Genomic DNA, 72089 nt, shown 5'->3' with positions numbered 1-72089 from the left:
TACATTCACGAAATCGGACCTCTCGCTTTGCTTCAGTGAACCATTCTGATGAACCTAACCTAGCATTGGGCTTATTGTATGGGAATGATTTTTAGATGTACTAACATCACTTTTGAGCTAACGTTTCCCAGGTTAAATGTTTTTTTTTTTGGGTTTTTTTTTTTACTGTTTTGCAGTCGCTATTGAAGACATTGCCATTGCAGGACTTCTCTGGATAAGAGACTATTCAAATTTTCTTTAACGTTCCACTGAAATTTTGATGCTGCTTATGTGGCAATAGCCTTGCTCACTATGTTTCATAACTCATGTGTAAAATCTCCAAAAACGGTTATCCTGATAGTTTATTCTTTCCGTAATTACTTCGTACTTGCAAACTTGCATGTTTTAATTTTTTAAAAAGTGCCATTGTGACCCATACTAAGCAGCTATAAGCGTTAAAGGTGAAATAATTAAGTAATTACTTAACTGGGACATTGATTTGATAATATTACAAAATAAAACCGCCAAAACAGGAGAGCCACAAAATTTTTTTTGGTTTATGTCGAGTCTTCAAGGTACATTCCGCAAACTTTTTTTTTTTTGTGAATTACCTCAAATGTTTTTTGAGCTTGCTTCTATTTCACTTTTCAACGCTTTGATAATAATTAAGTAATTTTTAACAAACTGGATAATGATATTTCAGATTTTATTAGTTCCCTAAACAGTTAAATAATTTTGATAATTTGAAAAAAAAATGCGTATTTTATTCAAAATTTTTGCTTGTTTGCGAAAAATAGAATTTTACTCAGAAACTAACAAAGATATGATCATAGTCATATTTAGCTTTTATGAAGCCCTTGTTCTGTTGCATCGATTGCCACTATTTTCAGTGTTTTATTTCAAATAGTTCGCGAGTTATGAGTGTTTTAGCAAACGGCTCCCCCACTGCTTTCCCCCCTCCCCCGGGGTTGTCGATCATTCCGGGGGGGTGACGATATGTGGCTTCATAATCATTATAGTGCCTGTGACATTAATCAGAAATAATTTTGCGTCAGGTCTCCATGCATGCTCAAAACCCCCCCTTCAGATCCTGAACTATACTGCAAATCGTGTTCGAGCTTGCTACTGTCATTTTGTTTTTCAACGCGTTAACAGTACTTAAATAGTTTTAACAAACTGAATAATGATATTTAGTACTTTATTGGAAAAAAAATCAAACAATTTTGATTTGAAATTTATTTTGGTCAAAAAAAGTTTGTTTTGCGCATTTTATTCAAAAATTTTGCTTGTTTGCGAAAAATGGAATTTTACTCAGAAACCAACAAAGATAGGTCCATAATCATATTTAGCTTTAATGAAGCCCTTGTTTTGTTGCGTCTATTGCCACTTTTTTCAGTGTTTTATCTCAAATAGTTCGCGAGTTATGAGTGTTTTAGTAAACGGCTCTCCCCACTGCTTTCCCCCCTCCCCCGGGGTTGTCGACCACCCAGGGGGGCGACGACATGTGGTTTCATAATCACCATCGTGCCTGTAACAATAATCAGAAATAATATTGCGTCAGCCTTTCCATGCATGATCAACCCCCTTCAGATCCCGGTCTATAAACCGCCCAATAATGCAAGATTGCACCATTTCACAAACCTCATCAATGTATTCCCTTGTAGTACTTTGGGATTTTGAAAGTGTGTGGTGAGCTGGCTTCGTTGTTTTCATACTTCTTTGGTATATGTTGATTCTCAGGAAGCGAAGGATATTGAATTTGTTCATTTTGTGAAGGTTTTTCTTTTAAACACAATACCCAAAAGTATTAAAAACTATCACGCCTCCCATTTAATATACAAATCAAACCATCGTATATTTTTTCCAGATCAGCAACACTTAAATGAGCGCGCCGCAGCGCTGCGCGCCAGCAACTAACTTATTCCGATAAGTAGCAGAGTTTGTGCACGCAGTGCCATTGCCTGGTGTAGTTAGAGACTGAGAACTAGCATATTAAGTTAAAATATATTTATTCTTATACTCAAGAATTAACGTAAAATAAATGTATTTACAGAACATGTTAAACAGACAAAATCAACACATAGAATCACCCGCACATGGACACAGTCGACTGCTTAAATACCTTCTTAAGCTACAGAAATTTGCATACGGTTAAGCAAATGAAACAGTTAATACATTACGACAGAATAAAATTAAAATTCCAACAAACGGCCCCATCTGTCGTAAATGTAGACTTTTTTTTTCAATAGAAAAACAATCATTCAAAAATCTTACTAATAGCAAGTTGAAACTTTGCAAACAAAAGAGGTTTTGTCAAAAAGTCCGCTCTATTACTTTTAGAGTTCACAAATTTCAAATCAAAAACATTTTCATCTATCATTTGTCTAATAAATTGACACCTTATATCAATATGTTTAGTTTTAAAATTTTCCTGGCTATTTTTCGAAAAATAAATTGCAGATTCATTATCACAATATTGAATAGGTTTAATTACACCACATAAATTTAGTTCATTTAAAACTCTGGAATACCAAGTTAACTCTTTTACACTTTCAGTCAAGGAAATGAATTCAGACTCCATTGAACTGAGTGCTACGCATTTTTGCTTTGATGATTTCCATGCAAACGGAACGTTACAAAAATAAATTATAAAGCCACTACTTGAATGTCTTTTAGTCAGATGACACCCCCAATTGGCATCTGAATATGCACATAAGTTTAATGATTCTACATTCGAAAAATTTATCTTGTAACTTTTGGTAGCAAACACATAATTTAAAATATCTACCACTAGTAACCAATGTTGATATGTATATCCATTACAAAATTGTGACATTACATTTACAGAAAAACTTATGTCTGGCCTTGATCTGGAAGCCAAAAATGACAAACAACCGATTAAAGTTCGGTACGGAAATTTCCTCATAATTTCAGTTTCTACTATCTCACTTTCGTTGACTTTACCTGGTAAAACATAACCAGTTTTGAATGGTAGTTTAACGTAACTTTTAGGCAAATCTTTAAATTTTAACTCTAGTTTTTCAATGTAGGTTTTTTGATGAATGAATAACATACCATCAATACTTTCAAAATTAACACCAAGCAAATATTTAGTTAATCCTATTTCAGTTATTTCTAAATTATTATTCAACATTCCAGTTACTAATTTTAGTACTTTTTCATCTTTAGCGAATAGAACAAAATCATCTACATAGACAACTAAAACAGCATTATCATTCATTTTATACAAACAGTTACACCATTTTAACTTGTGAAAACCAATATTTTGCAATATACTGTCCAGTTCAGAATTCCATTCTCTTCCACTTTGTTTCAAACCATAAATAGATTTTTCTAATAAACAAACCTTATTTTCAGCACCATTTACAACAAACCCAGGTGGCTGCTTCATGAAAATAGTTTCTTTTAACGTACCATATAAATAGGCAGATTTCACATCTAATTGCACATGATACCATTTTAACATTGATACCAATAAAATGAACATTAGTTTTATAATAGAGAAATTGATAACTGGCGAAAAATAATCATGAAAATGAATTCCATATTTCATTTCATACCCTTTTGCACATAGTCTTGCCTTATATTTCTTGCCATTTTTCTCAGTATTTTTTATATTATAAACCCACCTACAACCTAATATTTTAGCATCTTTTGGAGGATCAACCAACCGCCAAACTTTCCTCTTTTGCATCATGTCATATTCTTGCTGCATCGCGGCATTCCATTTCTCCCTGTCTGGATTAATTTGTACATCCTCAAACGATTTAGGAATTTCAACGTTATAAATTTCATTTTGAAAAATCACTTAAATCTAGATCAGAATCACTAGAAGATTCTTTCAAATTTTCCGCTTTAGGGTGTTTAGTTTTTGGAACAAAATCAAATTTCTCAGGTTCATAAGCTATTTTATTTTTCCTACAATACTTTCTTACGTCATTTAAAGACCTTAATCTTACGTTTGTGATTGGGGTATAATAATAAACATCAATTCTTTTACTTTTTGTTCTAGGTTTTTCAACTCTATTCCATTCTGAAATATTTATAGAACTTAAAGTTTTACGTTCATTAGGTTTTTCGTCTTCATCGTCACTTAAGTTTTTATCCGGAATTTCATGATTGAGATCAAGTGTCGTGTTCTTAAAATTGGGCATTGTTTCGATTGGGCATTGATTAAAATTTGAATTCGTGTATTTATAAGAATTATTTTTCCCAAATAATGCATTTACTCCATTTCTACTTTCATCTATACGCACATGTATAGTTTCTATAACTCTCCTTTCTTTTGGAACATAAATCCTATACCCTTTAGTTTTGTTCGCATATCCAACTAAAATTCCTATCAAAGCTTTAGGTTGAAGTTTATGTCGTTTAACTTTAGGAACGTGAACATATGCTAAAGATCCAAAAATTCTTAAATGTCTTACCGAAGGTTTGAATCCCGTCCATATTTCCTGTGGCGTTAGACCTTCCGTTAAACTGTGTTCGGTTCTATTTTTCGTGTGAACATACATCAAAAGAGCTTCCCCCCAAAATTCAGGTTTCAATCCACTGTCCTGTAGCATTGCTCGAACTGCATTCATAGCTACTTTATTGAAATTTTCCGCGACTCCTACTTGTTCCGGGGTATAAATTGAAGATCTTTCAATTTTTATTCCTAACTCTGTCAAAAATTTCTCGAATTGTTTATGCGTAAATTCAAGACCGTTATCTGTTCGCACGCACTTTAGTTTTTTACCCGTCTGCCTTTCAGCTTTTACTAAATACTTTTTAAAACATTCAAAAACTTGAGTTTTGTCTTTTATTATATAAACTTCAGTTTTCCTAGAATAATCATCGACGATTGACAAAAAATATCTCCCCCCTGCTAAAGAGTCAACTGGAGAAGCACCCCATAAATCCATGTACACTCTTTCGAGAACTTGATTAGATTTACGTTTGTACTGGTAACCTCTCTTGAATGACATTCTTTCAGATTTTGCTACAACACAAGTTTCACAAACCTTATTTACGTTTTTACTATTAATATTTTCAATTCCTTTTACACAATTATTTTTACTCATATTTACTAATAAAGGTAAATTAGTATGACAGAATCTACGGTGAACAATTTCAGAACTTAAGCTAGTAGAAAAAGCAAAATTTTTACGATTTGTAGCGTAACCTTTAACTACATACAATTTATCTACTCGGGGTACAGTAAACAGATATTTGTCAAATTTATCGTACACAACCATTCTATTATTTCCCCATAGAATTTTACATCCTGCAATGTCTACATTAGCCCCACCAATTAAATTTCTCCTCATGTTCGGTGCATAAAGTACATTTTTCAAAATAATGTCTATATTACCTTTCCTGTCTTGGATAGTAAAGTCTATATCGCCAATTCCGTGGACTTCGGAGGAACTGTCTTTGTCACCAATCAGTACTTTTTGATGAGGAATATCTCGGTAAGTACTAAAGAGTTCTTTGTCATTTACAAAATGTGAAGTCGACGCAGAATCTATCAGAAATTCTACTATCTTTCTATCAATTGAAGAAGTGTTGAAAGCTAATTCAGTCTGTTTTGTAGACTCGCAATATAAAGCTTGTTTCCTCTCGAGATCTCTGGCTTTTTTGAAGCATTTTTCTTCCAAATGATTTAGTTTCCCGCAGTAATTGCAGCTAAATTTCGGCCCCATACGATTAAGTCGTGAAGAATTCCAATTTTTTCGCGGATCCAGGTCGCTTCCACTGCTTGAAGACGATGGCATTCTATTTCCTAAATTCTTCTTTTGCATTGGAGGTTTCTCGTCAGAAGACTTGAATTTTGTCGTGTAGGCATCAGCTATAATTTTCCCTTCATCTTTGCGTTTCAAACAAATTCTTCCATACTCGGTGATAAGTTGCTTTGATACATTTTCCAGCGTAAAATCTTTATCTTCTAATCTGTATAGTATTTGAACTAAGTTATCATATTCTTCGGGTAAACGGCGTATAAGTTGGAAACACAGTAACAACTCTGGCATGTCAAAACCAGCATCTCTTATTTGTAGCGTTTTTTCTTCCACTTTCTTGCAAAATAAACCAACAGTTTCTTCTCTCGGGTTAAATTTCAGTTCAAAGAATTCATCCAGTAATCCAGCTAAACGTGCTCGGGATGTCGGTTCGAAATTTAACTTGAGAATTTCCCAGGCTTCCTTTCCACTTTCAGTTTGTGCGATTAGAATTTGAAATTTCCTTTCTACAGATTGATAAATGGTGGTATAAGCCCTTCGTTTACGCCATTCAAAGTCTCTCTTATCTCGTTCAGACGCAGCGTCATCACATTTGACTTCTTCAGCGTTTGTAACAAACTCGTAACAATTTCTATCAATCAAAACACACTTTATGTCAAGTTTCCAGGACGCATAGTTATAGTCGCACAGCTTTGGAAATGTATACGAAAGTTCTTGCACTTGAGCCATTTCAGTTTTTCAAACAGTTCAATAGTTTTCAAATACTACACCAGTTTGCAACTATTGGACCTTTTAACGCATGAAGATGGCCCATAACCAATATTCCGATAAGTAGCAGAGTTTGTGCACGCAGTGCCATTGCCTGGTGTAGTTAGAGACTGAGAACTAGCATATTAAGTTAAAATATATTTATTCTTATACTCAAGAATTAACGTAAAATAAATGTATTTACAGAACATGTTAAACAGACAAAATCAACACATAGAATCACCCGCACATGGATACAGTCGACTGCTTAAATACCTTCTTAAGCTACAGAAATTTGCATACGGTTAAGCAAATGAAACAGTTAATACATTACGACAGAATAAAATTAAAATTCCAACAATAATAACTTGACCCGTAAGTTCGCGCACTGGGACAAATTCTAAGTGTGCTTGCAGCACCGTAACACTATCATTAATCACACCACTCAACTCGTTTTCAGTTAACCTGCTTACTAACACAATAATTATTTGTTTTAACTCATTACTGAATCTGAATGCATTTCACAAGGTAAACAAAACAAACAAAGAAAATAAAAGATAAATGTGTGAGTTTAGAAAGCATAATATAACTAATAATTTTCTTGATTTATTGGGGGGGGGGGGGGCTCTGCCCCCTCAAAAATATTTTTGAGGGGGCTCGGGCCCCCTCAGGCCCCATGGAGTCGGCGCCACTGAAATACAGCAACTCTAATCTAAACAAAAGAGAGGAAAATGATGTATGGATAACGATGTATGGAAACGATCTATTTTTGTATTTTTCACCTGTGTGTGAATATTATTATGCAAGAATATTTATCTACATATGGGCGAGTCAGAATGATAATGACTAATAGTGCGACATCGATGTAAAAGCATCAGTGTTTAAAATCAAAACATCGATGGTATCGATACATCGACCAAAAACATCGAACTTTTTAATGTATATTCATGCACTATAAGCTAACTCTAAAAAAAGTTTTAACGCTAGAACTAAATTCACATTAATCAATTTATTAATTACGAGGTTTTTGACCTGTCAAAGGAAAGCTTAATTATTAACGACCCATATAAAGTGGTAAATGCAAACGAATAAATAACTTATGCATTTGAAATGTCAATACAAACTAATTGGAATAATTTCGCAACTTCTTTTAAATTCCTACCTGAATAGTGCAAAAAGTGGAAGTAAGTTATTTAACAATTAATTACAGAAATTAGTTAAAAAAAAAGTTGCAAACATGCACACGGAGACACACGAAGAACAAAAAGAAAGTGAAAAGAAATGGAAGGGATTGTTCAAGTAAACTTACTTCTAATGGAATTACATAGTAGAGTAGTATAAGTAAAACCTTGATATCACGAACCTCCTTATATCGAAACCCTTGATGTCTCGAAAAAAAAATAAATAAAATCCTGCTGTTTCCATAAAAACTCCTATGTATTTTCCATAGTTATCTCGAGATTTATTTTTCGAAACCCTTGATATGTTGAAATTTTTGCACCGAAAAAAGTTTCAGTAGGCTTTTCGTTGGCAATTTTTGTAGTAGAACCAGTTCCGGAGGCATTTAGTTGTAGTTTCTCACGGAATGGGACTATTCGGCGCGGCCGTTTCGGCGCGAAACCCATTTCGGCGCGACCGTTTCGGCGCGGTCCTTTTCAATACGACCTGTTCAAAAATCGAAATTGTCAGCATGTAAATCTGCCAAACATTGCTTCAAAATTCAAGATATCTTTTGTTTTTTTAAGTTTTATAAAAAGTTTTATGAAGTAATATTTTTGAAGGTGTATTTTGTTTTCTTTTTTATTATTAGTTGATAACATGTAAGTTTAAAAACATCTTCATAATTTTTCGAAGTAGATAAGTTAGGAAACAGCATTGACATTTTTCTATGAAATGTAAATATAAAATTCATTCAATTTCAAATTGATTTTTTTTTCGTTGCTGATCATTAATTTGTGCACTTACTTAAATATCTTTTCTATAAAAAATTAAAAAATGTCAACTAATAATAAGATGAATTTTTTATATTTTTTATTGGAAAAAGTTAACGTGTTGAGAAACTCACACGTAACCCTGCTCTCTACAAAGTTAAGTTTTGTAGTGTGCTTTAAATACAAGATAGACAAGAAAAAACTTTATTATGCAAAGATCATTATTATTTATTGCTTTTAAGTTTCATAAAGACTAATATAATGAACAAAAAATATTTTAAACATTTTTTTTAAATGAAAATAAAATATTTTGTGTCATTTTAGTTTCTGTAACTGTTCTATAGCACTAAACTGTCGACTGACTATTTTGTAACAAAAAAAAAGGCAATAACAAAAAATAATAATAATAAAATAATAGTGTTTAGAACTAATTTTAAAAAATAAATGATTTTGTAGTCGATAAAAAAAATCAAACATTGCCCTAAATTTACCTTGATGTCCGTACATGGGTTTGTAATAGTTAAGTCGAGCTTTTTGGTTAGTTTGAAACATGTTTTCACGTGAAGAAGACTTATGAAATTATTTCCAATAGCTGCTACAACAAAGAAGTAATCACCACAGAAACACAAAACGGCTCAGCATTAATTTAAAAAAAAAAAAAATCGACAAAGAGGCAGGACTGGTACTGGCATTATTTGCTAATTTTTCAAGATATTTTCCTTTATGTTATCGCAGTAAAACATGCGTGGATCACATATGCCCCCTCTTTTCCCCCGCTGTAAATTTTAAAATAAATTTTAACTAGCTTCGAGAGCGCTAAATTCACATTCTTCTTCCAGAAATCTTTTTCCTTCTTTGAACTAAAATTTCTGAAATTCATAAAGTTCAAAATGCAAAAATCTGGCGCCGAAACGGTCAGCGCCACCACCGTGAGCTTCCACATAAATAGGAATGCTTTTTATGATGTCTAGACTGGATCCTGATTGGGGGGTTACGTGTTCAACATATTGACTGCCGGGCTCTTTTAAAAGAGAGTAGTGGCCTCCTACTCGAGATCGCGCATAAAACTTACCTGTCTCATTTCTTTCAATCATCCGTGTTTTGTCACGACGGCAGAGTTTTCGGTGTGTATGAACTTTGTTATGTGTTAGTCGCATTTAATAATTTTTCATGAAATTATCTAATTTTAGGTCACTTTCCAGGGTATAAATAATTATCTCACTGGGTTCAAATTTTTCGTAGTAGTTTGTGATAGGAAGTTAAAACATTACCCTACTAAGACTTAACATTCTTCAGAATTTTAAAATATTTTGTAAATATTATCTTTTTTATATTTTTTTCTAAAAATCTCTAAAATTTAAGAGTCTTGCCAGAGCGGAAGAAATTAACTCAGAGCTCTAAAATTTTGCTCTGACATTAGTGATAAGAAGTCACAAATTATCCGCTCTTAGGTTAATTTTTCTACGGATTCGAAATATTTTAGAATTCTTCTCTTTTTTTTAATTTTTTTTCTAAAAATCTCTAAAATTCAAACCTTTTTCCGGAGCTGAAGATATTTACTCAGAGTATTAAAATTTTGCAAAATAATTAGTGTTAGAGAGTCACCAAGTTTCCGCATTAAGGCTAAGTGCTCCGACGAAATTCGACTTTTTCGGCCCACCCTACAGTAGAAGGTTCGGTTTTTGATACAAGAAAGTTTCCTTCGGGCTCGGATTTTGGGTCCGAGACAATATCACCGGCAGGGCCCATATCTAGAGCCCCCCCCCCAAATGTTTTGTACCGTAAAAAAGAAGAAGGTTTTTTTTTTTTTTTTTTAAATTTCTAATGTCAGAAAAGGAAAATAACAAAGTTTTTTAATACAGTGAAAATTTGAAGAAATACAGAAAAAGCAATTCTACTTCTCAGCTGCAAAGCATACTTGAAATTTAAACCCTTAATTAGGACTTCCCCTGCTCTCTTTCTCAATTCAATTCAGGTCCAAGACAGGCCCTTGTCAGTTTGGTAGACTTACCCTCATCCAGGGGCGTGCACAGAAATTTTGGGCCTTGTCATAAATGACTTTTTTGGGCCCCCCTCTACATTGTTTACCCATATTTTCACTCCTAGTTTTAAAAATATTGGGCCTCCTTCAGGATCGGGCCCGGGCCAACTGGTGTCTCTTCTCCCCCCTGTGTACGCCCCTGCCCTCCTCCCCGCAAAAACTCTTGTAAAACTTACACTGCACCGATTTCGAGCCGGGGACTCCCCAAGAGCGTCCCCCTAGTTTCCGATTAGGCTAGTATCTGGTTACCAAGATGTGCCAAATTCAGCTCCTTGATACATCCTGAGTAAAAAATGCAAAAATCATGATTCTCGCGTTTTTCTAGCATATTTTTCAAGATAAATTTTTGTGACATGTGTTCCATGTCTTGCCATTTATTTAATACCGAACTCAGTATTTTGGAAGTTTTTTGTTATTGTTTGTTTTTATCTTACTTCTATTTACTGTTAATATCTTAAGTATGAGAAAAAAAATAACTTACTTAACTCTATTTCACTTTCTACACTACTAGTGATTGAAAAAAAAAGTTATTTGTTTCGAGAAATATTTCGTTCCTTTTATTTTTAACTTAAAACAGGTTGTCTTACAATGTTATAATCATTTTGTAAGACTGTGCAATCAACTTCTATAAAAAGTTCAAATAAAGTGCTTTAAGTAATTTCAACTGTTCTAGAGTCTTTGAAAATTATTTAAGTTTTTGAAATTCCTTGAAACGTTCTTCAATTTTGTCTCTTATCGAGAAAATAAAGTATGAAAATTGTCCAAATCGCCAGAACATTACTCTTTCGTTCTTATTTCCTGAATCTCTCCACCTTTTCTTTTAAACCATTTTGTGCAATTTTTACACTGCAGGGTATTTCATCAAAAACTAACTACACTAAAACCCGATTATGAGCAAATGAATATGTGCTTCTCTTTTCTCTTCTCTCGTTTTTCCTCTCTGTCGATTAATGCGAGACCTCGATTAATGTCAACGATTTGTCGAGCAAGCAATTTTTATTTCATTGATCTTGATTTGCAAAAGAATGCATAATTTTTGAAAGACTTTGTTTGCCTTTTTCTCTTCATATTTTTACTGTCTCAAATACCCCATATAAGGCCTCAAATACAGATTTTTATATCTATTTTTAAAAAAATTTCCTGGGGGAGAAACGCCCCAGACCCCCTAAAATTATCGATGTTCTACATCAGACTTAAAGGGACACTCTCCTGTTATCCTTACCACTACAAAGGTAAATAAAAAATAATAAGAAGAAATAAAAATAAAAATAATAACAGGCCAAAAGTGGAATCAATAAAAATCGAGACAAAAAAAAAAAAAAAAAACTTCACATATTAGGGCTGGGCGATATCTGAATTTTAATATCGCGATATGTCGCTTTCAAAATATCGATATTTTCGATATATCGATACATTTAGGTCGTTAAATTCAACATTTTATTGTGGGGGGGGGACTGCAAAGCCTATTATATAAATATCTGCAACAGAGAAAAGCCATAGGCCATCTTGGTGAATAAATATTTCAGCAATTTATGCTTATTAATAGTTATAGCAAGGATGCTCGTGTGTGTGGAGGGGGAGGGGAGTTATGAGGTAGATTATACCACAGAGATTTTTGGAGAAATTACTTTAGAAGAATTTAAGTCTTTTTATTAGTTGGAGAAAGGGGTGGGGGCTTCTTAAAATTGAGGGGTGCCATCGCAATTGGGGGAATGGGCACCCCTAGTTACATCATCTGCAACAGAGAAACGCCATTGGATAAGTAAGTATTCCATCGATTTATTCGAATAATAATAGCTAAAGCAGGCGTTCCCATGGGGGGGGGGGGTTCTTGATGCTTAGTATACAATTGGAATTATCAGAGAAGTTATTTTAAAAGGAGTGTAGTCTCTTCAATAAAAGGTTGCATTTTGGGGGAAGTGCGATAAATTTGAGGGAGGGATTTATGCGAATAATAATAGCAATATATAAGAATAATAACAGCCCTTGCAGGGAGAGGGAAGTCATGACGCAGACAACGCCATTAAAATTTTTACAGAAGGATCTTAACCCATTAAAAAGATGGTGGCGTTTTTCTTTTGTTTGGGGCAGGATGATAAAATTGAGAGGAGCCACCGCAGCTGGGGAGGGAAATTGGCATCCAGCTACATCACATACATTATAATATCTGCAATACAGAAAAGTCACCGAACATCTTGATAAGCAAATGTTCCAGCAATTTAGACGAATAATAATGCCTAAAGAGGGTACCCATTCCGTGGGGGGGGGGGTCTTGAAGTTGACTATGCCATTGAAATCATCTGGAAACATTTTAAAAGTATTTCAGTCTCTTAAGTAGATACTTTTTTTTTCTTTTTTTTGGGCGTGGGAGGGGGGCGGAAGCTCGGTAAAATTAAAAATGAGGGAGGGGGGTACCGCACTTATTAGGGATTCGCAGCCCTAGCAAAATGATTTATAAATTAAGATCTGCAATAGAGAAAAAACTATTAATATTCCAGCAATTTTTTCTAATGATAAGGGTGCCCAATTGAAGGGGGGGGGGTGACATGAGGCTGACAACACCACTGAAACTATCAGAGTTGTTTTTAAAGGATTTTAGACTCTTCACTAGGGGAGCCCGTTTTTTCGGGGGGGGGGGGCATGACCTGAGTACAGTTGAGGGGTGTCGTCGCAGTTGGGGGGATGTGCTTCCCTAACTATATTATTTGAATATTGAGATCTGCAATAAGTCATCGGATATTTTGAAAGCTAAATACACTCTAAGACAAAAAAAAAGTTGCACCATGAAGGAAGTCTTAGAATACAATGACATTTGGAAGGTATGTTAAGTGTATATGGAAGAGTAAATGATTAGAAAATGAGAACGATATAAGCAAAATTTCTTGAACAACATACACAAAATGGGTAACATTCAGTATGGGGTATGGCCGCCATTATTCCGAATACAACATGCTAATCGTCTTGGTAACGAATCGTACAGGTTCTTAATGAAGTCCTGTGGTAGTCTATCCCATGTTGCTTTAACTTTGTTACGGAGTTCCGGCAGATTTCGAGGTACGGGTGGAGTGTTGACATCTCGTCCCATGGCGTCCCACACATTCTCGATTGGGGACAGGTCTGGTGAATATGCCGGCCACTCCATGCTGTCTAGGCCTTGAAGACAAGCTCTAGAGACGGCAGCAATATGGGGTCGAGCGTTGTTTTTTTGGAATAGCGGCCGAACACGGGTGCTTAGGAATGGCAAAGCAACTGGCTGCAGGATCTCTTGAACGTAACGTTGGCCGGTCAAAGCACCGTTAATGAACACTAGAGGTGATTTTGCATCATATGCAATTGCGCCCCACACCATGACACCTGGTCTCGTGGACGTATGACGCTGTACAATAAACCGTAAATCTTGGCGCTGACCACGTTGCCCACAAACGCGGATTCTATTGTCGTCTCCACCAAGACAGAAGCGGGACTCGTCAGTGAAGACTACGCGATACCATTCGACGCTCCATGTCCGTCTTGTACGGCACCATTCCAATCTTTTCCGACGATGCAATGCTGTTAATGGCAGTCGTCGTAACGGTCTACGTGAGCGCAGTCCCACATCGTGCAGCCGTCGGCAAATGGTGCGACCACTTATTGGCTGATTGATGGAAGGTCCCACAGCCCGTTGGATGTCTGCAACTGTGCTGGTTGGATCGTTACGAGCTTGCCTTACGAGCCTCCGGTCCTCCCTCGGTACGGTTTGTCTCGGCCTCCCTGAGCCTGGTTGACGCTGATATGTGCCTTGTTGAGTCCACTGCCGCCAAATGCGTGCAACAGTAACATCAGTGTAACCAACGTGCTGTGCTATCCGTCGAAATGACCATCCAGCTTCTCGGAGGCCAATTATGCGACCCCTTTCGAACACTCCTGGTTGCGTAAATTGCTTGTGAACTTTATTTCGAGGCATAATCCAATGTTAAACGACGTAACTAACAAATCAGATTGAGTTAAATTAAAATTGCTGCTCTACTGGACGCCCTTATATAGCTGGTCTTGCGCTGTGCTTAGGGCCACCCTGCGCGCGTTGCATGCGCAACCCTAACCTGGAAATTTAATCATTTGCATATCTTAGGCAGAAGAACCATCCCTCCAAATTTCATTCACATCGGTCCACACCTTCCTGGTGCAACTTTTTTTTCGTCTTAGAGTGTATTAAAGTAGTTTATTACAATAATAATTGCAAAAGCAGGGATATGCCCACGCGGGGGGGGGGGAGCATGAGGCAAACTATGTAACTGAAAGAATCAGAGATGTTATTTCAGAAGGATTTAGCGTCTTTTTTTGAGGATCCTGTTTTTTTTGGGGGGGAAGGGCTTGGTAAAATTGAGGGGGGCAATGGGGGGGGGGGGGAGAATTGGCACTCCTAGCTACATGATCAGCAATAGAGAAAAGTCATCGTAAATATTTCAGTAATTTATTCTAATAATAATAGCTGAAGTAAAAAAGTGCCCTTCCTAGGGGGGGGGGGGAGGCATGAGACAGACGTTACCACTGAAATAATTAATGAAGGTTTTTAAACGGGTTTTAGTCTCTTTAATGAGATGTCATGTTTCTTTTCGGGGAGGGGGGAGGTCGTTTTAATTGAGGAGGTCATCTTTGGGCCTTTGGAGGGCGGGGGCGCTTGGACATATATCTATGCATATCAAGATCTGCAACTGATAAAAGCCCTCGGTAAGTAATATTTCTGTAATTTTTTCAATAATATTCGCAACACCCCCCCGCTTATGTGGTGAGTGGGGTCACAAGCACATACCAAATTGTTGAAATTTTACAAAGGGTACTTAAAATTTTCAAGTCTTTGAAACAGATCTCATTATTGGGGAATGACATTTTTAGGGGGGGAGGAAGGTACCATGTAAACTTTCGAGAGGAAGGGGGGTAACATCCATATTTAAATCATCTACACATTAAAATTTTCTTTCTTTACATAATTTGCAAAAACCATACAAGTTCAGAAATGCAAGTTTATTCTCGGTTTTCTACGACAGTCGATGTTTCTCAAAGAACCGGAAATCCTAATATATGCTACCCCAATTCCGCAACCTATGTTTGATAAGTCGAAAAACCCTAAGTACGTAAATGCGTAGAACTTTCACGAAGAAACCAATATCTGTGCAAGCTAGAATTTGCAAATGAAAAAATACTACGCTAAGTTGAAATTTTGAGTTTCACCCAGTAAACCTTTAACTATTTATTTGAATACGATGTAAAACATAACAATTATTATCAACTTCGCGTTAGTAAGGAATCACTTTCTACTCCTCTGCTTTCGGCGGGAAAATAAATGCATTTTGTCTTTGTTCGAAAAATTACACTAAAAAAAAGGACTCAATTCAACTGGTTTTGGTTTTGAATTTTAAGTGTTCGATTAAAAGAAAAACATGTGTTGGCATTCAAGCCGTAACGGTTAAAGCAGCCTGCTATGCGAAATTGTATCAATTTTCAAAAATAAAAACTCTTATTTTCAATGTAACTTATTATTTCTCTAGAATGTTTGTTTCAATCGTTACGCGAGATCTTCCTCATTACTTAGTCAAATTCCATAATTTACGAATAATTTTAAAGCGTATCATGCTGACTAATGACAAAACTTAGAAGCAAGGTCTTTTTTTTTTGGCAAAAAAGGTTTTTTTGCTGTTTTTTATTACACACTGCATCAATTAATAGCAATCGAAAACGAAGGCGCAACTGCTCGGTTGGTTGAAGTGTCGTGCTGTTAACGATGGCGCCTGTTCGCATCCGGGCCAATAAATATCTCTTTAATGTTTCTTTTTTTTTCCGTCAGATGCACATAGGCAGGACTGTATTTGCCACAACCTGATTTTTAACATGCACAATTACTGCTTTTTCACGAGACAGTCACTGTTAATGATATATTTATGTTTGCATTGAAAAATTCGTACAACCAAAAGGTGAGCGATGATCACATTATTACAGATTTGTATTTAACGAGGTTTTATTGCTGATGCCTTCAAATTACATGCCTTCTTTTGTGCGTTTACTTTTTTCGATTCTTCTTCATAATGTTCTTTCTTTGAAATTTTTAAAGAGCGAAATGCCACATGAAACGATTCGAAGCACAGTGCGGAGTTCCGCATGGGTCGATTAGTTCGTAACTATTCCTAATTGTTGTAAAGTCCCTTAAAAATGGTTAATAGAATTATTTTTGCTTATTTCATGCACTTTTTGAGCTCAAGCCTTTTAGAGTTCCTAGAAATTTTAATCAAATTAGGTTTTAATCAAAGTTGCCATCTATCGGCAACTTTGCTGTCTACGACTTGTCTTTATTCCATATAAAAAATTAATTTTTTTTTAAAAGTATCATTAAATAAAAAATCACATTTTCGGTGTTTGAGTTGCTACACTATTCTTTTCAAGCGACGAAATGAGGCAGTGAGAAGCAAAGAGATGTAAGTGGGAAAATTAAAAATTTTGAGATAAAAAGCACAAAGAACGTTATGTTTAAGCGCGTTTTAATCAATACTTGAAACTATCCACTTACACTGCTCGACATTGAAAATGCAACACCAAGAAGGAGTGTTCAGAAATTAATGCAAATTTTAGAGTATACGTACATCACTGAGTTATGTAAATCATGTGAAATGCGCAGCTCTCCGACGCACGTGAAGTAAGACATAAGGGAAGGAACTTGCAGAATGAGCAATATTCGTGTCGTTATCTGACTGGAGAATTTCGAAGAAATTTTGTTTTTGTTATGGAGGATACGTGTAACACGAGAGAATGCCAGGCTGCCGTCAACTAAGGCACTTCCAGCAGATAAACGATTTTGCGAGGGGTATGGTGATCGGACTGAGAAGGGGAGGTTGGTCCGCACGTCAAATCGCAGCTGATATGGATGCGAGCACGGTGCATCGGGTGTGCCGAAGATGGTTGGAACAATTGGTTGGTTTGCAGACTCTGTCCCTGCCTCGTTCAGAAGGCGAACTGTGGCAAATGGTAGAAAGAGAATAGAGAGTCATCCATCTGAACACCATCCGCACCCTTATTGACCCTATGCCTGGACGTGGTGGTCCGCTGTGGTCCTACATCCTACAGAGCCGACGCCGTTTTCGCTGTGTTTTCTGCCAATCATTTTAAAATTAAGATCATTTATTATTTTTTGCTGTATCTTTTTTCTGAATTTCATCACTTTCTGACCACTCCTTCTTGGTGTTGCATTTCCAATATCTAGCAGTGTACATCCCCTTTTGCTTCTCACTGCCTTATATGCACTTTTCAATTTGGTGCAGTTTTCATTGAATTTATTGCTGCAACTGCAAAGTCAACTTATCTAAAAGAAAAAGAGGGTTTCGCGGGTTTTCAAAGCATGTGCTTGTTTAAAATGAAGATATCAGCTGAAACAACACACGCAAACAGAAGGTATCACTGTACCCTTTGAGATATCGCAGTAACCTTTGAAGAGTTAGAATTTAATCATGACAACACTGTCTACCTGTACATCTATATATGACACGTAATCTTTCATTAAAACCTTCAAAACATAATGGGGGCCGTTTCCGAAATTTTAAAAGTATTTTTTCCTGAAAGAGCATACTTAAAAATATAGGATCTAACATTTTTTTAAATAATTAGACTAAGTTTATTTAATATATATACATACAGTGAAGCACCGTTGATACGTTTCTTTTATACGCTTTCAAAATTCGTCCCTGAAAAGTGCAATACACATTAACCTATACCTATTATACGTTTTTTTTCGTGTGTACGCTCTTTTCACACAGTCCAGGGCTCCCAACACATTTTAGCCATATAAAAGGGTAAAAGAGGACCACTTTGAATCGAAAAGGGGACCAAAGAGGACCAGTTAGGATTAAAAAGAGGACCTTGAGAGGACCATTCATAGTTAAAACCAGGGAAGCACCAAAAGGCAAATTAGCTGCCTGGCACTAAATACATGAAGATAATTTGTTAATTAACCATAATAATGATTTTTAATGATAAATCCTTATCACCTTCTGCACAAATGAATTTTTTATCCATTGAATTATATTATTTACACAAATATTTGAATGGGGGGGGGGGGATGACAAGCAAGCATGTAACTGACGGGACCATCTTACAGAGTAACTTTAATTGTAAAATAAATTTTTTACTAATTAACAGGTAAAAACTGGCCTAATTAAAAATAATCACCTAAGTGAGCGATGAATTAGTGCATACCTAATAAAGACTATTTAGATATAGTTATTACAGTAAACACCTTAGCACATAGTAGTTTACAAAATTTTTCACATAACCAGTTTTAAAGAGAATTTATTTTGATATAAGGTACCGCAAGACAAGAAGCTATAGTTTAGAGGCCAGGAGGTCCCCTCCCCCTCCACAGCCCTTGGCTTTTACACATATTTCCAGCCTACATATGGTACGTTTATATATATATGAGAGTTTATGATCAAACACCAAAGCAGGAGGTAATTTCTGGCTAGGCTACTGATTGACTAAGTTCAAAAATATTAGAGGATTGCAAATCATTTATTAGTACGCTAAGTATCCAAATCATTTCTTCATATGTATGTATTAGTTGTTCGGGCACCAAAAAATATTGTTACTGTCTTCATGTATACATAAAAATTAGTGAGAAAGAAATTTTTTTATTAAAGCTCCTACACCCAAAAATATACAAATGCGCTCAAGCGATAAATACACTGAATGTAAATTTGAGGCAGCTTTTACTGGATAACTTAATATAATAAATAAATGTGTAATTTCAGATTCATAGAGCTATATTTTCAAATTGAAAATACTCATTTTGAGTATTTAAAAAAAATAAGGATACAAAGTTTTAGTTTTTAAAAATAAAATTAAATAACATAATTTGAGGTAGTACATGTCAAAACAGCTTCCAATTTTCAAAAATATTAAAATTATTACAAGACGCAAAACCATTGAAATCTTGAACACGAGAATCAAATTTTCGCGAAGTATGTTCACTGTTGGAATAATTTCTTAAAAAAAAAAAAAAAAAAAATTCTCTAAAACTAAACATGACTAAAATTGAACATAAAATATGCTAGTCTAGGATAGCATATGTGAAAATAACATTCGATTGCGCAAAATATCAAAATATTTACAAGATGCAAAAAGATTGAAATCTCAAACATAAGAAACAATTCTTCGCGAAATTCGAGTAAGTGCGATGCTGCTATGGTTCCAAAAATAAGAAAGTTTATTATCTATTAAAATTAAACAAAAAATAAGCTAATCTATGGTGGCGTATGTCAAAATAACTTCCGAGTGCCAAAAATATCAAAACATTAACAAGATGCAAAAAGATTAAAATCTCAAACACAAGCAATTTTCCGTGAAGTGCGAGTAAGTTCAATGTTGCCATGGTTTCGAAAAAAAAAGTAGTTTATTATCTATTAAAATTAAACAGAAAATAAGCTAATCTACGATGGCGTATGTCAAAATAACTTCCGATTGCCAAAAATATCAAAATATTAAGAAGATGCAAAAAGATTGAAATCTCAAACACGACAAGCAATTTTCCGCGAAGTGAGCGTAAGTACAATGTTGCCATGGTTTCGAAAAAAACTGTAGTTTATTATCTATTAAAATTAAACAAAAAATAAGCTAATCTATGGTGGAGTGTGTCAAAATAACTTCTGATTGACAAAAATATCAAATTATTTACAAGATGCAAAAAGATTGAAATCTCAAACACGACAAGCACTTTCCGCGAAGTGCGAGAGAGTTCAATGTTGCTATGTTTCCAAAAATAAAAAGGTTAATTGTCTATTAAAATTAACCAAAAAAATAGGCTAATCTAAGGAGGTGTTATGTCAAAATAACTTCTGATTGCCAAAAATATCAAAATATTTACAAGATGCAAAGAGATTGAAATATCAAAACCCAGCAAGCAATTTTCGACGAAGTCCAAGAAAGTTTGATGTTAACATGGTTCCAAAAAAAAAGTAGTTCATTATCTATCGGAATTAAACATAAAATAAGCTAATCTAAGTTAATGAATGTTAAAATAACTTTCGATTGTCAAAAATATAAAAATATTAACAAGATGCAAAAAGATTAAACTCGCAAACGCAGGAAGTAATTTTTCGCGATACTACATATCGAACACAAGTTCAGAAAATTGCACTGATGAAACATTCTTGATTTTTTTCAAGGTTTTTCAGGTGGGGGTACGAACCTTTGAGAAATTTCGGTAGCAAAATGCTTTGATTTGAAGTCATAACTCCTCCCCCAAACCTCTCCATTTGCTAGATTTCCATGTTACAGCGGTTGAAGGAGGAGTAATGACGTCAATCTGAAGCGAAATAATACCAGAAAGGTCCAATAGAAAAATGGCGCCGCGGCCGCTTGTTCGAGCGTAACAAACGTCAGCACACAGTATCTTTTAATGTAATGAAAAATTTTAAAATCTGATTTTTGAGTAAAAACAATATAAAAGCGGACTAAACGGACCAAAATGTTAAAAAGCGGTCTAAAGCGGACTTTACCCTAAAAAACGGACTTTGGCGGGAAAAGCGGACCATTTGGGAGCCCTGCACAGTCCCTTCAAAAACGTATAGACGGTGCTTCACTGAACAGATTCAATTTCATTTTTTACGCTTCTGCACATGACATCACAAATGGTAAATGCCATTAGTGCAACATTTAATTCGCATCTTTACTCACATGCAGTGGCAACGATATGGTTGATAGCGAGAGTAGAGAGCAACATTTAATTCGCTTCTATATTATCATAGCGTAGAAACGCGGTTATACGTTTAGAACGACGAAGTATATACATTCAGCGTGCCAATGGAGTTGCGCCAAAGTACACCACTTGTGACGTCAAAGATCACGCCTTGTTTGAAACATCGGACTTTTAAAAAAATTAAACGTTTTGAAAATAAAACATTTTCCTCGCTCCATGCTATTTTTTTTTACTCATTCCACAACGTCAGTGACTAAAAGTACAGTAAAACCTGTAAAGTTGACTACCGTTGTAAGTTGACCACCCGTCTATGTTGACCGTTTTTGTCAGGAACGGAATTAGCCCTATCTCATATAATGAAGGAAAACCTCTGTAACTTGACCACCTCTCTATCTTGACCACTAATGTTCGCCAAATTTGGTTTGGAGTATTGTAAAAAACCCTTTGTAAGTTGACCACTTGGTTTATTTTTTTTTTAAATTTTCTTCAGCAAATTATTTTATTTTATTATTTATTTATTTATTATTATTTTCATAGCTTTCTAAGAATGTTGTTAAGGCTTTGATGATAGAACAGCATTTTACTAACTAAACCAGCAGAATAAAGCTTAATGCAGCTCTTCATTCTCCAAACTTGTTTTTCATTTGTTGTTCTATTTGAGATAGTAAAGTAAAGTCTTTTAGTAAAGTGAATAAGTCTTAGTGCTAGTTTTTTTTTTCTATTTTTTCTTCAATTTCTAGAGCCGTTAGCCCCTTTAAGGAAGCGGGCCTCTTGCACTGCGGGTGGCAGATCTGGGCTTGCTAATGAGTAAAGTTAAATTTTTCTGGTGCAAGGGATTAAGAGATAGGACATTTTGATTTTGCCTTTATAAACTGGGAGAGTCGAGCTTGTTGCTCTTTGTGCAATAAGTTTTACATAAAAAGGCTTCAAAAAGAAAGTTAGCTGAACTTGAGATTAATAAAAAGTATGAAATATTAAAATTAACTGAAAATGGAAAAAGCCAGAGAATATTAGCTGGCATATATGGAATTTCTAAAACTAAAGTGTCTAATATAGTTAAAAACAAGGAAAAATTAACAAAATTATTTGAATAGTATTTTCAATTATTGTTCCACTTTCAATAATCTTAAACAATGAAAGTGAGTTGAACAGAAAGTTTAAGGGTGAATTCCTCAAAAAATGAATACATGGGGCAAGAAATGACAAAAAAAAAAAAAAATATTACCGCCCTTTATAAGTTGACCACCTGTCTAAGTTGACCACCAAAGTACTGCACCGCGAGTGGTCAACTTACACAGGTTTCACTGTAGTACTTTTGACTGATCATTACAGTATAAAAACTTTTTCAGTGCCGAACAAAACCAACATATTTTTCTATTAATAAAGAAAAAAAAAAGCTTCTTCTTTTAATTCTAATTTTAGATCGAGTACTTAGAGAATGCAGAAACTTAAAAATCGAAACTAAAAATAAAAGAAAACTAACGAATTGAACCCAAGAAAAATTTGCCGCTTTTACTGTATAATGAACTTTAGCTTTGTTTACCATAATTGAATAAGAAATAAGCTTTTGAGTTGAACAATCACACAAATGATAAACTCAGAAAAATATAACACAATCTTATTTTATTAACAAAACATTTTTATTTCATACTGGAAGCAATCAACATTTTTCCAAATTAAACGTTTGAGGAAGCACAAAAATGTTTATGCTGGCATTATGAATTAATAATCGGTGCACTGCATATCAACATTTTAAAACTTATTTTAAATCACACACTAAAATTTTATACAAAAACTAAAAATTAAAGAATCGTTAAAGAACAATTTTCAAACAGTAGATACGATACTTTCCAAGAACTGATAAAAGTATGCATTACATTTGAAAACATTGAAATTCTACAAATTAAACATTTCTTAATGTTTAACAAACAGACAAAACTTTTTATTCAAAATTTACTGCCTCCTGGAACCAGTACAGAAAGGCAGTGTCAACCCTTGAGCCGACAACAACAAAACAAAAAAACACTTGAATTTTGAATTCAAATATATTTTTCGCAATCACGAGTCGCGACAGGGTCCTACTCATTGGGGGCTATTGTTTCTAGAAACAGCTCCTGTCCCCCCAAGTCTACCCCTCCTCCTGGGCGGTTACATGTGTATAGTTGTGTGTCAGTGTGCAGGCATGTATGTGTAGGCGCGTCAGAGATCTGGACATCCAGACAGAGAGACTTTCAGCTTTATTATTAGTAAATATTTATGTGTGGGGTTTTTTGCGCGAGATCCTTTTGTCACCTCAGAGCAACAGTAAGACATCTAATTCCAGAAATAACACTAATATATCTTACTGTTGCTGAAAGGCGATGCTTTAAAACTTCTTTGCCAAGTACATCTATGTCTTAATGAATGTGAAATTTTATTAACAGTTTCAATCTTTCAATGAGAATTGGGAAGGAGTCTCAGAAACACTATTTAATAATAACAGAGCTCTTTCTATAGTCTCTGGTAGTCATACAGAGGTGCATAGGCAGATTTAGGCTGTGAATTCTGGGGGTGCAACAATATCGAAGTGGGGGGGGGGGGGGGGGGGGGAGTACGTACAGTGCTAGCAATGGCTATTAGGGCAACTATTCTAGTCAAAACATGGGCATGAACGACTATTTTGCAATCATTTGTAAAAAAACGGTGACTATTTTAATGAATGTATTTTTCTTTTTCCTAGGAGGAAAAATATGTTGAAAAAAATGAAAAGCCGCTTATAAGTTTACCGCCGGGGGGGGGGGGGGGAGAGGAGGAAAAGTGTTACAGCGTTAAATTTTTGAAAAAAATAGTTTTAAAATGAGGGAAAATGAAATGTAATAAACATTCACGACCAGAAATATCATGTTCATATTTTTGTTTAAAAAGTTTCGTTTTTGCGATCGCGATTTTTTTTTTTAAACTATCGTTTTTCCGAGTGCAATTTTTGTAAAGGGTTAGATTTTGCAAACGCGATTTCTGTAAAAAGTTTGTTTCTACTACTACTTTTTTAAAAACTGTTTTGGTTTTTATTTTCTTGTATCCATATTATGCATTCATTTTTTGAAAACGATGGCTAATTTTCTCTCGATCAAAAATATCACGATTGCGGTGCTTCTAGCTCTTTTTATACAGTCAGTCCTTTACTGTTGCATTTAATTAACAGTCAGACAATGAGAAATTATACCAGAATGTGTCAATACTGATTTCTCTAGTGTTTATTCAAAAGAGTTGGGCAAAAGTCTGGAATATATTTTTTAAAGTTTTCTTTTTCAAGGGTTGTTCAGGAAAAATTTGCTCCACGTATAGGGTCTATCCCACTGCTGTGAAGTGGTGTCTATTTATTGAAGTTTCATTGCATTAATATGATATAAATGATATTTTTTAATAGGTGGGGGACATTTTAGAATCTGTTTTCTGCATATGGTAACTATTTTTCATCGGTTACTAAAGCAACTATTTTTAGTAGAGGAACTCAGTGGCAGCCTTGGGGGGGGGGGGGGGGTATTATCAGGACAAACAGGGGGTCTGGGGAAGGGGGGCATTCTTTCGGAAATCTTTGAAAATTTACAGTAAAAATGCTGTTTTTTAGTGGATTTCAGAGCGATTTTTTAGCACTGTTTGCTGGAATGATGTGTAAGGACTTGACTTTAAACAGTTTATACCGTTTGAAAAAGTGTATTATTACAATAGTCACATTTTTTGACTTGATCAGCTATGGTTTCAAATAAAAAGAAATTGAAATGATTTTCCAATAAATACCCAATTACAGAATATACATACAGTAATTCTATAATACAGCACAGAATAATAAATCATTTAAGAAATGTGTTAATTTGATGCATGTAATTATTCATTGTCTTTCTTTTTCAAATAGAGAAAAATTCTTAATACGTATCACAATTTCTCTGGCGATGTGTGTAGTGACCGGGTCACATAATAAACTGCATATTATTGTATTTTTCAGTTTGCTTTCAAGTAAATTTACTTGCATTGTAGCTGTAGATAAATATTAGTTGTTTTACAAAATTCCCGAGGAGAAATTCAAATTTTCTCCTGATAAAATATATTTCATTTAATATTTTTTTTGAAAATCCGACCAAAAATGTTGGGGATGCGGCGCATCCCCGTAAATTCGCCTATGCAGAGGTGACATAGACGACCATTTCATCCTCACAGCCGCCTATGCCCCCCTCGAGTAGATTCATCAAATGTGTTTACATTCAAAGCTGAAATTGTGCAAGGAAGTGTAACTAACAGTAAACATTAGTGCTTTCACATCAACCGTTTTATTCTGAGTTTTTTTTAAATTGTACCTTCAACTAATGCTTGTTGATCTTCTCCAATACTATGCAAGGAACTATAGCTGCAGTTTTTTAATTTCTTGATTCATTGAGGTTACCACTGTCTTCAGATTTTTTCAGAAGAGTCATCAATGTCCCCCTCTGGTTCATTTTCCTTGATCATAACACCTGCCTTTCCACGGTACTGGCCAAATAATCCACTTCATTGAGTAAAGGACACTGGTAAAGTACAACATAGGGGAAGTTCATGTCTAAAATTTTTGCTCTATACATTTTGCTCACTGTTAGCTTTTCCTCTCATATAGTCCAACGTCGGAAACGCCACACTCTCTCATGCTTCTGCTTCACATTGCTACACTGCTTCTTTTGATGAATATTTTTGTGCCACCAACACTTTTATGTATGTTTAGTATGTATTCCATGTAATTAATAAGTTTACAGTAACAAAAAGGTTTCTACTTACAGATTTTAATAAAAACTAATTTTTAAACTACTAACATAATTAAAATATAAATGTAGCACCTGTGATTTCGCGGAACCTCGAACTTTTGAGAATCGACTGTAGCATAAAAAATAACAAAAATCATATTTGCTGAAACAAACCCTTTACAAAATTCAACGTATTTAAAAACTGTAGAGCATAAAACGAGTATAAGTACAAATTTATTTTTGTCTATAAAAAATACTAATTTTCAAAAACCACTTCCAATTTTTTCTTAAAAACAGAGGAATGACTTCTCATACACTTTCAGATACTTTCCTTGCATTAAAGAAGCAAATTGTGTTTCGGGTAAATTTTAGAAAAAAGGTGTTTTATGGGATTTAAAATAGATTATAAATTTAAACTTCAAAAAAAAAAAAAAAGTTACAACGCATCAAGTTATCAGTCGTATAGCCACTAATCTAAATTGTACTATTATAGTACAATTCTTGTAACTAAATTCAATTTTATAAATTTAAATACATAGAAAAACCTTTTGACATGCTTCCAATAAATTCTAGATCTTTACATGCAGTAATTTAGAACTGCAACATTTAGTGAGTAATAAAATTAAAATAAAAGTTCTATAATACATATATTTACATCAACTTATATACAGAACCTGAACTCGTCATTCAAACTAAATACATTCATTTCATATAATACAAACCATTTTATCCAGTAATGTAATTTGAAAAAATGTTCCATGTTGACAACTGGATCAAAGTATGGGAAGTTCAGGATAACATAATAGGTATGTCCACAGCTTAGTCTAATACAGTGATGAGACTTAAAATTTAATTCTAATCAAGGTAATATTTCTTGAAGAGTTGCTTTTACACTTTCAGTCAAATGTTCAGGAAATTTTATTTCAAAAGCTATTATTAAATCTCCTTTTCTAGATGGATCTTTTGGCACAGGAAGTCCTTGACCTTGAATTCTGTGAACAAAATTTGGCTTGATTATGTCTTTTATCCTAAGGACTTTTTTATCACCAAAAAGAGTAGGTACTTCAATTTTTGTCCCACATAGCGCCTGCAGAAAAAAAATACATTGAGAAGTCTGAAAACAATTACATTGCTTATTTATTTTTTGCACAAATAATTAAGACATTACGCATTTTGTCAGTTCGTGTAATCATGGACGCTAAATGTCAATAAACACAATCAGTAAAAGCACATAAGAAACAAAATTAAGCTTACTGAAGTGAAATCTCTGTACACGTCTAATGCGGAAAACACAAGAGGAATGCTAGTATTTTTTATTTGTAAAATATATATTTTGGAAAAATATTTCTTTGCATGGAAAAACACATGAGAGGTTGGGCATCATTGTCCTGTGTCCCAAAGTTATCAAATTAACAAATCAATAGACAGTGTAACAGAAGAACTATTCACAATTTTTCTTAATTTCCAAATTTTTGTTGGCTTTGATAATGTTTCGTTGGAATTGATAATCTATAGCCTTGAAGCTATAGATTATCAATTATTTTATCTAAAACTATTTTTTTTTTAACAGTGGCATGGAATAGGTTTTGTTCAGTTAATTAACTCTCAATTTCTTGTTGCTATATGTTCAAAATGGTTTTGTAGTTATGAGTTTCATGACAGACAAAACTTTTTAGAAGAACCGTTAATCAAATTGGCACAATTTTGTATCCAGGTACATTTGTGCTATTTTTTGCTTCTCTTTCTCCTGGACCTTGAACAGTCTAAGCTCCCTGACCTTGTAATTGGTACCATTACTTCCCTTACAACTTCACTAGTAGCCTGTCCCATATTTACAAATTTTAAATGTGGCAACCCTGTCTGGCATGTAAGCAGGGTTGGCAGGTTTCTGCCAAGGCGGTAAAAACCACTGGTAGAAACCGGTTAAAACCGGCATGGCAAAAACCCCTTTCTGCCACATTTATGGCAGAAACTGGCAGAAACTCAAAAAATGACATAAATGCAATTCCTGACATACAATAGAAAATGTATATGAAAAATAATTAAATATTAACCCAAATACAATTTATTTACAACACTATCACCATTCAAAATCAAATTTTACATTGTTTTCACACTGCAGCAGCCTGTAACAAAATACAAGTTTTGACGCTGTTTCTAAACCTAAACAATTTCTTAATTTGTTGTGCACAAAGGAGAAATTTGAGAAGATTCTTTCAAACCCATCAAAACATCGATGTTAGAAATTAAAACATCGATCTTTTTATCAATGTATAACATACATTTTTGAATATACTACACTAATTTAAGCAATACAAAAGAATATGTATCCGACGAATATATTGAAAATACTGAACCTCAAATCATGAATATAATTTAATAAGAATAATTTCGCAACAGCTTGGTATTATAGTTGGGCAAAAATTGATAATAAGACAAGCACCGGTTAATACAATCTAGTTATAGTAATAAGGAAATATTTTCAAACTGAATTAAACTAAAAGTAAATTTACATCAAAAGAGAATCTAAGAAAAAATGCATCATGCACTTACCGTCAGTTGAATGATGAGAAAAAGTTGTGCTAATTATTTTAAAAATACAAAATTAACTCTAACAATAATTTTTAAGAGTAAGAAATATGTGTTGTACTGTTAGTTAATAATTAAACACAAATTTAAGGTAATAGACGGACGACTTGTTGGAGGAAATTGATAAGTAAGCCCGAATATTGGTGTTGACAGTTTGGAGAAAAAGAAGTTTCCTTACTTTGTCCCCCCAGAAGGGCATTTCTCTTTTCGCAGACTATCCCACCAGTCTGAGAAACATCTTTTTCGATGGAACAGAAGTTTCCATCAACAGGATTTTCCTTTAGTTTAAGAACTGGAGCCTTGAAATAGACTGCAAGTTCTGGGACCAGACTACCAGTGTCAGGTTCTTCAAATAGCTTTGATCTCTTTTTTACTCTCTAGTTAATCTTTTACTATCTTGTAGTGATCTTCCCAAAAATCATCCTCTACGCAGAAAAATTGTTCTTATAAAACGGGTGCAAAAAATGATTTTTTTTTTTTTTTTGGCAACTCCATAAGTAAACTTAATTACCTAGCGAGAAGATTGGAGCAAAATTTTATGATAATTTTCAATTAAAATGCAAAAACATCAGCATCGAAAAAACATCGAAACCAAAACATCGATCGTCCAAAAACATTGAAAGTAAAACATCGATGTTTTAACAAAAAAAATCGATGTTTCCAAAACATCGACATCCATGTTGCACCCCTAGTTTCAACCAATAAAACTCTTTACATTTATAAGTCAGTGAATCTAACCAATTACATTGTTTCTTACATACAGCAAAGTTGAAGACTGTGTTAGTACTTATATAATTGGATTATTAGCTTTCCATAGAAATCAAAATGGGGGGGAGAGCTCTTTGTTCTTTGAGAATAGCTTTATTCAGTTATATTAAGTGTAAAATGACAAGTTTCTGAATTTTAGAATTTAATGAAATAAAAAAAATCTGTATTTATTTAAATATTTGATATATCACACTTTATATTAAAAGCAAACAAAATAATTATAAACAAACTGAAAAATTTGTTACTTACAACATTACAAGGCTAAAATTTCTAACACATAGCAATTTCAACTACGATAAATTTTACTTTGCTTTAGAAATGTCAGTCTTGTTATTTAATATATTTTTACACTAATTATTAAATAACTATTATATTAAGTTTTGCAATGACGAAATGAGTTATAGATTTTATTTTACTTAATTGCCTGTCATTAAGTAATTACTAGAGCTATTAAAAACGTTTTCTAGTTTTTGCCAGTTTCTACCAGTTTCTGCCGGTTTTTACCGGTTATAACCAGTTTCTGCCACCGGCAGGGCAAAAACCAGTTTCTGCCGGCAAAAAGCCAACCCTGCATGTAAGGGAAAATGTCTGCTCCATGCAATTTTCAAGGCTTGGTTGCAACAAAAAGGTAAAAAAAAACCCTTTTGCATTAACTATATAATCCCAGTAAGAGTTTTCTTCCTTTAACCTGGTATGCAGCAAGTAAGTCTTCAAAATGAACAAGCATTCAATCAAACACAAAATGCTTTACTTTACAATCACCATTTTCACAACTTATAATTTGTTAACAAATGCACTTTGAGTAAAATTATTATATGTACATATTAGAGATAATCCTTTACTTTATTTGTTCCAAGCACCAGTTTTGGTTTGAAATTCAGTTCAAGTCACTATTGAATAAAAATTCAATGTAAAGTCCGTAATGATAAAAGTTGTATTTTCGATGTTTTGATTTCAATTACATGGATAATATGAAGTAAATAAAGAAAGAAAAATATGACATGCATGTCCTTTGGAATGCACTTTTTCAATATACATAAAAATTAAATTTTAACAAGTTTTGTTACGGACACCCATCACAAAAGCCGTGAAATGCCCCTGAAGTAAGTTGTTCATTTTATTGAAAGTTTTTCATTCTGAAATCCTTATGTTATGGAGTTGCTTATGGTTGCACTAAATCTGGTTGGATGGAAGACACAATCTTTGAAGAATGGTTCAAACTTAAGGCATCTGAAATGACATGTAAGCCATCTGACATATGAAACTATAAAGCATGCTATCGATAATGAAACTATCATTTACCTACTGTCTAACACGAGTCATGCCCTGCAATTACTAGACAAATCCAGAGCTGACTAAATAAATTGAAAACCAGTCTGATCAAAATTCTATTCCACTAAGCTTATGTACAAGTACAACATCAACAGGAGATTAGGTGCTAGTTATAAAACATACATTGCTACTAATATTGCTGAGAAAGACTTTTTTACTGCTCAAGTTCTAGAATCTTTAGATACTTGTGCTAATGTTGTAAAAATTCTTAAGAAGTCTTTGATTGGAAATTTACCTTCCCTAATAATGCAAAAATGGAGATAGAAGATGAATAGATCATCGAAAAACTAAGCCAGCCAATCCTCAATAAAAGTAGACATTATACCTTTAATTGCAGCGAAATTACAGACTATATTGTTCAATAGATTTTTACCCTTATTAATATCTTTTTGAGAAGAAATAATAAATTCATGTTTTCAGTCTGGAATTTAATTAAAAACTATACTACCCATTTCACTCTACCCCATGGGGTTTAATGGGTATAAAAACAGACATAAATAATAGCTTTTTCAATAAACAATAAAATTATATCAGCAATAATGACTATGGACATGTGAAGTGTATTATTGAAATGTAAAAAATCAATTTTGGATTTTTAATTGTTGTTTATCAGATTTCAATAGATATATATATAATCATTTCAAAAATACCTGTTTTTTATACCCATTCCACCCCACTTGACCCTACTTAAATTATTTTTAATTAAACTGAATTAATAATTTCATACATTAAAATGACCTAGTTGTATTGTAACCTGTTTTAGACCAGTATTTGCACCAGCCTACACAATAATAAACACTGCAAAAATCTTAATAAAAATTAAATGTTTTTAGGAACACGATAGATATTTATTAACACATCTATCTTGTATGCAAAAAAAAACTATTAAATTTTCACTTTATATAATGGTAAAAAGACGACAAAATCTTCTTTAAAACTAGATATTTTATGAAACCGGACATTGATGAATATTTACCATCTGCTTTTCAATTGTAGAAAAATCATAGGAGAATGAAGAATTCAGTTTCAGAATGATACAAGAATTCCAGATATGTTTCCATTGGTTCTGGGTTCATTACTTTTCTTGAACTTTTTGTCACCCAAACACTTCATTGTTTTTGTACAGGTAGCCTTTCTTCTGACTAATGAGGTTATTTTTAGCAGTTTTCATCTAATATGGGATAATTTGTCGGAACCCTTGTATGACAAGGTTTTGGGAAAACAAGACACTAAAATTTTATATTTCTTGCCCCACACTAAGTCCAAAACACCGACTTAAAGTAACTATTTACAGCTCATATAAAAATAAACTCAGCCCGAACAAAAACAAAACTATCTAAAAATCACAATAGAAAGGAACAATAATCTAGAAAATTCACATAAAAATATTTACACATTATAATAACTATCTGCAATTAAATTTGATCTTCTTTAAATTATGTACTATTTGTTTTCATTATACACTTGCATTATTTTCTATATCTACGTCCAATGGCCAAAGTATTTTACCAAAACAGTTGGCTATAAAAATAAAGTTAGCTAGTCTATCCCTGTAAATAAAGCATTTATTTCTTCTCCCTATAGCAAAATCCTGCCAACCCTAACAAACAGAAGAGACAAGCAAAAGAAAGACATTTTTGTTCACTATTTAAAATACGATTAAGATTGAAGTATAGAACCTTTAATTGTCTTGCTAAAGGGGCATTTCATGGTATTTGTGACACATGGGTGTCCATAACAAAACACGTTAAAAAGTTGAAAAAGCACATTCTAAAAGACATGCATTTCATATTTCTTTATTTACTTCGTATTATCCATGTAATAGCAATCAAAACATCAAAAATACAACTTTTATCGTTATGGACTCTGCATTGAATTTTTCTTCAATAGCGACTTGAACTGAATTTCAAGCCAAAACTGGTGCTTGGGACAAATAAAGTAAAGGAGTATCTCTAATACAAAAAAAAAAAATATTAATCAAAAAATGCATTCGTTAAAAAATTATAAGTTGTAAAAATGGCGATTGTAGAGTCCGTAACAATTAGAGGAAAAGTTTCGTTAAAATTTTTATTTATGCATTTTATATCACTAAATTGAATATTTTCTATTTTCACTTATACTGTTACTATGTTCTAAAATAAGTTTCATGATTATTTAAATTCGGTATTTTTTATTAATTTTCTAAATTTGGTTACGGACGCTACAAAACGTTACGGACTCTACATTTGGTAACTGTTTAAACACAGCTCTTTCTTTACCAAAATACCTGAACAGCCTGCACAGAAAATAAAAAGAATAAAAGTAGACCTTTAAAGGAAATTAGAACTTATACTTAAAAGAAACATAGACTTACAGAAGAATTTTGACTACACAAGTGGATAGGGGAAGTCAGGGAACATTGGTCTGGCTCTCTACTTTTCTTCCTTTTTTTCATCTCATCATAAAATTTAATTATGAGTTTTATTTTCTGCCACGAGTTTCATTAAATATTTCTCATTATCCCAAAAAAACTTCAATATATTACCTTTTTTCACATTAATATTTTAAGAGAACTTTGTGAAGTGAACCAACCTGCCACAGTCCCGGGGTCTTCACATTACAAAAACTTCAATTACAATTTTAATGTTAAATATTATCCAATATTTGTACCAAAGAAATGTTGTTTTGTGATTAGAATCAAACACCCAAGTTTAAAGATCAATATAAATTAAAACTGACCAACATCAACTGTTACATTTTTTCATGAATCAGCACAATTTGTGTTTTTAGCAAATTCACTATTAGCACAGTCAATAAAGGTTTTGTGTCGCAACTAATTGAGGGAAAGCTGAATTTTTGCAGGATGTTAGCACACAAAGTACACACTAAAAAAATACAAAGTCCCGACCCCCATCCCCCTTGCCTTTTTCCCCACCCCCTCCGAAACATTCTAAGAACAGTACTATGATTATACGTTTTTTGTGTTGCAACTAATTTAGGGAAAGCTAAATTTTTGCAGGATGTTAGCACATAAAGTATAAACTAAAAGAACACAAAATCCCGACTCCCCACCATTATTGCTTTTCTCCCCACCCTTTCCGAAACATTGCAAGAGCAGTACTATGACTGTTCGCTTTTTGTGTAGCAACTAATCAAGAGAAAGCTGATTTTTTGCAGTATATTAGTACTTAAATTAAACACTAAGAAATACAAAGCCGCGACCCTCCTCTATCTCAATCCCCCAACCCTTCCGAAACATTGCAAGATCAGTACTATGATTATACGCTTACAGCTCAAAAATTAATCATGTTACCGAGGAGTTTCTTTTTCTATTTCACTCCTGACAATGAGAAACCAGTGGTGCCCAACCTATGGCCCGCGATCCACATTCGGCTATCGAAGCTGATCCATGTGGCCTGCTGTTTTATGAAATGTTACAAATCAAAGAGTACTATTAATGACAATGTTCCAAATTTTTAGCCAAATTTTTAGAAGTTGGTTTATGAAAAACAGGTTGCATTTAACAAAAGAAGCATCAAGTAATGATAAGAAAAATTTATTTGCAACTTTCCTTCCTTTTTCGTATTTTCCCATGTCATTTAGAAAAGAGTAAAACATTTTGAAATTTTATATGTGCTCCTGCCTGCGAGAACGATTTCATTATGATCTGTGGTCTTTATTGGGAAGAAAAAGATTGGGGAACACTGTTATAAACAAATTATGTTACATACACTTTTTATGTAGACAACTAAGTTTCACCGTTTTACTAACTTAATAACATACAGAAAACTCACTACAAAAATAAATTCAACAAACAAGAGCTTTTTATCATTACATCTCCGGAAGAAATGTTCGAACAAAACTGATAGATAATTATACAATGGATGATCTGCAATAATCATTTAGTTGAAATGGAGCATTAATGTAATTATGTTCACTTTAAGGTGTTACAACAAAAATGCAATATTTTGTCACAAAAGTTTATAGTTCGTTTGTGTCGCTGATTGTCGACAGAATAATGTTAGGTCCAAAAATATTGTTACAGTGCATTCCACTACAGTGTCCACAAATAGACGTGCAATCGAACCCAGCTGTACGACAGTTGGTTTGTAACACACAATATTTTACAATTGCAAGATTATTAGTAGGAGAAGTGCATTTGGAGCAGGGGTCATTGTCATGGGCTTAGGTGTCAGTCAGTTGCTTGAAGTACCATATTACCAACCCCATTCTTCTGCTGGAAGTTTAAAACTTAACTAAGTATTAATAAAATTTTTAAGCAAATAGCAAAAATGTCTCTAAAGTCAAATTTTGATTTAGCAAAACTTTCACCAACTTCAGATGCCGCTGATCAACATCTTTTTAGCATTTACCATTAAATACAAACTTGGTTAGGTTTTAAACTTCCCCCAGAAGAGTCAGGTTGTCAATTTGCTTCAAGCAACAGACTGCTTCCTAAGCTCATGGCGATTACCTCTGCTTTAAGTCAACTTCTCCAACTAATATCTTGCAATTGTAAAACATTATGAGTTACAAACTGTACCTGTCGTAAAGCTTGGTTCGATTGCATGTCAGTGTGTGGACACTGTAGTGGAATGCACTATAACAATATTTTCGGACCAAACCAACGAAATATTAGAAGATGACCCCTTATAAAAGATTAAAAAACAATAAAAAAAGTAATATTAAACATTAATAATATCTGCTGCGAGGAAATAATCAGTTGAAATATACTACAGTGAAACCTGCAAAAGTTGACCACTTGCGGTGCACTATTTTAGTGGTCAACTTAAACAGGTTAATTCATATGATATAGACTAATTCTGTACCTGAAAAAAAAAAGTCAACTTAGACTGGTGATTAACTTACAAGGCTGGTCAACGTGTGTGTGACAGGTTTTACTGTATTTCTGATTTATTTAATGCAAACAAGACTTAAATAGTTAGCCAAACATTGACATTATTTTGAAGACTACTATCGGCGACACAAACGAAATATAAAGTTTGGTGACAAAAAATTGTACAATGGTAGTAAAACTTAAAGTGAACGTCATTATATTGTTGCTCCATTTTAACTAAATGACTCATTACACTATTACTAATAAATTTTGTCTAAACATTTCTTCCCAAGATGTATAGATAAAAAGCTATAATTTGTTGAAGTTACTTTTTGCAGTGAGTTTTCTGTATATGATTAAGTTGTTAAAATGGTGAAATTGAGATATCAACATAAAAAGTGTATGTAATATAATCTGTTTGTAAGAGTGGGCCCAAACATTTTCTTCCCGAGAGCAGCAGATACAAGTAAAATCGTTCTCGCGGGCTAGAGCACGTATAAAATTTCAAAATATTTTACTCTTTTCTAAATGAAATGGGAAAATACGGATAAGGAAAAAAAAATTGCAAATGAATAATTGTTGTTATCATTACTTGATGCTCATTTTGTTAAATACAACCTGTTTATCAGAAACCTATTTCTATACATTTGACTCCTAATTTGTAACATTGTCATTAATCGCACTCTTCGAGTCGTAATGTTTTAAAACAACGGGTCACATGGATCAGCTTTGCGAGCCGGATGTGTACTGCGTGCCGTAAGTTAGGCACCACTGGTTTATAATATTGTCAGGAATGAAATAAAAAAAGGAACTCCCCGGTAACATCATTAATTTTTGAGTTGTAAGCGTATAATCATAGTATTGCTCTTGCAATGTTTCGGAAGGGGTTGGGGGTCGGACTTAGTGCTTAAAGTATACACTAAAAAAACAAACATCCTGCAAAAAAACAGCTTTCCCCTTATTTTTTGCGACACGAAAAGCGTATAATCATAGTACTGCTCTTGCAATGTTTCGGAGGGGTAGGGAGGAAAGCAAGAGGGATGGGGGTCGGGACTTAGTGTTTTTTTAATGTATACTTGGTGTGCTAACAGCCTGCAAAAATTCAGCTTTCCCGAAATTAGTTGCGACAAAGCCTATTTTTTTACCTTCATTGACTGGGCTATATTGCTAATACTGGAGTATTGCTTCTTTAATTGTTCCAAAGTTTCTGTGTCTTTTCTAAAAGTGAACCAACATACCCCAGGTTCTTGGTCTAAAAAAGTTGTCTTGATTTTTTTCTTTACAATAAAGAATAAACTGCTAACACTTAAGAACTAAAAGAACTTATTTTAGGAGAAGAAATCAATTTTTTGCTTCATTCTAACAAGACCCAATTTCTCCTATTATCTTATGGGATGTTGACTAATCTGGTGGTCCCGAATTTCAATATTTCAGTGTGAAACATTTCCAGAGTTATATTGTACAAAAAATAAAAGAACAAAGTAAGGCATGTCAGATGTTATTTAGTACAAAAATATTAGGGCCATTAAACAAAAATATAAGATCTTTTGTGCCATACATGACCGATCTTTTGTTGTTTAAAAATATATGCGATTCCTGAAGCAAAAAAATGTTGCCCTTTTTAATTGAATTAACAGAAAATTTAGCTTACCTTTAAAAATGCAATTTAAAAAGTTTTAGCTAAAAAACATCTTCTCCCACAGGACACATGTCCCCCCCCCCCCCCTAAAATTTATCCAGAAATTGATTAACCGAAAATGGTTTAGTATTGATCACTTCAGATAACCAAAGTTCTACTACAAAAATTAAACTGTATAATTTGCATTGAAAACTATCATTTCTAACAACAAATTCAAAACTGAAAAAGTCGACATATTACTTTGTCTGTTCTATCAGAGGCCACCTTCAATCTGGTTTCCTCCCTCCCCCTAGAGCTTGGGTGCACCTCCCCTAAATATCCCATAGACCCCCTCCCGCGTTATATCAAACCACTCCCAAAAAATGAGCAAAATACCCATTAAAACACCCAAAAAACTTCAATGGCACAGTCTGTGGCATGCTTCCCCCCCCCCCCAAGTGGGCAAGGCACCCCTCACATAAATGAAGAAAACCATAACAGTTGATTCTATCATTGTAACTATTGAACAATGAGGTAGTATTGTTGATGTTCAGACTCTATAAACAGTAGATCAAACAATACTCAAACGTGACAAATATGTAGTCCCTAACATATTCATAAACGTGCAGTTCTTTAGTAAATAATTCCGTAAAAAAATATATTTTACCTTTTTAAAAACTATTTTGGTGTTTAAATGTATTATAGATAAACTGAGACATAGTAGAAAACCTTCATTAGGTAAGAATAGTTATTACTTTCACAGAAAATTTGAAGCTAGTTTAAGCAAAAATTTCCATGTCTTTTGAGTGTCGAGTCCGTTACACGCTATATATCTTCCTATATCTTTAGAAATTCAACACAAATCTAAACTTTTTTCAATGCTATGACATAAGTACACATAGGATTAATCATTTACAAAAAGTTTAACTTTACTATTCGCACTAATCATGAGTAGGAGGCTAAAACATCCTTATGAAGTTTAGAGTTCGTGATGGCTAAATACTGTGAAATGCCCCTAAACTGATCTGAAAAGTATTTAAATTTCTCTCTATATATGTATGTATGTATATATACATACATATTATGAAACATTCTTATACTATAACAAGGACATGAAAACAAGTTGAGAGATTTGGCTCCTTAAACAATAATTTAAATCTAAATTAAATGGATTAACACAGCTTTAAGAATGATAAAATAGCACAAAATTAAAAATTCAATTCAACTTTACTAATTTAGCTGGATTTTTATGGTAAAAGCCATTTTCTTTCTTGGTCAGTTAAAGATTCAAATCATTTGACACATATTTAACAGAGTAGAACATGAGTCAAATTATGTAAACCTCTATAAAAAAAATAAATAACTCAAAGACTAAATTCAACTTACCTCTCGTAGAGAAACTTTAGCTGTATATCTTATGTCACTACCATCTCTTTTGAAGAGAGGATGTGGTTTGTCTCTTATTATAAAAGATATGTCTGCGGGTATGTTATTTGGTGTCTGATCACCTTCTTTTTGAAAAGTGATTTTAGTCCCAGCTTTCCATCCAGGCTTCACATTGATGGTTAACACTTTCTCTTCTCTGTGAGTTGTTCGTCCATCAGGATTTAAGACCTTGCGATTAATTTTCATTTTCTTAGTACAGCCTTTCGCAACATCTTCCAGTGACACATACAGATCATGCTCTACTGGTGCATCTTGAGCCTTCGCTTTAGATCTGTTTATGTTTGGAGAACCAGCTGTGAAGCTTTGGGATCGAAAGGGATTACCACTGCGCACTCCAAAGTGTGATGTGAAAATATCGTTATCACCATCTACATCCATGCCATCATCTCCATAGAACATTGTAGTTGTTCCACCATGGCCTCCTAATCCACCCATACTGAAGAATGTATCAAATGGATTATCAGTACCGAAAAATTGAGCAAAGGTTTGTCTAGGATCTCCATGGAAAGTGTATGTGAAATTCGAGCCACCAGTGTTACCACCACCTCCGCCTAGTCCACCTTTCAGACCTTCTTCGCCAAATTGGTCGTACAAATCTTTTTTCTTTTTATCACTCAACACTTCATATGCTTCTGCGACTTCTTTGAACTTTTCCTCAGCTTCTGGTGTTTTGTTTTTATCTGGGTGGAATTTCAAGGCCAGCTTTCTGTACGCCTTTTTAATTTCATCATCCGAGGCATTTTTACTAATGCCTAAAATTTTGTAATAGTCTTTTCCCATCTCTATATCTGAAAATGAAAAACAATAATTAAAACCCCATAACGATAAATCTTCACTTTTTGAAAAGTTGTTAATTTTGTATCAGAAAACTTCATCAAATGCTTAATATTGAAAGAATAAATCAACTTACCGAAAGTGTCAAGAAACACAGGAATGATCAAATACTATTAAAGCACCCAAATACAAATATTTATGCGAAACGATTGCACTTTTGCCAAATCAGGGCAAAGAACGATATTCTCTTTTTATACGCAGCTGTATCATAACCTCGAATGTTCACGAATGTTCTAAAATATTCTTCTGACGTCATTGACACGCCTTAGCAAAACTACTGCCATCTACTATGAGTTTTTTTACAAATTACGATTTAAATTATTAATTTTCACTCTTATACTAACAGTTTCTTATGCACGATGTATTTCCTTGCAGAAACGAAAAAGATAAATAAATTTAACTGGTTTTATGGAATTTTAAATAATATGTAAAGCGGTTTTGATATCTATAATTTATTTTGTTGCAGTTGGCAGCTTTTGCTCGCTCGCAGCGAACGATATGCAAACCTGCATCAGTCATTGCAGAAAGAATTCTAAGTAAAGGGTTCCTATCTAGGCAGCTTTATCTTTTTGACACATTTTCATCAAGCAGACACGTAACAGTGAAACTGAATAGTGCTCGCCAAAATGCAGGGTTGTTATTATAAGTTTTCTTACAGAATTCTAACTGTAATGACCGACTGTGTTTGTAAACAAAAGCTGAAGCGAACGCTAGCTTGATAATATATGTGTGGCTCTATGATGTGATATCATTATTTCAGTGACAATAGAGAACTCTGAAATGTTACTTTGATCGAATCACGCAAACCTATTTCCACAAAATAACTCATTTATTCATCAGACAAGAAGATACATTCTGATGATGGATGTGTCAACGTACGTTAAAAACTATAGTATGAGTGTAGAAAACTTTGTAGTTAAGCAATTGGAACTTTTAGACTTCGAAAGAGAAGCTGAAATTGAAGAAAATAAGTGAGAAATTTTTTCTATGAAAATTTCAATTAAAAAATCCATATTTTGGTTTAGTTTTTGGATGATATGTTTGCTTTTTCTCTTTTCTTCATTAATGGTCTGCTTCCAAAACAAAAACAATAGATCATACCTGCAACATTTTAAGGGAAGTCAGAGACGTTGGTCCACTTTTCTATTCTTCATTTTTTTGTTTCATCAAATAATTAAATTAGCAGTTTGATTTTCAACCATGAGTTTCATTAAATATTTCTCATTATCCCAAAATTTTTTTAAAAACTGTTCAATGCATTAACTTTGATGTATTTTTAACAGAACTTTGTGAAGTGAACCAATATGCCTGGGATGCGTTGGTCCGCATTGCAAAATATGCAACTTTTATGATAAATACTGCCCTGTATTTTTAACTAGCTCATATCCTTTATGCATGGCTGCCACACTTTCGTCCAAGGGACGGAATTCCGTCTTTTCAAAAATTTTTGCCATCGGATTTTTTTTTTCCATCTTTAAAATTATTTTTATAGATGAAACAAATCTTTAATTTTGAATCTCTCACTCTCAAAAAAGGCCTTATTATTCTGAGGACAAAAAACTGGCCCATCTACTGAAGTTAAAAAGATAAGCCTTTTTTTTTTCAAAAATAACTAAATAAATTACTTAATCTGTTGATTTCAACCATTCTTATCTTAATCTGGAAAATTTTGTTAAAATTTTTTATCGCAATGCATCTTATAGCCAAGAATCTCATGCTTGATTTTTTTCAATTACTATTTTTTTGAATGATATATGAACTATTTATGTAACATGAACTATACAATCGGAAGCTTTTTTTCTGCAGTAGCAAATAGTAAGTTTTTTTATTGTATTTTATTATTAGTTTCATTTTCTACTTTTACCTCCTAAAAATCTTGGACAATGATATGTTATTTTTTTATTTAGGTTTTAATTTTACTTAATCTTACAATTTGGTTATAATATATAGTTACAGCATCAAAAATTAGCATTATATATGTCTAAAACATTAAACAAACTAAGCGCTAACATTTTGGTGTCGCAAAATGGAGCCACGCGCTTTTCAGTCCTGGCCAATTTTCAGAGTAGCACCCATGCCTTTATGATTAGAATTTAAAACAATGTTTAAAGAACAATGTAACATTTTTTATTCTACCAAATAATGGATTGACTAACCTGTACGTTTGTGCTATTTATGCCAGGACCATCTGCATTCCGTCAAGAACCACCACAACTTGGGCCTTCATCAACTTTTTGTTGCTAATACTAGAATGTTGTTTTCTAATTCTTCTACAAGTTTACATTTTTTTGTGGGATTTTTTGAAAGCAAACTAACATACTCCAGGTTCTTGGTCTGAAAAAATTCTGTCATATTTTTTTCCTTATGACAAAAAATGGACTGCAAATAATTATGAACAAATAGAACTAACTGTAGGAGAGGGATTGAATTTGTTGCTCCATTCTCAATGAAAACCATTTGAAAAAAAAAAAAAGTTGAAAACTTGTATAAGTTACTCAGCATTTACGATTACATCTGCTAATTCCTCCGCACATTCAATTAAAATTTTTGGATAAATATTATCTGGTCCCAGAGTTTTAGTCTCTTTAATTTTTTCAAATGAAGTAAAACGTCATCCCTGGAAAATACAAAGTCCTCAAGCTGTACTATAGCTTGTGTCTTGTTGGTGTCAACTGTTGAGATACAGTTATCGTTAAAAACACTCGAAAAAGAGTTATTAAGAACATTAGCAATATCACTATCGTCCTGAATTAAAATTCCATGCTCATCAACCAGTGGCCCAATATGACTATTTCGAACTTTCCCCGAATTAGCGTATGCAAAAAACCTCTTGGGATTCCTGTTTATGTTATCTGCCAGTCTTTGCTCCAACTCTCTTTTCTGAATCCGTACCAAATACTTAAATTTACGCCTTGCCTTACAATATTGGAGCCTATCTGCACTGTGACCAGTTTCTCTAAACCTATGAAAAGCAGCTTGCTTGTAATTTAGAGCGTCTTTAGTTTCCCTGGAGAACCACATTGGCCAAATTTTAGTGTTGACACCCTTTCTCCTAAAAGGAACATGATCCCCAACCGTTTTTCACTAGCTTTTCCTTAAACTCTGCCCACTGAAGATTCATATCGCTATTGTCCAATCCAGAAGAAAAAACTGCTTTCAAACTCTGCCTAAGTGCCACAAAATCAGTATTTCTGAAATTGGGCACAAACCTAAAATTCTCTACTTTGTGCATATCAAATTTAATCCCAAATCTAATACTGTTGTGGTCACTGTCTCCAATGTGTTCCCCTACACATAACCCCTGAACAGAACCTTCCATATCACAGAAAACTAGATCCAAAATCACGTCCTGAGAAATTATAGAAATATTAAAATCACAATCGAACCCTTAAAATAAGTATAACAAAATTATTAAAAATAAAAAACTTCAAAGCCCAACAGGTTTAAACTAACTTGTACCGAATTTCACAGCTATTGGTGCTAACATAAAATGAAAAACTCTAATAATATAAAATGAAAACATTGGCTAAGTAAAATGAGAAATAAGAACGTCAAGTAACACAAACTGCAGATCACTGCAGACACTTGTTTCTGCGTTATATAGAAATGCCTTTTTCAATGAAAAAGAAATGAGCTTATGAATGAAAGAGGTCTTTTCATTAGTTTAGACTATGTTTGTTAACGATAGCAAAAAGGGGAAAGAGTTCCTGTCCGGAAGTTTCTTCGAAGTCTAAGTAAATTTTTCGATATCTTTAAGAAGAAAGGTCTTGGGGGCTCGACCATGGAAAGTTTAAAAACAAAATTTCAAGTTGGTTTTGGGGTGATGCCATAGGCGGATTTAGGACTGAGTTCCTGGGGGGGGGGCAGGATTTTTTTCTTTTGAGCAACATTTTTAATTGCCCCCCCCCCCATGCTTTGGTCTGTTTTTCCTGTGATGCATAAGGCCATACTTTACTTTTTTTTTGTGTGTTGTTTTTTATTAATATGGTGTTTTTGTGCTGTCCTTGTTGAATTGACCTTAAGAGGAGTGACTGGTATCAAGAGAGTGACACAGGGCTCCCTTTTAAGTGGGATATGGAATATTTCCAATTTTAGGGGGTCCGAGGGTTTCTCTTCCGGAGAAAATTTTGTAAAATGGATAAAAAATTCTGAATTTTGAAGCCTTATAAGGGTTAATTGGATAGACAAAAATCTCGTGAAAAAATAGACAAATATATATATTTTTAAGTTTTATGATTTAAATGTGCTTTGTGATGTAAGTTAATACTTTAAAAGAAATGGTGTGCAGATTTAGAAAATAGGTAACATGAGAGTGCAACATACTAGTTATTTGAACAATTCATAATTTATACACTTGATAAGAAATAAAATTGAAGCACACTTTGCTTAGGAGTTTCAAATACTTGTCTAATTATTTTCAAGGTTTGGTTGGTTAGATTGGGTGTTTTGGCACAAGAGCCTTAGTAGGTTATACTGCGTAAATTCTTTTCAAGGATTTTAGAACATTTAATACTTTAAGGCTCCTCTGAAATTAAGTACTAGATTATGCAGTTGTACAGTATCGTTCAAACTTTGTAAAGAAACAGCTATTTTAAGTTTAAAAGAAAAAATAAACTATAGAATTATCTCATTACAACAACCTTTTTTTAAATTATAAGCAGTGCAGAAAACGAAAAAGAATAGAGGTATTGTATCCTTTTTTCGGGTTTAAATAAATAGCAAGATATGAAACATGTGAGTCACAAAAATTTATTTCAAGTAATATGTTACAAAGGGTAAGAACCATGATTTTTACATTTTTGATGCAGGATGTAGCCAAGAGCTGAATTTGACATATTTTGGCATTCCTCCCCTTACCATTTGTTAGAAAATTCAAAATTTAAGGTTTGTAGCCACACGTTTCCAAATATTCAAGGCTTTCAAGCACTTGAAAATTAAATTAGTTTTTTCAAGCACTTTCCATTTTTTATGGAACAAATCATGCAATTTTTTGCGAGTTACGGGCTCACTTCAAAGCAGTGACCCTAAGCTATAGCTTGTTTATCTTATAGGCAAATCCAGCCCTATATGTAATTTACTCTTACCTGCAGATTTTTGTAATTTTTACGAAAATTCGTCAATTTTTATGGTTAATGAATTTTTACAATTTTACGAATCTGAAAGTGTGAATCCAGAAGGTTCTGCAAATTCTTCTGTCTGTAACAACACGAAATATCTAGTTTTTGAAATCACGCAAATTGAGAATAAACATTCTGAAAAGAAAGAAAACATATCATAACGAGTAGATCGTTCTGTTAGCCCAAATTGGGGAGGGGGGGTTCCCTTTGTTTTAGGTTCTAATTTATAAAAATAATCGTCAATTATTATAAGTGTTACAGCTAAATGCATAGCTCATTTAGCCTATATTTTCATTTATATACTTGCCCAAATGGTTTTCAGTCCAATATAGTGAATTTATAGATATTTCCAGTACCCCAGTGACAGCTGTACTATTTGTATTCATGTTTTTTTTTTTTTTTCCTTTTCTCCCATCAGAAAAGGACATTCGCTATTCTCTTCATTTTTATTGAACTATTCAAAAAAGAAAAAAAATAATGATTTTTTTTTGTTTTAAGATTTTGAAAAATGTGTGTTACTACATAAAGTCCTCCCAAAACTGGGGGACATTGCCCCATATACCCCCCCTAGTATAAATCTACCCATGCCCTTATAAAATATTCAAAAACAAAAAAAAAAATAATGATTTTTGAAAAAAAATTTTGGAAGATATGTTTGTTACTACGTAAAGTCCTCCCAAAACTGGGGCGCACTGCCCCCCCCATAAATCCGCCCATGGGTGATGCTAAGAGAATGAGGAAGGTATGCTGCCATGCTAAGCACAAATGCCGTATCTGCACTTTTTGTCGAAATTGAGTTATTGTCACCAGGTGGTTCTTTATCACATATTTTACCCTAATACAATGTTTCATAGTCATTTGTTGACGGGAAACATTTTAAAAAAAATTCTGAAAAAGTTTCATCTGAATCAAATACATGGAGACGCACAACTTTAAATGGGAATTTCTCATTTTGAAATCAGCTGCAGATACTACTTTTGCACTTAGCACAGCAGTATGGTGTCTTTTTCTCTCTCTTTCTCCTTTTCTAAAATTTTCCCACATTGAAGTCTTGAAAGCCAACTTTGGTCATATTAAAGAAATGGGGAATTGACAGGGTCTTTTTTCACTGGAAAATTTTCAACATTGAAGTTTAAAAAAGCACAATTGTAGGCTATCACATAGGGATTTCCCTAACGTTACTAAATGAGTGCCGCTCTTCCAAAAATTCTTTGAAACTGTCCTAAAAAACGTAAATTTTGGTTTTATTTGGTAGCAGTAGGAGAAAGAGGAGAGTTGGTTCAAAGTTTTCTTTCAAAATCTTTTTTGAAATTGTGTGAAGTAAATTCTCGGATAAAAGAAGGTTTGGGGGCTCTTTCCTGGAAATTTTTCATAACTGATGCTTTAAAAATGCATTTTTAGGCCATCTCTTAAGGATTCAGGTAAAAGAGGGGATTTAGAGTTTTCGCCCTAGAAGATTTCAAAACTGAGAGAGCTTAAAAACACAATTTCAGAGTATCTTTAGTAGTAACGCTTACAAAACCACAGGGGTTGTGGTGCCGTCTCCCAGAAAGTTTTTAGAATAGTGTAATCTATATATGACTTTTAGGCTCATTTTCAGAACGTTAGAAGAGTCAGCATTCAGAGGCTCTTTGTGGAACCGAGCCTGTGTGAGATCAGATATCTGAAATTCGGTATCTGGGAAAATCACTATCCGGTGCATCTCTAATTAAGAGTTGCTTTAATTAACTATGAAAAAAAGGTTTTTTTTTTTGACACAGTATTGTTTTTTGTTACAGAATTCTTAGAGAAAGTACTTCTTTAAAGTTATTGCAAAAGAAAGGAATATGCCTACCCAAGCTGCATATTACAAGACTATCAACAGGACTTTTTGGGAGACTTGTGATTAATTTCCAGTCCATTTTGTCAAATTCTTTGTCTACACATTCTATCACTTCAGGTAATAACTATCTTTAGAACTTTCAGTTTGATAAAAATATGCTTGTATATCTGTAAAAACATACTTATTCTTATTTTAATATTTTCATAAAATGTACTTGTTTTGCATGAGTTGGCAACATTGAGTCAAGAATCTAGTAGCACAATCTGGTACAATCTTTGGCATGGTAAAATAGTCTTAAACATAAAGAAAATGTCACAATGTTGAATCGCACAAAATTTCAGATAACTGGAATGCTCATGTTTCAGGGTTACAAGAAACCCTATTTTTAATGCAAAAGGAATTGAGCTTATGGATGATGATAAGACTTTCAACAGAAGCCAAAGCTTTTGTGGGATGTGATGAATTTTCTACTCTTATTAATTTGTTTTTTCCCCTTTTTATTTAATTTATTGCAACAGTTCAACATCGCATGGTATTTTCTTCAAATCATTACATAATTTTAAAAAACAAGAGGGGAAAATGTAAAATTAAGAATATATGCGCTAGAGATATCTACCAAATATACTTTTATGTTAAATATCAGATATTTATATTTAATGATCATTTTTATCTATCTTTTCCTAGGTGACATTGTGGGTATTGGAAATACAAATTCTGATGGAAAAATTGAAGTTATTACATCTGGTGTTGTGTTTCGTGTTACAGATTCAACAATTACTGTTGCGTTTGATAAAAATTCAGATTCACAAAATTTAGATTATGAGGATCAGTTTTTATTAATAAAGCTTGCAAATGATGTGACATATAAACGTTTGAAAAAGTAAGAATATTCACTATATTTTGGTTTGAGGTTCAGTATTTTAAATATTAAAATGGACTTAAAGAATGCTGTACTAATTAATAGTTTTTGGATATGGCTGTTGAGAATGTTAAAGTTTTTGTAAATGAAGAAATATTTGAAGAAGACTTGATAAAAGTAAATTGTCAAAGGCCTAATTAATAAAATAATTACATAAATAACCAAAGATAGTTATTATTGCTTATTATTTACTAAGCTTGAAAAATTCAAATTTTTCCTATACCGAGTATAAGCTAAGCCAAACCAATGCAGATACAGTTATACTTAGTTTCTTTAACTGATAGTGGCAGGTATGAAACTTTAAAACTATGCACCTACTAAACGAAACCTGAATATGATATTAATTACACACTATGTTTCTGGTACAAATGCAATTAAAAATTCAAAGAAAAAAAATATATACATAAATTTTCTATAAGTGTTATCAAGGGTCTGGCCATAGGATATTTGGGTCTGTTAACGGACCTTTCACAAAATCCCGATCAACCAAAACCCTTCACAAAATTCTGATAAACAAGATTGGATCTTTCACAAATTGTTTATTGAAGAGCAAATCTGAAAGCAAAATAACGCATATTTCAGCGATAATTTTTGGAACCTTTTTAGCCTACTTTCCCAGTAAAAGTCAGAAAAAGAAGAAAAAAGCATGAAGGAAGGCTTAATGCATCTTAAAAATATTGCGAAAAACAAAAAAAAGTCAAAAATAAATAGAATAATTAAATAAATATTGAAAAATTAAAAATTGGAAAGTAGGGTATTGAGATGGGGAAAAATGTCTGTCGGTCTGTCTGTCGGTCTGTCCGTCGGTCTGTCCGTCTGTCGGTCTGTCTGTCGCCCCCTAATAACTTTTGAATGAATAGTCCGATTAGAACAAACTTTTTTTTGTTCGAAAGATCTCGACGAGGACACCTTATTCCTATATCTCACTTTTCGATTTGAACTATTTTTTGTTCAATTTTGAACAGTTCAAATCCCTTAACATTAGTGCCTACGGGGAAACTGAAAGTCAATGTAGATTCCGTACTTAAAGGCGGATTTTTTTCAAACAAATTTTGTTGGAAATAGCTCTTGACGCCAGACTCCGATTCCGAGAATTTAGGGGCACCTGACTCCGAATCCCAACTCCTGTGCTCGACAATTAATCAGACTCCGACTCCCCTCGACTTCAACTCTGACTTCGTAGCTTTGGCAAACATTTATACGCAGAGGAGACAAATGACTGACTCCGATTCTTGGATATTCGTCACCGACTCCTTTATCCCAAAATGAGATTGACTCCGACTCTGTGGTTTTAACTGTGAGATAATTATTGTTGATATGGCTCATTTTATTTTCACGCTAAAGTTTTAATTTAGGGATTCAGTTTTTCTGCGAATAAACTCAAAGTCATTTATGTTTCTACCCAACGTATGCGCAGACGATTTTTTTTTTTTTTTTTTTGACAATGAAAAGTATTTCTTTAAGTTGACATTTTATTGTTTTTATTTATTTTGATAAGTGCATTAATTCATTAAAAATTTTTTTTTTGGCAACAGGGGAAAAAGAAACGATTTTTTTTTGTTGATATGATGTATTAATTTTAATGAGCTTATTAATTTTAATTATTATTTTTTCGTTTTGCATGCTGTTAAAGAATTTTTTTTTACGCATCTAATTTTTTTAGATGAGTGAGGAATATTTTATTCCTAGAAATTAGCTTAAAATATTAAAAAATATATGTTTGAAACAATTTGCGATTTTAGCTATTTTTGAGAAGATTGATCAGGTACTAGAAAGTTGTATGGGTATACGGGAAAGTAGGCTCGTATAGTTCTAGGCGGAACTTCTTGTTTTGAAGTCAAATTAGAGGGATCAGCTTATACAAAATATGCTAATTTTGCACAAAAAAAAAAAAAAAAATCGGCACTCTTGCTATGCTTTTGCAAGCAATAAATAATTGCTACTGCCAAATAAATATAATGCTTGTTGTTTGTTTCTTGGAAAGAAATTAACAGCAGAAAATAAGTTTGGTTTTAAATAATTTTGTTTGTTTGTTTTATCACAGCTAATTAGCAGCGGTGTTGTTGTAAACCTTTCTGAAAAGGCTTTGGTAAGACCCCCCCCCCACTCATGATTTAATAAGCAATAATAATATGTATCAGCGAAATGAACTTAGAACTGCAAAGGGATACTAAGAGTGGATAAAAAATATGATCGCTTCAGATAGGGTTACCTACTTCAAAATTATCACCACTTAATGTCTGCCGTTGAACCTTTATAATGACTTGATTAGAAAATATTCTCATCATTTTACCAGTTTGTCAATATTTGTGTTTTTACTGTGAGGTGCGATGTTTAAATGCTATTTTGGGAGAAAATTATGTGGGTTTGATTTTTCGATGCTTAAGAGGATGATTAACTTTAAATAAATTCTTTTGATTACTGTTTTTTTTTCTTTAGATGTCTACATTTTGAAAAATGCAATCTTTTAACATCCGATATGAGAATCATATTTTGTTCTTTTTTCAAGCTAATTAGGCAAGCTTTGTTAGGATGCAAATAAATAAAAAGTCTATTTTCGTTAGAACTCTCATTTCAAGTTTTAAAAGCAACATTCCATTTTTTTTACGAGTCAAAAATTAAAATGCTGAATCGATGGATTAATTTTTTTTTTGCTTCGACTGTGTCCACAGATATTAATGATATGTTTATCATAGGATTCTAAACTGCAATTTAAAAATAATTTTATCAAAAATATTTCTTGTGCAAGCCGTTTTTATATTTTTGATTCCTTCACTTTGAGAATTCTCTTTGCATCCGCTATGGGAATCCGATTTTTCGAATTTTTGATGTTTAGTACTCTTGATTCAGAGAGAAACAAATGAAATCTCTTTTTATTTTATTTTTTATAAAATCACGGAATTTATAAAGTTTTAAACGAAATTCTGTGCTTTTTAAGAGTGTCTTGGGTCAAAAAGTTGAATGCTGAACCCTATTCTGAATTTTGTTTTATTTATTTATATTTTTGTTACAATTATTTTAAATATTATACAGAAATATATCTAGTATAAAATTTAACATAATGCGGAATGGTAGATAAATATTGATACTTGAAAGAGCGATGACCCCCCCCCCCCCCGCCAAATATCAGAAAAAAAATACAGAATGATTTTCTCACCATAGAAGAGGAAAACACTCAACTTTAAGTTTAATTGATGCAGTTTGTGCCATCTCTAAATTCTAAAATTTCGTTTTAACAAAAATTTTATCTACAGTTGGACCTCCATACATCGAAGTAGCAAATTGACGGAAAAAAATTCGATATATAGAAATTTCGATATATAGAAACACAATCTTATTTTATCATAAAAATATCCTAAAACATTAAAATTAAAACTAATTTTCCTGCATGAAACCCAACTTCTAATTTAAACGAGCATTGGATTAAATGAAAGTTAATAATTAAAAATTTAACAGAAACATAACATTTCTCTTTGCATCCGCTATGGGAATCCGATTTTTCGAATTTTTGATGTTTAGTACTCTTGGTTCAGAGAGAAACAAATGAAATCTCTTTTTATTTTATTTTTTATAAAATCACGGAATTTATAAGTTTTAAACGAAATTTTGTGCTTTTTAAGAGTGTCTTGGGTCAAAAAGTTAAAGGCTGAACCTTTGTCTGATTTTTTTTTTTTTTTTGTTACAATTATTTTAAACACTACAGAAATATTTTTAGTATAATTTAACATAATGTAGAATGGTATAAATATTGATACTTTTGAAAGCGATGCCCCCCCCCCCCCGCCAAATACTAGAAAAACACTCCAGAATGATATTCTCGACATAGAAGAGGAAAATGCTCAACTTTAAGTTTAAATGATGCAGTTTGTGCCATGTCTAAATTCTAAAATTTTGTTTTAAATAAAAATATATGTATATATATATATATATATATATATATATATATATATATATATATATATATATATATATATATATATATATATATATATATATATATATTAATAATTTTTTTTTCTTTTTTGCGAAATTATTTCATTTTTCACAAAATTAATTCATTTTTCACAATTTTTTTTGATTTTTCACGAAAAACAGACCTTGCAAAAAATCCTGGACAGACCCCTGGTTATTTGCTTCATAAGTGGTTTCTATAAGTGCTATTTGATCATAAAAGAAATGTTAATATATGCATTTTTTTTCCCCAACAGAGCATTGAAAACTCTTGAAACTAAAAGCAGAGAATCAAATTTCATAGATGTTTTGTTTGGTCAAAAGCAACCATCAACATTAGAAAATTCAATTTTCGATGGTAAGTCTAATTTCAAAGCAAAAATAGCTTTATGTACTCAAAAATATATATTATTTAGAATAATATGTAAAAAAAAATTATGAAACTAGATAGCAATAATATTGACTTGTGTAACTGTGTACTTAAGTAAAATTTTTGGGTACTAATTTATAGATTTACTAACTGCATTGCCCGGCTTTGTCCGGTCCACCTTGAAACAGGGCCATCGAGGGGGGGGGGGCAAGCCTACGCATTGCATAGGGGCCCATGAGAGATGAAAGGGCCCGCGAAGCATTTTTTTTCGAACCGGTCTGCAAACCTTTCCACTGCTAAAAGAAAGATACTGTGAAAATTTCAGCGAAATCGGCCGGGTAATTCTCGAGTTTTGCGCTTTCACACAAACAGACGCTTTTTGGAGGCTTCATTTTATACTATGTAGAGATTAATTTCATTTAACCCTTGAAGGAGAAGGTCCTTTCTATAAGAGACAACAATGCTCCATCGATCACATGATGGGTCCTACTTTCAGAGTCATGTGATGAAGTTAGATGACTCTGGATGCCGTAAAACAGGTTTAAATATAGACTTTTCCCGTCATTTTCTTTTCAAAGCTTTTTAACACACTTTTCTCTAGAAGCGTTTACTTGTAAACATTTCTTGTGTTCAAAATACTAGGTTCCAATATTGCAATACCATCAGAGAATTACATAATTATGTAGTGCAAAAACAAAGTGTCTTTTAAGCACTGTCAAATGCATTACGTATTCAGAATCTTTGCATTTTTATCTTAAGTCTTTGTATATATCCTTTGGAGTGCAACGGATATTTCGTGAATCTGAAGTATATATCAGACAAATGTATCGTATGATTTGCAGTGTCCCAAACAATATAATTTATTATCCAGCTTTAGAATACCTATACAATGAGAAACAAAGCATAAAATATCTTATACATATAAAATCTGAGTATCTATCTATCTATCTATCTATCTATGTCCAAGCTTCTTCTCCCGAACGACAGTGAACTGACCATCGAACCAGGTATCGATGGATTCGTCATCTTCCCGTCTTCATGTTTGGCTATTTAACATAATCCTCCGATAATAATTAGCGGAGATATCAATTAAAAACTATTAATTATGACTCTTAGATTTCAAAATCAAATCCCTATTTTTCGAAGGCTTTCCTCCATTCAAATTATTATTCAGTGCTTCATCTCAACTTTCCATAACAATGCTTTTATTAAAATGTATAGCGGGTGAAGAAAATCATTGAGATGAAAGATCTGTTGCCATTTTTTTTCTCGAATATGAACAGGTAAAATTCTTGTTTTTATTTTGAGGCTTTTCCTGTAATCAGGGGATTTAAAATGTTTACTTTTTGGGGTTTTCTGCAATCTGCCGCAAAATTTCAGTGGCTTTTTTTTTTTTTTTGGTTCAAGCCTGAGTGTTAAATACGCGTCACATGACATAACTTTCATTTTCGAGGAGGACCGTGACCGTCGTAAAGTAAATGAGTGATTTACAAGTTATTTGAGTTCTTTGAGGGTTTGTACCTGGAAAACGGATTGATGTAATTCTTGTACGACCATGTGGATAGAATCCATCCAAATATTTATCTGAGTGGTATGTTGCATTAATAAACACCCGGGCAACGCCGGGTAGTAGACTATTTTATGTAAAAAGCGGATTGTTATTGTGCATAAATATTTCCGATATAGTCTATCAGATGTAATTCAGTTTAACGTGAGTAAAGATTATAGTTGATAATGCATATATTTTCCCCTTTTGTGCTGACTGAAAATGTACTCATAACTTGTATCATTGATAACGATTATTAACGTTGATGAGGTGTTTTGGCAAAAATATGTTTTACTGGTGTTTTGCAAACCTTGCTTTACGCGCATTTATTTATTCCTTGACGCGTTAGAAACTAGTGTCAGTGTACTACAAAAGCATCAACTGGACTGCTCTTACATTTTTTAGGTAGCCCGTGCAACGCCGGGCACGCAGCTAGTATTTATGATAAATAATGACTTTATGATAGAACTTAACAATTATTAGTTTATTTTTGGATTTCAATTTTATTTTAAGAAATCTTCAGAAGTTCAAATTTTGAAACGTGTTTGTAGTTTTGTAAAACATTGAATTTGCGCATGCATTTCTGTTACAAATCATTTTATTGAAACTAGAAACTGACCAAATGAAGGCAAACAGGAGAGGTGAAACAGGAAGGTTTTGGATTTTGCAGCTACTGACAACTGAGACATCCTTAACACATGCTATTTTCCTCCCACTTTTGAAACTTCTGATGCTATTGTAGACCTGATCTTACCTTTGGCAGGGTCTGCACCTACCTCATTGTGTGGTTAGTAGACCCAGAGCTTACAAATGCTCCTAATCATTCTCAACATTTATTTTTCCAAGTTCCATTTTGTCAAATATAAAATGGCTACAACACTTCTCCCTTCTGAAAAATTCTACAGCATTTTATCCTTCCTTTCATACCAGCACTACCTCAAACTAAAGACTGACCCATTCTTGATAAATTTATTACTCCTAACAATATTCTGAAGTCAAATATTATCGCATATTCCATGCACGCTGAGCATTTTGAGCACTCATTGACTGGACTAATAATACTTAATGCATTGTTTTACGGAAAAACAAAATCGGGAGGTGGGAGGGTGACAATTGACACTTTTGATAGCCCAAATGACACGCCTGTCCTACCCCCCCTTTATTTTTACTGGATACGCCCCTGCCTTATACCTCCTTCCTTTTTGTGTCCAGGTTTAAAAATGGATAAAATATATTACTTTAATAATACAAATTGAATAAAGTAAAAAATGGTAAAACTGTTGTCTTACTTCTTCCTTGCTGATGAAGTATATAAAGATTACAGTCATTCCGGGTAACTTTGAGCTGCTGGTTAACTTTGCGCCACTTCATATTTTTTGTTATATTTTCTTCTGCCTCCTGCTAGGTTATGAAATAAGTTTTCTGTTCTTCATTTACAATAAAGGTGCAATATTGTACACAGCTAGTTGAATCATTCAATAATTCTGACCTTACTGAAGTTACTTTTGAAGTTGTTGAAAGTGCTCTTCCTACTTTGTAACATTCTATGCAGCATGGTAAAATAGAAATATAAGGTATCTGCGCAGACAACTCAAAATTATCTGCTGGTATCTACAACAACATACAGCAGGTTGGTAAAAATTTTAGTAATGCAATGCTTATTTTCCTTATATTCATGTATCATTGAAAAAAGAGGTTAACTTTTTCATTAATTTATCCTACAGATTTTGAAGATAACCATTGTTTGATATTGATATCAATTGAAGTTACTGGGCGACATAATTACAGCAAATGTATCCACGCACCGTGTGGGTCTGCATTAACTAGCTATGCTATGCAGTAGGGTGTATCGAAAAAAACTTTTTTTTTTCGAAATTCAAGTTGATAAAAAGTTGCCCCTTCTGACCCACATCTTACTTTTAAAAAATTTATCTGAATCAAACATATTTAACTGTCCCGCTTAAAGAGAGACGAGGCTTAAAATTTATAATTTTCTTCAAAAAATCAAGTTTTTCTAAAAAACTTTTGAATAACAGAAAACATGTTAAAACTTTTTAAGTTGAAAATTGTGAGTAATAAAGCCGGGAATTATTGTCAAATAGAAGGTTACCCTCATGCAGCATTTAGGTTCCCACGTATTATGGCAAAATAAAGATTAAAAAAAAATTTTTAGTTAAAATTTTCAATATAAACGTACTAGGTAGAATCTATCTCAATTCAACAAGGGGCATGACATGATGGTCTCCGATTTTTTTTTAAATTTAACATATGTTAAAATTCATAAAAAATTAAGAAATACGTTTTTACTTTCTTCTATATCTAATATATAGAAGAAAGTATTGGATTCGTGCAAATTTTCGAATTTCGAATTTTGACGGATTCGAACGTTTTGAGGTGTGCTGAGTCCATTTCGACTATTTTTGGAAAATGTCTGTCTGTCTGTGTATGTGTGTGTGTGTATGTGTGTCACGTCTGTGTGTGACCAGTTTTTTGTGGCCGCTCTACAGCAAAAACTACCGCATGAAATCGAACGAAACTTGGTACACATATGTGCCCCTATGTGAACTTGTGCCCATTGGTTTTTGGCGCGAATTCCTCCAAGGGGGGTGGAGCAATGGGACGTTTTTTGAGTTACGCGTGATTGCTATTCCTCAGGAAGTAACTGGCGGAATCAAACAAAATTTGGTCCATATGTTGCCATTAACAGGAACAGGTGCTGATTCAATTTTGGTGTCAATAACTCAAACGGGGGTTGAGCTATAGAACGTTTTTTGTCGTCAATTGTGACTGCTGTATCTCAAGAAATAATGAACGGAATGAAAGAAAAATTTATCGGCAAGTAGCCCTTAGTGGGTATAAGAGCTGATTTTATTTTGGTGTCAACAGCTAAAAAGGGGGTAGCGCAATCGCCCGTTCTTTTTTTCCATTGTGAGTACCCTATCTCAAGAAGTAATGCTACGTTCTGGTTGAAATTAGGAATATATGTGAATCTATATGTAAACAGGCTTTGGTTCAATTTTGGTGCCAATCGCGCCAAGAGGTGCTGATTTATTTTTATTATCATTATTTTTTAGCGAATAAAAATAGTTTTATTAATGCAACAATAAGAAAGATAAATCGTAATAGATTGTCGTCTGCGTATTTCTCGTGATTTTAATTGTATGGAAATGATCGGAAATATTATCTCAATGATTTAAAATTTTTAACTGTTGCCATCTTATATTTGTTAACAAATAAAATATTTGTAATTAATTCAAGCAAGTCTTTTAAAATAACTTTCAATTTTAGCTCTTTGCTTTGCTTTTGCAATAATTCAGACATTGGGATGGTCGTCAAGTTTTTGCATGTGTAATTTCGTTTTTGTTGGGAATATTGCTTCCTCGTCAAGCATGGGGAGGGATCAGAAAAAAAAAGAAAAATATAGAAGAAAGTTTCGTGATGGCCTCAACATACTAGTTTTTTTTTTTGTCTTGCCTAAAAAAATTCCTGGGCCGACATAGCCCGATGTCTAGTTTTATATTAAGATGAACCTTGCGAGTCAGAACATGTATAAAATTTAATTTATTTATTTTTTCTTTCATTATTTTATTTTCTGAGATAACTTGGGAAAGCACGGAAAAGGGAAGACAATCACAACTACTAAGTTTTGCTAGTGCAAAAGCAGAATCAAGAGAAAAAAATGAAAATCTTTTGAAGAGCCTTGATAGCTAAAACCAGTTACAAGTATTTTATTTGATGACAAATAGAAACTGGAAACGGATAAAAACTTTGCACTAAAATATTAGAAAGGGTGCAAATTTTTACGGTTTTTAATTATTTTCTATGATAATAAAAGGTCTACATCGATTAGGCCTAGCTGGTGGTGGATGGAGCCGATGAGCAGCCGGGCTGATCAGATAAATAATCATGATAGTTTCATAAGGACCGCCAACATATTTCATTCCTAGATTTTTAAAAATATCATCATGCAATTAACAGCTATTTAGAAGAAAATGTGTGGGCTGCCGAAGCATGTTTGAAATCTATATAAATAAAACTGTGTGTGTGTTCCCTATACTAATCCACAGTGTATGTTGGACCTGAACGAAATTTGGCTGGGAGGTATTTGGGCACCCGAGAAGGAATGAAGGGGGGAGGGGGGAGTTCGAACGCTAAAAAAGAACCAAACTGTTCAAATTTTAATTTTAAAGCCTGAAAATGGCATTAAATGGCTATTTCTACCCAAAATACTTATCCCATTAGTTCAATTTTGGACAAGGGCGGATCCAGGCTCCGGTTAAAGGGAGGGTCACCAAACGTGTACCCACAAACAATGGTATCTTGGAGGAGGGGGGGGGGGTTACGACATGCTCGTCAAAAAAAGGGGGTTTCTTAGTCTAAATCGTAGTTTTACCGTATTTCGCTATGTATGAGGAATCTGAAAGCGTTGGTATTGAAATCTTGTGTTTTTTACTTACCAACAGATCGTTGTTGCATTATTAGCATACATAAAACAAAAAATACAGTATGCTTCTAAGAAAACTATGTATATTCTAAATGTTACAATTTTTAAACTTTGTGGAGGCCTGATTTTTCTAATTTGAACTAGGAGCAGCAGTAGTCATTTATGTTGGTCAACGCACTAGATTATACTAAAATGAAAATGAAAAAATTATAAAACGAACAAGAATTTCAAATTGTACAGATACCATACTGAATAGTCAGTAGCAGATTTTAGGGGAAGTCCAGGGGGTTCAGGCCCCTCTCAAAGGAATAAATTAATGCACCTATTTCATTAAATTTTTTAATTGACTTCTCTTTTACATGAATAAAAAATTTTCAGTCATGAAAAAGAACACAAAACACACAAAGCATATTTGATTAAAAGTATTTTAAATACTGTTTAAGGCTTTCACGGCCAGCTTCAATATGGGGACATAACATTTCCGGGCTTATCTCTATTTCCAGTGGGACACAAAATTCTACGAACAATGGGAAGGAGCTGCCATGGGTAACCCCTTAAGCCCTGTCATCGCTAATTTCTACATGGAGTTCTTCGAACAGCTCCCTTGCCTCCGCCACAAAGAAGCCCAAGGTTTGGTTCTGATACGTTGCTGACACTTTTGCGATGTGGAGCCATGGAGAAGAAGACCTGCAGTTGTTTCTTCAACATCTGAATACCATACCTTGCACCCCCTTAAATATCGCAAAGGCCCCCCAAAAGCAAGAGCCCGGGAAAAAGAGAAAAATACCCCTGCAAACAACCCGCCTGAAAACTTTATTGCCCCCGCCCCCCAGGTGGGCAGCCCTCTCTAAAACAATTATGTATGCCTATTTGCCAGAATTTGTTTATAAATATCCAACAAAAATTACTTTAACCCCTGCCTCACCCCCCTCTTTACTTTTTTTTTTTAAGCAAAGCCTCTACATTGTCTCGTTTCTTAGAGGTACCAGGTATTTTATGTTGAGATATGTATTGCAATCTATATATAACTGCAATATGCTGCATCAAACTGCTTAAAGATAGAGCTCTCAGCACGAAAATCTTTCTAATTTAAATACAAAAACGCTTCCCCCACTTTTTCACTTGGATATAATTTAAATTTGTACACAAACTGGGTGATCCTCAATTTCTCTTTCGAAAAAAATCTGTAACTGGAAGAATAAAAAGGATCTGGTGGGTAATGTTTGGTTTTGTTAAGGGGGGTGGGGTCATGACCCTCATGATCACCCCCCCCCCTCTTGGACCCACGCTTTTCCCCTCCGTAAATTTTGCACTTGAATGTAATTAAATTTTTTATACAAACTGGGTGATCCTCAATTTCTCCTTAGAAAAAATCTGTAAATGGAAGAATAAAAAGGATCTGGTGGGTAATGTTTGGTCTGGTTAAGGGGAGTAGCATCATGATCCCCATGACCCCCCCTTGGATCCACACTTGCCCCTCTCCCCCCTTAATTTTGCACTTGGATATAATTTAAATTTGTTCATAAAGTGGGTGATCCTCAATTTCTCTTTCGAAAAAATCTGTAACTGGAAGATTAAAAAGGCTCTGTTAGGCTATGTTTGGTCTAGCTGGGGGGGGGGGGGGTCATGACACCATGACCTCCCCCTTGACCCACACTTGCCCCAATCCCCCATAATTTTGTGCTTGGATATAATTTAAATTTGTTCACAAACTGAGTGGTCCTCAATTTCTCCTTCGAAAAATTCAGTAACAGGAAGATTAAAAAGACCCTGTTGTGTAATGTTTGGTCTGGCTAAGGGGGGGGGGGGTCATGACCCCCCCCTCGATCCGCGCTTGGATTTTGGCGCAATTCGAAAGCTCGCGAACCATTTGAAAAACACCCATAGAGTTCCTTCATTTCCTTCGAGTTTTGAAAAAAAAAGCTGTAAAATCACCGGGAAAAATTGAAAAACACTGCTAAGCCTAATTAATGGAACAGAAATTTTAAATCGGAAAGTTTTCATTTTCGTGATCTCATTTTAAATTAGCGTTCAGAAGGTTGCCACTTTTTTTCCTTTGACTGTGACTAAATAAAATTTTGTTTTGAGGTAAAAATATTCCCTTTTATTATTTGGCGGTTTATCTTCTTTTTTTAGGATTTTAGTTGTATTTATGGAGGGTAACGTTTAATTTTTTTGGGAACTTATGAATTATCGTTTTTTTCTTTGAGAATGATTATTTTGACGGGAAATTTTGTAGTATCTTTTTTCTTCTCTAATTGAAGCCTGATTGTTGAACATGCATCACTTGACAAAGCTTTTATGTTCTAGGTAGACCGTGCGAAGTTGGGCAATGCAGCCAGTAGAAAATAAAAGTTAAAATGTAGTGAGCGCGATTTAAATTATTGAAATGGATAGTCATACCAGTAGTTCTAAGCAGGACTGCGGAGTTGGAAGAAAAATGGCCGACTCCGACTTCGGGAATTTTAGAGCCTTCGACTCCGATTCCATAAGAACTATCAGGTTTGAATACTTAAAGGGAAAATGATCGACTACGACTCTTGAATTTTTAAACCTTCGACTCCTGACTCCGACTTCTTTACCTCAAAATCAGTCTGATTCCAACTCTAACTCCTCCGCCTTGGTTCTAAGTGTTTGAATGTACAAAATAAAAGTAATGTGTGTGTGTTTTGTGTAATCAAAAAAAAAAAAAACGAAACTTGATAAGATGGTCGGCACTATGCTGAGCAAATGAAGGTGAAAAATAGCGAATCTCGTTTTTCAAATTCAATAGTTTGCCGTAGTACTCAAAAAGGGCTATTACTACTTTAAATAATAAGTTTTACACTTAAAGTTATCTATAAAAATTAGAACATTGAAAATAACTAAATGCATCTGGTGGACAAAAATATTGTTTGGGCTCTCCTGAAAAGAGCCAATTTTTACATTCGTTAGTTCAGCATGGTGCCAACGATTTTACGCTATAAGCAAACTTATTAAATACTTATCAAAGTTATTAATATTAATTGCACCAATTTCTCTCGTGTAAGGTTTTTTCTTTTTTCTGAAAAATTAACTATATACTTTTTTATTTTTAAAATTGTTTGAAGCACTTTTCATAATTCGCAAAAAAGCATAACCATTAGTTTCAAACTTTTTATTGAACATGCCAGCTGAAATCTGGCATACTTCACAATTTTAAGTTTTAATTCACTTTCCAGACCAAGTTCAAAAAAAATGTATATTCTAAGTCTTACCCCAAAATTTCCCTACATGAACCTTTTTTGCAAATCTATGGAGTTGGAGGGAAAATGACAGACTCCAATTTCAAAAACTTTAGAACATTCAACTCCAACTCCTTTTCCATAAAATCAGTTGGACTCCAACTCTCACTCCGACCTCACAATCACTGGCAGTGTTACGAGCATGACTCCGACTCTTGGAATTTTTAACCTACAAATTCCAACTCAGACTCCTTCTGTCCAAAATCAGTCTGACTCCGACTGCACAGCACTGCTTTTTTACACTATTTTAGCATTTGAAAAAAAGCATATTAAAAAAATATATATATAGAACATAGCTTGCAAAGAAAAAAAAAACTTAAACAAGACTGAGTCTGGTACCAGTCTGTAAGTTACTTTGATCAATCTCGAAGGAGCAATGTTACTTTTGAATTAGACTTGGTCCGATCAAGTAATAACAGCGGTCTGAACTAAGTGCAGCTTTTTGCAAGTTTCACTTTAAGTTAGAAATATGAGTTTCAACTATATGATAACATCTGAAAAAGTGAAATTTGAACGCAAAATGTATATTTTTAATTGTTTTTAACACATGATTTATTTATTTATTTAATTTTGTCTTCTCCAAAAGGTTCCCCCCTCCCTCTCCCCCAGACATTTTCCTCAGAAAGAACCCAAACCCGATGCATTACCAACCCGACGTTTAATAATCCAATGATTGTTTACTTGTGCCAAACCCAATAATTATTATATCATTCTCATTTCTTCTTCATTCCCAGCAAAACTATTATGCAGCCTACAAACAAGATCAATATAAGTTTTTGAGAAAAATGTATTTAAAATGTTAAACATCTATTTGCTTTTATTACATTAGTCCAAAGAATTTTTTCCTGCTTTTAGCATTTGCTGACAAGATGTCATTGCATTAAAAAATTAAAACATTAAATCTACTTTAATACACTTCCTTGTATGAGGTAAAAGGATCATTTACTCATGGATATGTTTTGTTGCATAATAATTCAACAAATAATCAGATAAATTGTAAATAACTATAGTAATAACTTGCAACTTCTGTATGAAAATAAAAGATAATATTGCAGTTATTTACCCAGAGAAGTACTTTAAAACGCATCACTGAGTGTGTGTGCACACTTGACATGCTGAAGAGTAGTTTAGCGAATGTAATAGAAAAGGAAAAAATCTCCAAGCATGTTTTTCTCCGATGCCCCCCCCCCCCCGATCTCTTCCTGGCTGTTGTCATTTGGTACATATTTGCCTCGTAACCCTGATAACCAGATGACGACGCCTTAGGCTGACTGGTAATCACCACTACATTTGGCAGGGACAGAAATAGTACTCTTTTAGTCTAAGTGGACACCCTGAGGTGTCAAAACCAGCTCATGGGCAAACAGAAATTTCAAGGATGAAAACACACCATTTCCCCCATAGCAATAGCTATCCCTTATTTGTCACCGACTGGATGACGTTATAAGGGTTGGCTTTTTGCCGGCAGAAACTGGTTTTTGCCCTGCCGGTGGCAGAAACTGGTTATAACCGGTAAAAACCGGCAGAAACTGGTAGAAACTGGCAAAAACTAGAAAACGTTTTTAATAGCTCTAGTAATTACTTAATGACAGGCAATTAAGTAAAATAAAATATATAACTCATTTCGTCATTGCAAAAACTTAATATAATAGTTATTTAATAATTAGTGTAAAAATATGTTAAATAACAAGACTGACATTTCTAAAGCAAAGTAAAATTTATCGTAGTTGAAATTGCTATGTGTTAGAAATTTTAGCCTTGTAATGTTGTAAGTAACAAATTTTTCAGTTTGTTTATAATTATTTTGTTTGCATTTAATATAAAGTGTGATATATCAAATATTTAAATAAATACAGATTTTTTTTTAATTTCATTAAATTCTAAAATTCAGAAACTTGTCATTTTACACTTAATATAACTGAATAAAGCTATTCTCAAAGAACTAAGAGCTCCCCCCCCCCCATTTTGATTTCTATGGAAAGCTAATAATCCAATTATATAAGTAGTAACACAGTCTTCAACTTTGCTGTATGTAAGAAACAATATAATTGGTTAGATTCACTGACTCATAAATGTAAAGAGTTTCATTGGTTGAAACTAGGGGTACAACATGGATGTCGATGTTTTGGAAACATAGATTTTTTTGTTAAAACATCGATGTTTTTAACATCAATGTTTTACTTTCAATGTTTTTGGACTATCGATGTTTTGGTTTCGATGTTTTTTCGATGCTGATGTTTTTGCATTTTAATTGAAAATTATCATAAGATTTTGCTCCAATCTTCTCGATAGGTAATTAAGTTTACTTATGGAGTTGCCAAAAAAAAATCATTTTTTGCACCCGTTTTATAAGAACAATTTTTCTGCGTAGAGGATGATTTTTGGGAAGATCACTACAAGATAGTAAAAGATTAACTAGAGAGTAAAAAAGAGATCAAAGCTATTGGAAGAACCTGACACTGGTAGTCTGGTGCCAGAACTTGCAGTCTATTTCAAGGCTCCAGTTCTTAAACTAAAGGAAAATCCTATATGCATTTGATAGTGATGGAAACTTCTGTTCCGTCGAAAGAGATGTTTCTCAGACTGGTGGGATAGTCTGCGAAAAGAGAAATGCCCTTCTGGGGGGAGAAAGTAAGGAAACTTCTTTTTCTCCAAACTGTCAACACCAATATTCGGGCTTACTTATCAATTTCCTCCAACAAGTCGTCCGTCTATTACCTTAAATTTGTGTTTAATTATTAACTAACAGTACAACACATATTTCTTACTCTTAAAAATTATTGTTAGAGTTAATTTTGTATTTTTAAAATAATTAGCACAACTTTTTCTCATCATTCAACTGACGGTAAGTGCATGATGCACTTTTTCTTAGATTTTTTTTTGATGTAAATTTACTTTTAGTTTAATTCAGTTTGAAAATATTTCCTTATTACTATAACTAGATTGTATTAACCGGTGCTTGTCTTGTTATCAATTTTTGCCCAACTATAATACCAAGCTGTTGCGAAATTATTCTTATTAAATTATATTCATGATTTGAGGTTCAGTATTTTCAATATATTCGTCGGATACGTATTCTTTTGTATTGCTTAAATTAGTGTAGTATATTCAAAAATGTATGTTATACATTGATAAAATGATCGATGTTGTAATTTCTAACATCGATGTTTTGATGGGATTGAAAGAATCTTCTCAAATTTCTCCTTTGTGCACAACAAATTAAGAAATTGTTTAGGTTTAGAAACAGCGTCAAAACTTGTATTTTGTTACAGGCTGCTGCAGTGTGAAAACAATGTAAAATTTGATTTTGAATGGTGATAGTGTTGTAAATAAATTGTATTTGGGTTAATATTTAATTATTTTTCTTATACATTTTCTATTGTATGTCAGGAATTGCATTTATGTCATTTTTTGAGTTTCTGCCAGTTTCTGCCATAAATGTGGCAGAAAGGGGTTTTTGCCATGCCGGTTTTAACCGGTTTCTACCAGTGGTTTTTACCACCTTGGCAGAAACCTGCCAACCCTGCGGTTATACGGACCCGGTTAAACTGCGGGTGGCCTCAAAGGGGATTGATTTTTTGTTTCCTTTTTTTTTTACATAAGATACTTCTATTTTTTTTCGAGTTCATATCCAAGAAAATTTTTATTATTTACGATAAACACCAAAACAAACAGATTCCCTGACAAAATACTAAATTTTCCCCGATGGGGGGGGGGCAAAACATTTCTGACGAGGGGGCAATTGCCTCCCTGCCCCTCCCTTGGAGCCACGTCTGGATCTAAAATACAGCTGAATACATCATTTACTTTGAAATGATGAGAAAACTATTGAACACTGAACCTTTGCTCATTGATCGTCTTGACAAAAAGTGTTATTACCTTTTGTACAAGAGATTTGGTCCCAGAAGACATTATAAAAGATACTAATTTCTGAATGTCACTTATACTGACTACAAGAAAGGTTAAAATCTTGTTGACCCCCTTGCGAATTTGCAGGGGGTCAGCAAGTCCGGTCTTATGTTTGGTGCACAGGAATCGACTGCGCATAGCTAGACACTGGCTTTTTTATTGGTACACATCAGCTTACGTTTCAACATAAGCAGATTTCCACCTTGAATAGCTCTTTTTCAAAAGTACAAACGGAGTTTTCACGTTACCACTTGTGAAAGTCAGATTTTAGTTTCTGAAAACAGCATTAAGTAAAAAATATTCAAACTGATGTTGAGAAAAACATTTCGTTATAATGAATTTTTGAAAAAATTGCTTGGTTAAAATGAGAATTTTTATACATTATCTTAAGGAGTTTTAAAACGGGACGTAACATTTTGTTCGTTGTAACTGATATTTCGTTGTATTGGCATTCGTTCTGACGGGATTTCACTGTACAATTAATTTAACAACTTGTCCTAGCTGGGATAATTATCGGGAAATATTTCAAGTATTTTTGAAGTATGTTATTATTTGTTTTAAAGATTTAATATTGCTAAATGATGAAATTTTTATGATAAATTTTCAGCCATGGTTTTTTATAATAAGCAGTTGAACTCTACACAGAAAGAAGCTATAAAATTTGCTTTGAGTCAAAAAGAAGTATCAATTTTACATGGACCACCAGGTACAGGAAAAACTACTACATTAGTGGAATGCCTACTACAAGCTGTCTCGCAAAAACTGAAAGTAATAAAACATTTTCTTTTTATTTATTATTATTTCTTTTCCAAAAAATCTGTTATATTTATTTTATAGACTGAAATGTTTTTAGAATACAGTAGCTGCTGCTTATATGAAACATGTTTGTTCTAAACAATATTGTTTTCATAAAGCAACTGATTCAATAAATCAGCTAATTCAAATAAGCTGGATTAAAAAAAAATAATAAATAAATTATTTATTTAAAAAAAAGCTTTTGTCTTTCTCATCATTATTCTTTCAATAATAGGTTCTTGCCTGTGCCCCATCCAATGTTGCTGTTGATAATTTAGTGGAGAAACTGGTCCCATTCAAAGTTAAAATGGTGCGTTTAGGACATCCAGCAAGGTTAATTTCTAGTATTCAACAGTATTCCTTGGATGCTATTGTAGCCCAGTATGATGGAAGTGATGTCATAGCAGATATGAGAAAGGATATGGATAAATTAATGGTTAGTTTCTTTGGTACAATTTATTTTTCATGTGCTTTCAATGAATTTAATTCTTAAATTACTTTGATTTAGTTGATCGACTTCAAAAAAGGAAGTTATGATTTTGTCAGCGACTTTTTATATATGTTTTCGGATTATTCCAAGGCTACTGGACCGATTTGAGAAATTCTTTTTTTTTTTTTTGTTTGAAAGGGTTTTTTTTTTTTGTTTATACTTCCCAGATGGTCCCATGGTAATTTGGTCTGGATCTGATAAGGGGTCCCGGAGAAATCCAAGAAACTTTGAATTTCACACGTTGTGGATACGTAATCCGGAGTATGTCCGCAGGCGGAATACGTCACAAGTCATGTGGATTTTCCGTGACCGATGTATTTTCACAGCAAAGGTTTTGCCTTTGTCTTGAAAGAGAATTCTCGCGTCATATGGATGATTAATTTTCACCGCCTGTTAATTTTTACTTATAGGTGTTACCAATGTTTTACAACGTAGCAAAGCAGTAAATTAAATATATTTTGCTACTTTAATATCTGAATAAATTACCTTAATAATATTTTTAACAAAAATAACTTAATTTATTCACTAAAATGATTTTTTTTTATATACTTCAGTTTTTAAACATATTTAGTATTCAATCCAAGGAGAATTGAATACAGAACACCCCTCCCCCAATGATTTAACTTATATAATAATATGTTGTAACTGTTGTCTAATTTCTCAAGTTTGACCGGTATTCTAGATTTACTATTTCACAATGCCACCAGTTTAATTTGAAATTAGAGTCATACTAATTCACAGGGTTAAAAAAAAGAAAAAGAATAAAGGATGAGGTTCTGAACTCCTCGGATTAGTTTCTTCTTTGTACAATGTTCTACAAATACTCGAAGACCCCTGTATCCAGGGGCGTGCACGGGGGGGGGGGAGAACACTTGTTGGTCTGGGACTGAAAATGAAGGGGGCTGAATATTTTTAAAACTAAGGTCGAACTTTAGGGATAAACAACATGGAGAGGGGCCTGAAAAGTCATTTGTGACGGGCCCCAAAATTTCTGTGCACGCCCCTGCCCGTACCGATTAGGAAAATTCTTTTTTTTTTTTGTTTTAACCGTTATACTTTCTTGGCGGTCTAATGGTAATCAAGTTCAGATTTTATGAAATTGAGGAAACTCTTAAAATATCATACTCAGATTTAAAAGCGATTTGTACTTCATTAACTTTGTATATCTTCTCGCTTACTGAACCGTTTTTTATGATTTTTTTTGTTTAGTGGATAGTGGATAGTCTAACTTTACTCTAAGGTTCCAAATCTTTGATTTATCCTATTTGTTCTTCAGAGAAAAGTTATGGGTAAAAAACAATAATTTCATGTAATTTTTCTCACAAACAATTAAATATAAAACCCATTGTTTTAAAAAAATACCATAAAACAAAGGTATGTCTTTTCTTTACCCATAGTTAAAGGAAGTACTAAAAAACATTATTATTAAGAGTAAAATTCATTCTAGTGGAATTTTTTATCTTCATCTATAATGGGGGCATTTGAAGAACCATGCGACTTTCATGTTACATGACACGTATTCTTGTGAAACATAAATTACAATTTAAAATTTAACAATTTACAATTTTAAGACTTGCAATTTACAGTTTATTTGTAGTTTGGGAAACCATAAACATTTAAATGGTTCTAACTAAATACTGAATCCAGTCTATACTTTTCATTAGAAATGAGATGTTTCAATTGTTGCATTTACTAATGCTCGTTTGTCGTGAGGTTTAGTTAAAAGTTTAAAGGGTTCTGAATCAAATCGAGCTATTAACTTCAAGTCTTGACTATGCTGAGAGCTATGTATACTTGTCCATTCGCAAAGTTCTATTTTCCTAAATCTATGACAGCTTTATCGAGGGTTGTGTGATACCTATTGTTGTGAAATATAATTTAGTTTTAAAATTTACAATTTTAAACGTAAAGCGATTTTTGTTGTTTTTTTAGTGACTTGTGCATTTGCTTTCGGAAAGCAGACTTTGATAAAGTCGAAATAATAATGAAGACAAAATTTTTTTATACATAGTTGCACTTTTGAAAAAGCCTTTCTTCACAGTCATTGAAAGTTTTTGAGACGCTGTGGTCTAATTCTTTTTCTATCGTGCTCATCTTAGTTGTTTTCAGACTCATATGCTCGATGTTTTCTTACTCAACATGCGTGTAAGAAAGGCCCTAACGTCATGTACTACATACTGTATAATACAAACTTTTTTTATATTTACACCACTAAAAAGCAAAAAATAAATTACTTTTAAATAATAAAAAAACGCCTTCAAAAAACACCAAGGAACTAAAAAGCAAAAAAAAATCGATTACACTTGCATACTATTTCCTACCCAAAAAGGAAGGGTAGGAAATAGTATGTAAATGTAATCGGTTATTTTTTGCTTTTTAGTTCCTTGGTATGGTGTTTTTTGAAGGCTTTTTTATAATTTAAAAGTTTTATTTAAAAGATTCTACTCAAGATATAAAATGAAATAAAAAAATTTTAAAACTCTAGCATAATTCCCTTTTCAGAAAATTTAGATTTTCTTTTTTTAATTTGGTCCCATTGTTCCCTCCCCTCTTTATTTAAAAAATAAAAAAAAGTCACAAAGTTTTCCTTGTTTAATGTATTTATCAGTTTTGCACTTTAAAATTTTCAAGCTCTATATTTAAGTTTATTCTTTTCAACATTGTTTGATTTGTTTTAATTGAGTCATCTACAAAAACAACTTTGACAGACCACCAGCTCAGTCATTCCATCCAAGGAATGCAGTTTTGTGCTTATTAGCACTCATCAGCCCGGAATAGGAAACTTTGTTAAAGATTAATATTTCAAGATTTGCTGTCAATGGTTCGGAGCTTTTAGCTAATATTCATTTTTGCCATGTAGCTGCATTAGCAGATGTACACACACAATGGATATGTCTACTATCACCAATAAAACTCATTTTGATATGTATCAAATGCTAGTTCTTAAGGGTATTATGAACCTAAGAAAAAAAAAATTGGTTTTGTGTTCATCTACTTGTACTCTACTGTATAAAAAGGCATTTCTACAATTTTTTTAATCCCCCCCCCCCATCATTTGAGAGGCAATGCTCTATAACTTTAAGTACATAAGTTTTTAGTACCATTTAAAACTATTTTAGCTTTTAATAAAAATCAATAATTTCAGTGTAAATATGTTACCAAGTTTTGTTGATTTAATTTCTTCCTCTCCTCTTTTGGTCAAACAGAATAAAATTGAGAAAGCTAAAGGTTTTGGAATGAGAAAATCTTTATGGGCAGACAACAAAACTTTAGTGAAAGAAATTAAGGACAGGGAAAAGGAAATTGTGAAACAAATTCTTAAAAATGCTGATGTTATACTTTCAACTCTTACATCTGCCTCTGACGATGGTCCTCTAAAGTACATTGAGAAAGACCACTTTGACATTTGTTTCATCGATGAGTGCTCACAATCTCTTGAAGCAGCTTGCTGGATCCCATTGCAGATGGCCAGACGTTGCATTTTAGCAGGTGACCACAATCAATTGCCTCCTACCATAATATCTAAAACTGCTGAAAAAGCTGGACTTGGTTTGACCTTGATGGAAAGGCTTTTAAAACTTCATGGAAATTCCATTAAGAAAATGCTCACTGTCCAGTACCGAATGCATGAAAAGATTATGCATTGGTCTTCCAAAAATTTCTATGACGATAAACTGCTTGCAGATGACTCTGTGTGTCACCATCTTCTTAAGGATTTAAACAACGTGCAAGATAACGAGAATACATCCATACCATTATTGCTTATCGATACTGCCGGCTGTGGCTTTTACGAATTGGAGACAGAAGATGAAGAATCAAAAGGGAATGAAGGAGAAGCAGATATAGTATGTGCTCATGTAAAGTCTTTAATTAGTTCTGGCATTCAAAGTTCTGACATTGCCATTATTACCCCATATAATCTCCAGGTGGAATTGTTAAAGTCTAGACTATTCAAAATGTTTCCCAAGTTGGAAATAAAATCTGTTGATGGATTTCAAGGCAGAGAGAAAGAAGCTGTAGTCTTATCACTAGTGCGTTCTAACAAAGAAGGTGAAGTGGGATTTTTGGCAGATCAGCGTCGTATTAATGTTGCTGTGACACGAGCTAAGAGGCATTTAACAGTAGTGTGTGATAGCCAAACGGTTTCTCATAACGATTTCCTTAAGTTATTTGTGAAATATTGTGAAGAAAATGGAGAAGTTCGAGTCGCTTTTGAATATGAAAAAGAAATAGGACAGTATGTTTCAACTGTAAAGAAGAAAAATAAAACTAACAGTGCAAAGAAACCTGTTGAGAAAAAAATTGTGGAGCCTCAAAATCTGCCGAGAAATGAAGAAAACTGGGGAAATAAAGCTAAAAGAGAAAATGAAAGGTAAGATTTTCCTTCTCTTTTTATCGATCTAACATGAAGTTAATTATTAAATTTATTGGTTTAAGGGGTGACGACCTCCATGACCCTCCCCCTGTATCTGCCCTTCTCCACACTCGCTTTGCAAATTTGGTTTGGGTCTCCCAAATGACATTTGCTACAACAATATTAAACTTTGGTTTTGTACTTACAGATTAGAGGTTGAAAGTAAATACCAGAAAATAATTGATGACTTCATTAATAGTAAAAAAGAATCACTTATTTTCTCAACATCTTTGTCAGCGTTTGAAAGGAGAACTGTTCATGAGGTAACTGTTTTCTTGTTTTGAATTTCATAATAAAACTAACCATAATAATAATTAATCATCATGATTTGAATTTCAGTTCTCTAATCTAGGTGATACAATGGTATTTTCACTATGATTCACTTAGATCATAGCTGTATTTATCAAAAGCCCTTTCAGAGTCAGAATTCCCATGTAATCAGAATAGATTTTTCAACTTATAGTAATTGAATACGTTAAAATAAGTTTTTTATTAAAAGCAAGACGTAGTTGGAGCTAAGTTATGGAATCTAAGCTAAATGCTTGATTTTTTAGTCTCTCTTAAAACTAAGGAAATACACCTTGCACTTGCACCTGAAAAATTATTTTTGTTTGTTGAGCAACTTCTGTGAACCCTGGCAAATTATTTTTGAAAAAAAAAAAAAAAAATCTTTTTTTTTCATATCTCAATCTGTATAAGCCATTAAACTGATGTTTTAATATTTCAGCTTGCTGAAAAGATGAATCTTATTCATATCAGCTCTGGTGAAGGAGCTGAAAGACACATCCAAGTGAAAAAATCTTCAGCAGAAAATGCTCCTGTGAAGTGTGTGAACTTATCAGTCCAAGAAAAGCTGTCAGACAATAAGACACTAAATGAGAACTTAAATTGCAACAAGGATGTAAATACAAATGGAGGAATGAAACCAAAATCTGAAGATGATTCTCCATGTTTAGACATTCAAAGCAGTTCTGGGGAGAAGTGCTGTCAAGTTAAAAAGGCAAATGTAAAACAACCTATCAATTCTTCTAAAGCAGATGTGCAAAACAAAACTGGTGAAAGCCACAGTGCAAAAGAAAAATTAAAATACAAAATAGTGAACGATAGTGGAACAAAAAAGACGAAGCCAAAATTGAAAACTTTGAAACTGAAAGATTCAGTTGATGCTTCTGAAGACAATTTTGATGACCTAATTCAACAAGCAATGAAAGCTGATAATACTTGTTCTTTTGAGAGTTGTAAGAAAGGTGTAGCCATTTTGTCCCAAGTGTGTCAACATTGCCGATGTCGATTTTGTTTCAGCCACTTTATGCCAGAAGTACATGGCTGTGGAGATGCTGCTAAAGCTTATGCCCGTAGTCAAATTCGCAAAGATGGTGTTCTATATCCTGGCAGCGGGAGACCCCAGAAGAAAACTGATGCCATAAAGCATTCTTACCTACAAAAGAAACTTGATAAAAAATTAACCGAGTTGTCACAACAAAGAAAGAGTAAACCAAAACCAAAAGAGTGAAAAATATCTGAATTTAGCATTTTTTTTTTACATAAAATAATCTTAATAAAGCTTATTTATTTCATTGGTTTTGATTTCTGTCACTGGAAAACTTTTTAAAAGGGATTTGAAACCAATATTTATAACATACAATAGTAAAAGGTTCAATCTATTGATTTCCCATACATAAGAACGGAAACTTTTACAGATGGCATCAATAAAAAAAAAAATTCCCGTGCTTTTAAGCCAGTCT

The 72089-nt window shown here is 33.3% G+C and overlaps 2 protein-coding genes across 2 annotated transcripts; one reads left to right on the top strand and one right to left on the bottom strand.

Annotated features, from left to right (window-relative positions):
- Positions 1-22771: 22771 nt before the first annotated feature.
- LOC129232248 (dnaJ protein homolog 1-like) lies at positions 22772-39517 on the bottom strand. Its single transcript, XM_054866458.1, has 3 exons — positions 39381-39517; positions 38411-39258; positions 22772-26988 (listed from the first exon to the last, which is right to left on the bottom strand). The coding sequence occupies exons 2-3, from the start codon at positions 39248-39250 to the stop codon at positions 26761-26763; spliced, it is 1068 nt and encodes a 355-aa protein (XP_054722433.1). The 5' UTR covers positions 39251-39258; positions 39381-39517; the 3' UTR covers positions 22772-26760.
- Positions 39518-40010: 493 nt separating this feature from the next.
- On the top strand, positions 40011-71869 carry LOC129232234 (DNA-binding protein SMUBP-2-like). Its single transcript, XM_054866452.1, has 9 exons — positions 40011-40275; positions 46200-46360; positions 46928-47123; positions 51371-51471; positions 65253-65413; positions 65676-65876; positions 69137-70302; positions 70493-70607; positions 71072-71869. The coding sequence occupies exons 1-9, from the start codon at positions 40163-40165 to the stop codon at positions 71855-71857; spliced, it is 3000 nt and encodes a 999-aa protein (XP_054722427.1). The 5' UTR covers positions 40011-40162; the 3' UTR covers positions 71858-71869.
- Positions 71870-72089: the final 220 nt, after the last annotated feature.

Source organism: Uloborus diversus, chromosome 1 (genome assembly GCF_026930045.1).
Source record: "Uloborus diversus isolate 005 chromosome 1, Udiv.v.3.1, whole genome shotgun sequence".
In the NCBI taxonomy this organism is placed as follows: Eukaryota; Metazoa; Arthropoda; class Arachnida; order Araneae; family Uloboridae; genus Uloborus; species Uloborus diversus.
This window is presented reverse-complemented; position numbering and strand designations above follow the sequence as displayed.

Excerpts from the sequence above, each read along its gene's own strand:
- LOC129232248 (XM_054866458.1), bottom strand. The coding sequence starts at position 39,250 with ATGGGAAAAGACTATTACAAAATTTTAGGCATTAGTAAAAATGCCTCG. Across the intron at positions 26,989-38,410 it reads CTAAAGTTTCTCTACGAGAG|GCGCTATGTGGGACAAAAAT; the intron begins GTAAGTTGAATT and ends TTTTTTCTGCAG.
- LOC129232234 (XM_054866452.1), top strand. The coding sequence starts at position 40,163 with ATGATGGATGTGTCAACGTACGTTAAAAACTATAGTATGAGTGTAGAA. Across the intron at positions 40,276-46,199 it reads GCTGAAATTGAAGAAAATAA|AATTCTTAGAGAAAGTACTT; the intron begins GTGAGAAATTTT and ends TTTTTGTTACAG. Across the intron at positions 70,303-70,492 it reads GCTAAAAGAGAAAATGAAAG|ATTAGAGGTTGAAAGTAAAT; the intron begins GTAAGATTTTCC and ends TTGTACTTACAG.